The sequence below is a fragment of the Candoia aspera genome, chromosome 3 (assembly GCF_035149785.1).
Source record: "Candoia aspera isolate rCanAsp1 chromosome 3, rCanAsp1.hap2, whole genome shotgun sequence".
Taxonomy (NCBI): Eukaryota; Metazoa; Chordata; class Lepidosauria; order Squamata; family Boidae; genus Candoia; species Candoia aspera.
The window spans coordinates 250,958-301,680 of NC_086155.1; the positions used below are offsets into that span (position 1 = coordinate 250,958).

General features: G+C 54.7%; 2 protein-coding genes across 3 annotated transcripts; both read left to right on the forward strand.

Annotated features, from left to right (window-relative positions):
• The first annotated feature begins 9,832 nt into the window (after nt 1-9,832).
• On the forward strand, nt 9,833-22,151 carry LOC134493109 (protein-glutamine gamma-glutamyltransferase E-like). Its single transcript, XM_063297391.1, has 13 exons — nt 9,833-9,839; nt 11,814-11,987; nt 12,478-12,720; nt 13,135-13,253; nt 14,030-14,158; nt 14,259-14,439; nt 14,555-14,690; nt 16,209-16,312; nt 16,402-16,644; nt 19,372-19,689; nt 20,225-20,382; nt 21,543-21,667; nt 21,955-22,151. The coding sequence occupies exons 1-13, from the start codon at nt 9,833-9,835 to the stop codon at nt 22,112-22,114; spliced, it is 2,097 nt and encodes a 698-aa protein (XP_063153461.1). The 3' UTR covers nt 22,115-22,151.
• A 19,485-nt stretch (nt 22,152-41,636) lies between these two features.
• TGM5 (transglutaminase 5) lies at nt 41,637-50,476 on the forward strand. Of its 2 annotated transcripts, XM_063296767.1 has the most exons (13): nt 41,638-41,838; nt 41,969-42,148; nt 43,954-44,190; nt 44,491-44,609; nt 44,778-44,906; nt 45,002-45,179; nt 46,095-46,233; nt 47,424-47,527; nt 47,620-47,859; nt 48,689-49,030; nt 49,116-49,276; nt 49,408-49,541; nt 50,290-50,476. In XM_063296767.1, the coding sequence occupies exons 1-13, from the start codon at nt 41,829-41,831 to the stop codon at nt 50,462-50,464; spliced, it is 2,148 nt and encodes a 715-aa protein (XP_063152837.1). In that variant the 5' UTR covers nt 41,638-41,828; the 3' UTR covers nt 50,465-50,476. The 2 variants fall into 2 exon arrangements, with proteins under 2 accessions (XP_063152838.1, XP_063152837.1); XM_063296768.1 differs by lacking the exon at nt 48,689-49,030 and having other exon boundaries at nt 41,637-41,838.
• The last annotated feature ends 247 nt before the right edge of the window (nt 50,477-50,723 follow it).

Genomic DNA, 50,723 nt, shown 5'->3' on the forward strand with positions numbered 1-50,723 from the left:
CTCTTCAGCTCACTGACCCTTTCATGAAGTTTCAGATTGTTCATCGACCCCAAACATAAATTATATGAAAATAATTTAATAAAAGCTACTTTACCTAATAGTACTATGAACAATAACAGTAACCATAATAGTAGAGAAGCAAGGCCAGTTGATAAAGACAACTTAAGGTTGCTCTTGCTGGCTGCTGACCATCCAACCCTGGGTAACACTGCCTTGCTGCTAGCCCCCTCCCCTTCAGGACCAGGCACTGGCATGGAGCTCTACAGAGACCCCAAGAGATGATTTGACCCCAATCAACCTCCCATCATTTATCAACCATCTTCTGACCCTCAGACATCTACTGACCCCCTTTTGATCCCCATCCATTTATCGGCCCCTTGGATAGTCCCCCATATGGGGGGGAACCCTGATATAGGGGTTTGGGGAACCCTGATATAGGAGAATACTGTAGACGTACAACATTTGGACCTCAGCACAGCTGTCATGTTTCACATTTCAATGTTCTGTTAACATTGTAACGTTTCACATGTCAACTTCTTTCCCGTGTTCCTTCGCCCGTTCAGGTTTTTTCCATTCCTCCACCTTCCAATGTTTTGAAGCCTTGGAATGTGTGTTTGGGTTTGCGCTCCTGTTCAAGGTTACTTTCCCAGGCGTGTGTAACGGTTCCTAGCACCTGGGAGGGGGTGCGCACTGACGGGTGATTGGGGCGGGACTAGCTCACAGGCAAAGCTTTTAAGTTTGTATTTGGCGCGCTTTTGCTCATTCTCAGCTTTCTCTGTATTTGCATACTATTCCTTTAATAAATCAGTTATCTTTAAGCCCGAGCTTGTGAGACTGAGTATTTGGGATTAGGCAACCATTACATAAAGCTGAGAATCATTTCAATCATCTTCCGCTAGCCCCATCCAATCATTGGGTAAGAGGGAGCGCTAGCGATGACCGACCAACAGCTGCGCGTGAGTGAAGGGAGCGAGGAAGAGCAGGATTTGGCAAGAGCCCGGCCCGCTCTAACTTCGAGAGCGCAAAGAGCAGCACGTCGAGAAATGCGGGATGTTCAATTAGATGAGTCACTGCTATCCATGCAGGAGAGCCTCAGGAGTGAACACAAATCCGTAGTGGAAAGAGCAACGGGGAGGGGGTCCCCACAACTATCCTGGGAGCCCGAAATCCCCTTGTCACCGAGGGTGGTGGTAACTAACCAACCCATGGAATAACCGGTTACTCCGGCTCGCATAAAGGCAATCGAGGACAAAATGAACCTGATAGTGACAATACTTAAGGATCTCCCCAGGGGTGCAGAGCCAACTTAGGAAGATTGGGAGGAAGAGCCGTCACAGCTGGCTTACCCAAGACACAGCACCCTACCACCCAGGGGAAGGAGCAGGACTCGAGCGTCCCGCCAGGGGGGAGGACGAGAGCCAAGACTGCCCAGAGATCGGCCACCCCTGGGGGCTCGGCGTACGTTGACGTTTACGGAGCCGCCACAGCCAGCCGAGCCGGTAAGAAACTTCCCACCATTTGGGGTGAAGTTCGATGGGGATCCCACTACACTGTCCTTCTTTATCACTAATGCCAAGCATTACATGGAGGATTGGGGCCAAAGTTTTCGTTCGGAACATGGCAAAATCAATTTTATTTCCAACAAACTGAGAGGGAGGGCAGCTGATTGGTATGTGCAACTGTGCCAAACCGAGGCAACTGAGTTAGAGGACTTCGATGACTTTCTGTGGGCACTTAAACAACACTTCGAAGACCCTTTAGCCCAAGAGACAGCAAAAAATGCCCTAAGAAAACTCTATCAAGGGTCCCTCTCCGTTGCAAACTACGCGCTTGAATTTAAAGCCTTATCAGGGAAGGTGGAAGATTGGTCCGAGCCAACTTTCATTGAGATGTTCAAGCAAGGGCTAGAACCAGAAATCCTCCGTTGGGCACTGGGAAGAGACGACCCTAAAACGTTACACGGATGGATTCAGTTGGCAGGCAGCGCGGAAAACGCCCTGCAGACTTATGCCCATACTAAAGAATTTAGACAATCCCGACTGGCCAGAGGAGCGCAGATGACTGGACCTGCCAGCCGCCCCAAACCAAAAACCTGGGAAGAGGAAAAGGAGCGACGGTTTTCCAAAGGTCAGTGCCTGAGATGTGGAAAAGAAGGACATCGCGCCACTTCGTGCCCTAGACGTCGTCCAGAGGAACGACAGGCGAAACCTCCAGTAAAGCCGTCTGCCCCGCCACGGAAAATGAAAGCTGCCATCGCGGAGCTCGACCCTCAAGAACTACCATTCAGGGAAGAGGAAGAGGAATTACAATTTGAACAGCTGGCGGGAAAAGCCTACCACCTGCCCTAAAGGGCGCCGTTGGGCAGGTGGAAGAAACCGGGCGTGACCACGATTCAGTGAGTGGGAATTTCCCTACACTGACTGTAAAAGTTAAACTAGGATCAAAAACCAAAACTGTGGAAGTTTGGGCCATGCTCGACTCGGGCTGCTCCCGTTCCCTTATGCACCCTGATGTCGTTGCAGCTCTGGAACTGCCCACGTTTCCTTTGCCAAGACCTATGATTTTCACCCAATTGGATGGAACTATGGCGGGGGGGAAAGCAGTCACTCATTCCACAGGACTGGTTGCCTTACAAATGGGTTCCCATCGGGAAAAACTACCTTTTGTTGTAGCTCCAGTGGGGGGTCCTTTGGTTATTTTAGATATGCCCTGGTTTGTACAACAAAATCCTTTCATCAACTGGTTGCATAGAACTGTTACTTTTGTGGATGGGTTTTACAAAGTACCCAAAAAGGACCTTCTGGAGGACATGGAGGGTGGACGGGTGGCGCACACCACTGTACAAACGCTTCAACCTCTTGAGGGACTACCCAGTCAATATCAGGATCTAGCTGATGTGTTTGGGGAAAAGGAAGCAGATCGCTTGCCACCCCACCGAAAAACAGATTGTGCCATTGAATTCTTGCCTAATGTTAAGTTACCCCAACCAAAAATATACCCCATGTCTCCCAAAGAGCTCACCACACTAAGGGAGTTCATTGACAAAAACCTAGCTAGGGGTTTCATTGAACCTGCTAACTCCCCGGTAGGAGCTCCTGTCCTATTCCGGCCAAAAAAGGATGGGTCATTGAGGCTTTGTACCGATTTTCGCGGGCTCAATGCGGTCTCAATATTAAATAAATATCCTTTGCCCCTGATCAAAGATATGTTATCACATCTGGCCAGAGGCAGAATCTTCTCAAAACTGGATTTGAGGGAAGCCTATTTTCGTATACGCATAAGGGAAGGGGATGAGTGGAAAACAGCCTTTAACTGTCCTCTCGGGGCTTTTCAATACAAAGTCTTACCCTTTGGTTTGTCAGGGGCGCCTGGGGTTTTTATGCAACTAATCAATGAGGTCTTGCATGACCACCTATTTAAGGGAGTACTGGTGTATTTAGATGATGTATTGATTTATACTGAAACCATGTCTGAACATATTCAATTAGTGCGTCAGGTACTGGCTAAACTGAAGAAGGCAGACTTGTATGCTAAACTGTCTAAATGTGCCTTCCATCAATCACAAATTGATTATCTAGGATATAGAATTTCCGCTAAGGGCATTGAAATGGACCCTGCTAAAGTGGAAGCTATTGTGGCATGGGAGCCCCCACGTACCAGGAGACAATTACAAAGTTTCCTTGGGTTCGCCAATTTCTATCGGGCATTTGCCCAAAATTTTGCTGAAATCGCCCTCCCCCTCACTGAACTGTTGAAAACCAAAGCGCAGGGGGATACGCGACGTTCAAAAAACCCAGGAGCGCTCCTTAAATGGACTCCGACCTGTCAACAGGCATTCGAAGTGCTCAAACAAATCTTCACCACTGAGCCCATCTTACAGCATCCAGACCCCTCCAAACTATTCGTTGTGCAAGTGGATGCTTCCGATTTCTCAATCGGAGCACTCCTGCTGCAATCTGACCACTCTGGTGCCTTAAAACCCTGTGCTTACCTCTCGTGCAAATTCACTGAAACTGAGAGGCGATGGCATGTTTGGGAGAAAGAGGCTTTTGCTGTAAAAACCGCTTTGGAAACTTGGCGACACTTATTGGAAGGGACTTCCAACCCTTTCGAAGTCTGGACTGACCATAAGAACCTGGAGGCTCTAAGCACCAGTTGTAAACTCAGCCCCAAACAGCTTCGCTGGGCTGAGTTCTTCAGCCGCTTTGACTTCACTCTTAAATTCATCCCCGGCAAGAAAAACTTTTTAGCTGATGCGCTCTCCCGCCGACCTCAAGATGCTGGCCCGGGGCCAATGGTCCAAGGTACCGTCTGGACCGAAAAGCAATTAAGTTTGGCAGCGGTAACGCGCAGTCAGACGCGAGCGCATCAAACACAAACTCCAGCCGCCCCGGCTCCCAGCAGCTCACCGCGCTTGCCAATTCCATCGGATTTGCAACAACAGTTGCTCCTCCACCTTAAAACAGACACTTGGTTACAAACAAATCAAAACATTGTAACTTTCACTGACGGTTTTGCCTGGCGCAACAATCGTCTCTATGTGCCTGATGCTTTGCGAAAGACGATCCTCCAGCGCTGCCACAATGACAAGCTGGCTGGGCATTTTGGATATGTAAAAACGCTTCACCTCGTTCGGCGACAATTCTGGTGGCCAACATTGCTTAAAGACCTTAAAGCCTATATCACATCCTGCCCTGTTTGTGCAGCAACAAAGCGCAAAACGGGCAAACCTCAAGGCCTCCTTCAACCCGTCGCCACCCCATCTATTCCTTGGCAGGACATATCCATGGACTTTATCGTTGATCTACCCCCCAGTCAACGTAAAACTGTCATCTGGGTGGTCAAAGATTTTTTCTCGAAACAAGCTCATTTCATTCCATGCGCTTCTATCCCCACTGCGCAACAGCTGGCACGCCTCTTTCTCGTTCACGTGTACCGCCTTCACGGTATCCCCGCCCGTTTGGTGAGTGACAGAGGCACACAATTTACCTCACAATTTTGGCGGGCATTTTTAAAACTTCTGGGCACCAAGCAAGCCCTCTCCACCGCCTGGCATCCAGAGATGGACGGTTCTACAGAGGCAGTTAACTCTACTCTGGAACAATATCTCAGAGCTTTTGTCAATTACCAACAAGACGACTGGGTAGACTTACTCCCTTTTGCAGAGGTCGCTTATAACAATGCCGTTCATCAGAGTACTGGCCAAGTTCCCTTTAAAACTGTCTTTGGCCGAGTCTTCGTTCCTATTCCTGAACTTCCCCATCCACAACCCCTGCCAGCATCACTCTCTGACTGGGCTGACTCTCTCAAACACTCATGGCTCAACATTCAACAAGCTCTCCTCCATTCCCAGGCCACTTACAAACGCCATGCTGATGCAAAGCGCTCGCCTGAACCTGCTTTTACTGTGGGGGATAAAGTCTACTTATCAACCAAATTTATCAAGTCACCACAACCTTCAAAGAAACTTGGCCCTAAGTTTGTGGGTCCTTTTCCTATTGTGGCACAAATTAACCCTGTTACTTTTAAACTTGCTTTGCCTCACAACCTCAAACGTTTACATCCTGTTTTCCATTGTAGTTTACTCAAGCCCTACCTGCCGTCGGACCGTTGGCATCCCCAACCCGTTCCACCACCTCCTCTCATGATTGATAACCAGCAACATTTCGAGGTGACAGATGTCCTGGACTCTCGCCGCCAGCGCTCCACTTTACAGTACCTCGTTCGGTGGAAACATTTTACTCATCCTGAATGGGTCGCTGCCCCTGACGTACACTCGCCTCGTCTGCTCGCACGCTTTCATTCTGCCTACCCTGACAAACCGGCTCCATAGCATTGTTTTGGGGGGGGGGGCGATATGTCATGTTTCACATTTCAATGTTCTGTTAACATTGTAACGTTTCACATGTCAACTTCTTTCCCGTGTTCCTTCGCCCGTTCAGGTTTTTTCCATTCCTCCACCTTCCAATGTTTTGAAGCCTTGGAATGTGTGTTTGGGTTTGCGCTCCTGTTCAAGGTTACTTTCCCAGGCGCGTGTAACGGTTCCTAGCACCTGGGAGGGGGTGCACACTGACGGGTGATTGGGGCGGGACTAGCTCACAGGCAAAGCTTTTAAGTTTGTATTTGGCGCGCTTTGGCTCATTCTCAGCTTTCTCTGTATTTGCATACTATTCCTTTAATAAATCAGTTATCTTTAAGCCCGAGCTTGTGAGACTGAGTATTTGGGATTAGGCAACCATTACAACAGCCTTCACAGAGCAAACTGGTAAAATATAGGCTAGATGGTACACCTGATAGATGGGTTCTCTGTTGGTTGAATGATCTCTTTCTTAATGGAATGAAAATGGCTGCTTTTCCCTGTACCAGCCAGCATGTGAAATATGACATCATGGAGGACTTTGGAGCATCTTCTACATCAACATAGAAAACTAAGGGAAGAAGATCACCAAACTCACAAGGGGCTTTCAGCCTTGAATTGGTAGCTAAAGAATGCCAATGGACAGATAATAATTGATTTGAATGAAGATGGAAGGAACATACTGAAATTCTGTTCACTAGAGATATCAACATCAAGGATACTTTAGAAGACGTTCTCTCCTTACAAGAACTTCTAATATGAGATATTACATCAGCAGATCATTCTGAAGAAGTTCTATCTATGTGGTCACTACAAGTCAATACCAACTTGATGGGGCACAGTCAATCAATAGAATATTGGAATTGGGCAGGAATTTAGAGAATGTCTAGTCCAATCCTTGCCCAGTGTAGGAATCCACCACAACAGCCTCCCAATATGTGGTCATCCAGCTTCTGTTTAAAAACCTCCACTCTTTCCCAAGGCAATCAGTTCCAGTTTTCAGCTCTTACTAGTAGGAAAGTTTTTCTGATGCCCAACTGACATTTACTCCCTTGTAATGGAACCTCCTTGTTTCTTATCTCCTAGACCAACTCTGAAGAGTTCTGCTTTGTCTTCTTCATGGCAGCCCATCAGATACTTCAAGACAGCTATCATGTCTCCCCACGGCCTTGTTTATTTCTTCTTGCTAAATGCATCCAGAGCCTCTTTTCAGTTTTTTCTTCCAAGCCCCTTCTCATCTTGGGGGGATTCCTCTAGACATGCTCCAGGTTGTCAATGCCCAGTGCCCAGAACTTGTAACATTCTAGGTGCAGTCTAATTGTGCAGAATCAAGAGGAACAATGACTCTTAGTCAACAAAATGAGCAAGACAAGCACTCACTGCACTACTAATGAGAGGCCCTCTCCCCAGTCTTTAAAATAAGGCAGGGGTCTGCAAGAATATGGCTGTTGTCAGTCATACCACCTCTATACCCACAGAGCAACTTCTCCAATATGCTTCAGTGATGCATAGAATTAGTGGGTTAGAAAAGAGATTGTGAGGATTGCTCCAACTTGTCCTTTGAGAGATTTTGAAACCTATGTATGCTGGGAGAGCAATTTGGAAGAGTGGCCTGGATTTCCACCATCTGACATCTTTGGGGCTTGGTGGCATACTAGAGCGAGGCTCTGAACTTCGACATTCCTGACTCCTGGCAGAACAGGAGAGCAGCTGGGTCCAGGGAGCTCTGCCTCATGGCCCAAGGATGGGGTGGAGCCACAGGCTACTCTGACTTTTCTAACAAGGCTTGCAGAGTAGCATGCAAGGGTGACAGCTGTCGCTGGCCGTTGGCTGCCTGCCAGGATCCCAGCACAAGGAGGAAGGTAATTGCAGCCCTGCTGGTTGTCTGGAAGCTGAAGAAGGGAGGAAGCTGGAAGTGCTGTGTGGGCAGAGGAGGATGAAGCCTGGGGGGTGGGGGGTGTAGCAGGGGTGACACGTAGGGATGGCATTTACAGGCAAGGAATCTCCCAACCATTCTATGACTCAGAAGCAAATTCAGGGCAGGCAGCTGACTTCCTCCTGAGAAAGAGGGAGATCCATACGAGGTCCATTAAATGGGGTGTGGAATGAGAAGCCATGTTGCTCAACCATGGCATACTTCCAGGATCCACTGTGACGTTTAGGTGAAGCCAAAATGTTTTCCTGTGAAGACGGCAGGAAACAAACAAGGATGAAGCTGCGGCTCCATGGCCGAATTTCCCAAACTGGAAAGTCAAGCCAGGCAGATACCGTCTATGCAGAGAAACACCCTTGGGATGGGAGGGAACCATGAGCTGAGACGAGCATGGCTGCCAGCAACAAAGGGTGTGTGTGTGTGTGTGTTGGGGGGGGGGGAGGAACAGGTCCAAGGGCTTGTAGCACAGAGGCATAGCTCATGGCTTGGAGGAGCTCTAAAATGGGAAGGAATTAGTGGGGCTGAGCACCCCATACTGGTGCATGTAATGTGGGGTTGGAGTGATCTGGGACTGAAGCAACACCCAAGACTGCCTGAGCAGCAGGAGGAGGAGGGGGCAGGTGCTTCCTGAAGGATCTCATCTGCAAGAGCACCAGCAGCAGGCTGGATCCACTACAGAAAGCGGTGAGTGTTCCAAGAGGCAATTCTGGGGGGAGGGGCAGCCTTTCATGCAGGCATTTGGGGCCAGCTCCCCTGCTCTCTTTCCCACCTCAAATGATGAAAAGTGAGGTGGGGCGGCTTGGTGGTTTGGGAATGTGAGAAGCCAGTGGGAGAAAGTAGGTGACTCCAGAAACAGCTGCCAGGCTGGGTGGACCAAAGGGGACAGGATGGTGTGGTGTGGTAACCACAGGCAGAGAAATCTCATCTCTGTTTGGGTGAAGGTTTGAATGGAACTCAGAGAGTTGGGGTCAAACAGGGAAGGGCCCAAATCAAAACAATGACATGTAGGACTCGTCCTCCCTCCCAAAGGTAGGGAGAAGACAAGGATCCCTCAGGCTACCTAGAGGATGTAACGTGGTCTTATCTCTTGAGTCTGGGCCTGGCTTACAGAAGCCAAAGCCTGGAAGGGGCTCTTGCAACCCCCGTGTCCAACCCCTGCAAGCATCCCTGATGGTACCACCCCATCCAGTCCCTCCCCAGCCCCTCCCTGGATCATTTCTTCCACCGTCAAACTGCTCTTCTGACCCAAGGGAGTGGAAGACCACTGTCCATGAGCAGGCTGCTCTGAGCAGGCAGAGGGAAGCGACTGCTCCCTCCAACCACGACAAGGACAATTGCTGGGGGGAGGGGAGACAGTGACAGACACACTTTGGAAGCTGTCCAAGGGTGGCATGAGTAAGCCAGGGATCCCAGAATGTCCTGAGCTCACAGGGTGATTTTCAGCCTCTTGTGCTGTCTCCGCTTGAAGCAAGACTAGCGCAGGGGCTCCTCTGCCCTCAAAGCATCTCTCTCTCTACTGTTGTGAAGGAGAAATGGGGCCAGCTGATGTGTCGCCTCCTCAACTCCCTGGTGAGAGGACAGGAGGGTGTGTAAATGAGAGGTGCCTGCCCCAGAGCAGAAGATTAGTTTGTAAAGGTGGCATGTCCAAATGTTGCAGCCACATGAATGGGTGCAATGTGAGTAGGTGCCATTCTTTACTTCCTCTTGCAGCTTCTTCCTCCCCACCTATTTCCTTGCCTGGGGGGGGGGGTGACTCTTGGCCTTGGAATTCCACGGAGGAAATCTAGTTTGTCATTCCTGCAGCAGGGAATGCATTTCCTCTGAGTAAAAAGGATGGCCTCGCCTCCCCCAGCTGCACCTCCCACTGAAGAGGAAAATTGATGTTGCACCTATTAGAGGAACTTGTTAATTGCACTTGGATAGTTTTATAGACATCAGCAGGAGCTGCCTCACATTACACTCAGGACAGTGGATCGCTGGAGTGTGTTGCAAGGAAGGGATGCGATAGAGGCTTCTGGCAGAGCTGAAGAGAAGAGGCAACCATGGCAGGTGAGTGCGGAAGCTGGTGGCCTCCATTGGCTCTTCCCTTGGCCCCCTGGGGAGTAGGAGAGGAAGAAGGGAGCCCCTGGCCTTTTCTGGGGCATCTTCTTGGCACCTCCTGCTTGGATGGCTTGGGAAGAGGCACAGCTTTAGGCAGCTACCTTGTCCTGAGTCATGTCCTGATCCCTCTAGCTCAGTTTCAGAAGGAGTTTTTCCAGCCATACCTGGAGACTGGACCTGGGACCCCCTCTGTGCAATTCAGGAGACATGTGGAGGACTAAATTCCCCCCTCAAACCTACAAGGACATGTTGGACAAGGGATGAAGCCCGGCTGGCTCAAAAAAGGGGCTGTGGCTTTCCAGCCAAGCATCTGGGACGCTCTTGTCCCCCAGGGGCAGTTTGGCCCTGCCTCCCGTGGCCGCGGTGCTTCCCTCCCAAAAGCTGGCCAGACCTCAAGTCCCTTCCCAAGGTCCTATAGCGCTGCGATGGCCTCTCCTCCTGCGACTGTCCCTCCCCGGCATTCCAAGTTCTCACTTCAGGCAGAAAAGCCTCCCACCGACTCAATGGGGCACCTGCTGCAGTGGTTAATTCTGCTTCCTCTGGGGTAGAGCTGCCTCGAGGAGAGAGCTCAGACCAACTGAACCACCCAGGCCCTTTCATAATTAAGAGTTCCCCATTTAATCGTTACGTTTTATATTTCTTGTTTTCCTTGCTGGAATTTAGTCAGCCACCCAGAGTCGTTAAGGGAGAAGGTGGCATACCGTTCCTAAACAAGCAAGCAAGCAAGCAACCAGACAAATGCATTCCGTGGTGCTTCCTCTTCTTGCTCCAGTTCAGCTGGTCTCCACCCACCCCCTTCCTGAGCCTCCAGTGCCCGCTTTCCCCGTTACTTGGGCGAGCGGCCCTCCCACCAACCAGGGGGGCAAAGCTCGGGCAAGGAAAGTGGAGGCAGCAGCCTCAGGCACAGTCTTGCAAACACCCACTGCCACCACTCTGGCCCCAATTTTATGGTGGCTTCTGCTTGCCAGCCAGTTGCTGCCTTTCTCCTCCAGATGCCCACTCTGTCCTGCCACCCTCACCAGAAAGGACCCTGTACATACTTCTGGGTGAATTGAGTAGCCACCGTCTTTTCCCACACCAAATCTGCCTTTCTCCAGAAAACCCCAAGCTTGGAGGAGGGGGGAGGAGGGCATGAGCAGATGTGCCTTCGGCACACACTCTCAGAACACAATGCAGTGGTGAGTAAGTTTCACCCAGAACCTCAGCCTCCTGCAACCCACCAGGGATCTCCTGGGCAAGGAAGGTTCTCGTTGTCCAAAGCATCCTGTCCCTTCTGGGGCCTATGACTTGAAAATCAAGGGTTCCACTATAAAGGGTTTTTCTGGCAGAGATACTGTTCACACCAGGATGTACGGATAAGCCACAGACAGCAAGAGCAGCAGCAGCGGCAACAACAACAGAATTGGAACTGATTACGCCTCTCTGCTGATTTCTTTCTGTTACAGCTTTTCATATGTTCTGATAGTCATTTGCCATAACAATAACGATAATAATATATTAAAATTATATATGCTGCCCACCTTCCAGTGACTCTGGGTGGTTTACAATTGTTAAAAACATTTAAGAGCAAAGAGCAAAACAAAACAAACAAACAAAAAACCAGCACAAGACAAAAGAACAACGATGCAAAGAAAACAAACCTGGAGGTGAACAAAAAGGAAGAAAGGGGCATCAATCATCCTTGCCAAATGTTGTATGTCGCAGGTTCCCTATAAAAATAGTTGTCTGAGCAATGAACTAGCAATTTATTAATGAACAAAACAAGAATTTTGTTACACTCGATTTTATCACCCAGCCTATGGGAGGCTCAGCGGCCGAGGGGAGGCCTTGATGAGCACACTGTATGCCCGACTGAACCACAAGGTGGGGTATTAACACAATCCGTAGACAGGTCAACCGACTTCTCTTCTTGCTGCTCCACAGAGTTGATCCCGATGCAAATCAACTGGCATGTCCAAACCAATTCCCAGGCACATCGCACCAACTACTTTTCCTCAAGAAAGATGGCTATCCGCCGTGGGCAAAGCTTCCAAGTCACGCTGTACCTAAACAGGGCGCCACAGTCAGGGGAAAGCCTGGCGTTCATAGCAGAGACAGGTAACACCCCCAGCCCTCCCCAGCTTTCTCCACAGAGAGGCCAATGCCATCTTCCAGGGCCTCCTCTGGCCCAGTAGTTGTGGGGGCACACTTCTGCCCCACAAAGCTTATCAGCTGTGAGTTGCCCTGGGGCCCTTGGTCCTCCTTCCCAGGGCAATTCTTGTGACAGCACTCTCCACAGGACCCCTCTGAGGAAGGCTGGCTCACAGACCCATCCAGCGAGTGGCAAGGGGCCTCTGAAGCCATCAAATCCCACCCTTTGCTCTGCACAGGTATCCCTCTAGCCTCTGCAGGGGCACCTCCCACAAAGAAAAGCCCCCCCTCTGGATAACCCAGCTCCTGTCCAGGCCCAGCTAGCATCCCAGGGGGCATCACACTAGAGGTTCCTGTTGCCCAGCTACTGACCATGAGAATAGTTGGAGACTACCCGCTCGCCCGTCTCAGCTGCTGCTTCCCACCATTTTGTCTTTGCCTCTCTTCTCACCGGCAGGTCCAGCCCCTTCAGAGTCCCACCACACCAGGAACGTGTTTGCCTTGTCCAATGCGCTGGCTGGAGGGACTTGGTGTGCCGTGCAAACATCAAGTGATGCCAACTGCATCAACTTCTCCATGTCCAGCCCCAGCAGTGCTGCTATTGGCCACTATCAGCTGAGCCTGCAGGTGACCTGTGGCAACCACGTGGCAAACAGGCCCCTGGGAAACTTTGTTCTGCTCTTTAACCCTTGGTGCTCAGGTAAGAAGAGGAACGCTCGCCCAGCACACCTGCCAGGGCACGCCCTGCTGAGGAGGAGCCAGTAACTGCGCTGAATGAGCCCTGGCTCCTCTTCTGCCATGAGCGGCCCAGCAGCAGAATGTTCCTGGCAGACCCTTGGCCGCTGAACCCTCTCCATGGCGGAGCATCAGGCCAGGACAGGCTGGACCCTCTCCCGGGCTTGTCCCCCAGTGCATGGAGGAGCCGCCACAGACGCTTTGAACCCAGTGGGAGAAAGCCCAGCCCGCCTGTCTTCGGAAGCCTGGGGTGAAAAGAATGGGGGGGCCTTGGCCATGGGGGGGTCAGGGAGGAGGGCCTCAACTCCTCACTGGAAGCATGGAGCAGAGCAGAGGGCTAGCCAAGGGGGCCTTTTCACCACCACTTTCTTCCCGGCAGGGGATCTGGTTCATATAGCCAACGAGCCGGAAAGGCAAGAATATGTCTTGAACGAAAATGGCATTATCTTTGTGGGCAACGCCAATTACATTGAAGCTCGCGGATGGTACTTTGGCCAGGTCAGTGATTGGTGTAGCGCTTGGATGCACCAAGGACCAATCAGTGCTTATTGGCCTAATTTGGCCTGCTGTGGCGCACACCCTGTGCTCCTTCAACACAGTTCTTGGCTGGGTGGATTGCAACTCTCAAGGCCTTCACCCCCCCTCCACCTCATATCTTTGTGCTGTGACTGGACTGGTGGGGGGCAAGGCCTCTGAGAGTGGCAATCCCACCCAGGATATTAGACACCCCTCTGTGCCACCCCCAGGCTGGGTCTGGATGTCACAAAGCAAGTCCTGTGAATCGCCTGCTCAGGCCCTTGTTCTTCGGAGCAGCAGCACCCCAGCTGCGGGCTGGCAGGGGACTCCCCACAAGGCACCCCAGTGCACTGAGCAAGGATAAGGGTCTTCAGAACCACCTGTATGCTTGTGCAGGGCAGAATCTGGTCTTTCCTCAGCCGGGTGCACAGGCACTTTTTGCATGTGCAGAGCATTAGGATGTGCACTGCAGACCACGGGTTGCCTGATGGGTAGGGCAGGAGATGCCAGAGTCTCAAGGCTCCACTATGACCCTCCAAGGGAATTGCTCCTCAGCATCCAGGGCCAAAGATGCCAAGGGAATGCCGTTCTTGGCAGCCTCAGGCAAGGACCTGAGCAGGCAAACCACAGGACTCTCTCTGTGACAGCCAGACCCAGCCTGAGCGTGGCACAGAGGGATGTATAATGTCCTGTGAGCGTTTTCTTGGGGCCTTCCTACTTGCTGGGATGCTGAGGTGTGAGTTTTCTCTGGGTTGCAGTTTCAAGAGAACATCCTCAAACTCTGCCTTCGCCTCCTGGACATGAGCCTCTACCACCGCCAGGACCCGGCAGGTGATGCCTCGCGTCGGAGTGACCCTCGGTACGTGGGACGCGTCGTCAGCTCCATGGTACGATCCAGTGCAGTGGGGGAACAGGGGCTCTGCTTGCCTGCCTGCCCACCTCCCCGCCTGCCTTCCTGGCTCCCTCACAGCTTCTGTTGCCCTTTAGGTCAACGGCAATGACAACGACAACGGGGTGCTGGAGGGCAAGTGGAGCGAGGAGTTTGCCCACCACGAGAACCCCTCCCAGTGGAACGGAAGCGTGGCCATCCTGAGGAAGTGGGCTCAGGGCAATTGCAAGCCTGTCCAGTACGGGCAGTGCTGGGTCTTTGCTGGCGTGGCAGGCACAGGTACGCACGTCCTGGCCCGAGAGACCGGGCCCCGGCCCCATGCGGAGGGTGGCCTCTGCTGGGTGGGATGCCTAGGGTTCCCTGGCACACTGTGTCGTGTTCCTCTTGCTTCCAGTCTTGCGATGCCTGGGGATCCCAACTCGCCTGGTCACAAACTTCAATTCCGCCCACGATTCGGACTCAAACATGAGTATTGACAAATACTACGACCCCTCCGGAAAGAGCCTCAAGATGGGACAAGACTCTGTCTGGTATGGATGGGTAGCTGGCTGGGGCAGGGGAGACCTCACTGGCTTAGCCCCCCCATGGGGCGCTCCTCACGCCCGGGAAGCAGCGGGAGCCCCCATCCCGCAGTGCCCCCAGGTGCTGCATTTGGCCCTGGGACGGGGTGGCCACCCACCAGGGGAACGGTGCCTTGCAGGAGGCTGACTAGGCTGGCTTCACACCAGAGACTTGGGGAAGAAGCGTGCCGTGTGGCCTTGCATCACAATGCAGGCAGACCCTGCGTGGTGGCCCATCTCCCTATGGCAGGAGGACTCAGGGAGAATTAGGGGGGCGTCATCCTACAGCTGCTGCTTTCCTAGAGGACTCCCCAGCCCAACTCCCAGCCCCTTGTGAGGTGGCTGGAACCCCAGCTCCCCACTTCAGCCTAACCGAAGCCTCATCCCAACGGTGCCTGTGGGAATGAGGCTGAAGCAGCCTCTGCATCCCACAGCCACAGCAATTTCCAGGGGAGTCATAGCATCAAAGGGCCAGGGGTCTCCAAAGAGCTGCTAATCCAGCCCCTACCCGGTGCGGGAATCCAGGCAGATGCCCACCCAGCCTCTGTGAATCGCTTCCAGCTGAGGAGGGGCCACTCTTCCCAAGGCAGTTGGTGCCATTCCTGCACAGCCCTAACCATTAGGATTCTTTTCCTGGTGTTTTCTCGGCTCACTTGTTATCAGACCAAGAACATGAGTATGTCCATCATGAAACTTTATCACATGCGCCACTGGGCAAAGCCTTCAGGATGCTGGACCAGAAGGCACCCGCCTCTCCAAGGCATTGCAGAGGGCAGCAATTTGGCCAATAAACTACACTTGTGGGAGCTCCGGCTTTTAAGGAGAATCCCGTGTAACCTTCCTGAGCTTCTGCCCATCCTGGGGAAGGAAAGAAGGCAGGGAGGGAGGGTGGGCAGGCAGGCAGGCAGGAAACCCAGCCAATAAGATTAAAACAAACTGAATACGGAAACACCACCGTTAACAATTGTACAGTAGTCCTTTCGATCAAGAGCTGAGAGAGCAGAGTGGGGTTCAGCTGTGGCTGGGAGGTGTTTTCAGCCCTAGAACCACATCCATCCTGGACTTGGGGGGCAGCAGGGAGTGGGGGGGCTATACCGTCCCCCTCCCTAAATCCTGTCCACCCAAACATGACCTGTCATGTGCAAACCCCAACCCCCACTCTCACTCGCACTTTCATTGAGCAACCAGGGTGGCAGAGGGCTGATCCTTGGGGGCTGGGGGCTTCTTTCCTTAGCTAGCCTTGAAAGCAGAGCTGTGGGGCCCTCATCACCCCCTGAAGCCTCCCAGCAGCTTCCCAGTGAGCAGGCCTGGCTCCCCACCTTCAACTCCCCTTCGGAGGGGTTGGAGCACTCAAAGAGGCAGCTCCTTAATTAGGAGGGGGCTCCACAGTCCTGACTTTTCTGGAGGGGGGCTTCTGCACAGGGGGGCTCACAGGTGAAAGCCTTGAGTGACACCAACAGCCCCAGCCTTCTGCCTCTCTGCCTTCAGGGATTACCACGTCTGGAATGAAAGCTGGTTTGTCCGGAGGGACCTGGGTGGGGCTTATAATGGCTGGCAAGTGATTGACGCCACCCCCCAAGAGAGGAGCCAAGGTAAGTCCATGTGGGCTGTCCCAGAGGAAGACCCCCTCCAGCTGCCAGGCCACCGGAGCTGCAGTGCAACTCCACATCCCTCCTTCCAGGCATCTACCAGTGCGGGCCGGCCTCCGTTTTGGCAGTCAAGCAAGGGGACGTGAGGCTGAACCACGACACGGGCTTCGTGTGCACCGAGGTGAATGCCGACATCAACCGCTGGGTTGTGCAAAGCAATGGGAAGCGTGTGCGAGCCTACTGCGACACCTCGTCCATCGGCAGGTCCCTGAGCACAAAAGCTGTGGGCAGCAACCACCGCGTGGATGTGACCAATAACTACAAGTTTCCTGAAGGTGGGCTACTTGCAGCCTTGGAATGGCAGTGATCACAGAACTGGACTTAAAAGGACAGGAGAGGTCATCTGGTCCACCCCCTGCTTGTCCCTGGGTGGGGTGTCCACTAGCCTCTCTTTGAAGATCTTCAAAGAAAGAGAACCCACCACTCCATGTGGCAGCCTGTGCCGTGGGCTGACATTTATCCCAACAGCTGGAGGAGTCTCCAGTGGGATGTGGACACACCAGCGTTAAGGAGGCACAGGGAGGAACAGGCAGACTCAGAAAGGCAGCAGCTGCAGGGCTTCCTCAGAAGGGCATTGCGGCCCAGGCCAGGGCAGACAAAGGATCTGCCGGGGATGCAAGGCCACCCCCTCCACCTCCCTGCTTTGACAGGCAGGCCAGGCAGGGGCAGGCCCACAACTAGGGTCTGTGTCATCCAGGACAAACGTGGATTCCACGTCCACACCCCATGGGTTGGTGAGGGAGGTATTAGCAAGTTTTATTATTCTATTATAAATTAAATTAATAAAACATTCAGTATGCAAGTACTATTTTGTCATTTTGGTGCGCCCCCCCAATGGTGCCCAGGGCACATGCCCCGCTTGCCCCCCCCCCCCAGGTTGTGGCCCTGAGCAGGGGCAACACTTTGAGTTAGAGCAAAAGGCCATCAGGGCAATGCTGGGCCAGTCTGTCGGTGGGAAGAGCACCTGACCAGGGACAGCTGAACATCTACACAACCTACAAGCTGGGGGCGGGGGGAGGCAGGACGAAGAGGGTGCTTTGCCCAGTGCCTGGCACTTGCATGTCTAGCTCCAGAAGGGTCCCAGCAGGGCAGGGCAGGGCAGGGCAGGGGAGATGCCCCCTCCCATCTGGGCCCTGGCTGGGCCTTCCACATGCCCTTCTGCCACCCCTCTGAATGGTACTTTTGCTGGCTGGGCTGCACAGTTCCACTTGACAAACGTCCAGCCGCTGGCTAATTCCCTGATCCCGAGCACTGGGCATTGGCAGGTGCCACTCGTCTCTAACCCCCTGGTGAGCTCTAGGAGACTGGGCACAATCCGGGTCTTCTCCATCAACCCATGTCACCTTGCAGGACCGAGGAAGCGTGCCTTGCAAGTGGCAGCACCTGGTCTTTGGAACCGTGCCTCCACCAGAAGTTCAGGCTGCCCCGGCCCCACTCTGCTTTAAACAGGCTCTTTCCCCAGGGACTGGCTTGGGAGATGCGTGCCGCTGTGAGGATTTTATTAATGTGCTTGGCACGTCATCCTCTGGGTTACTGCCTTCTTTTATTTATATCTTATTGTTTTCATCTTGTATGCCAGCCAAAGTCACTAGGAGTTGGGTGGCCTGTAAATCTGACCTATAGGTAACTTAATAAGTAATATAATTACCACACCTATTTCCAACGAGTAAGTCCTGCTGTGAGCAGCAGTCTTCCAGGTGTGTCTGGCCACAGGGAGATTGACATCTGGGATTGCTTCCTGGCGGCACTGGATAGGCCCCCAGCCCTGCCGGTGTTGCCACCGCCTCTCTACGCTGCTTAGGTCAGGCCGAGGGGCTCTCTGATACAACTCTGCCCCCTGCACCCGGCAAGAGCCCCAGAGCAGCAGCAGCATGACCCTTCCACTCCCTTCCCCAGGCCCCTCTGAGACGAAGTGTGCCACAGACTGGGCACGCCTCACCTGGCTCCTGGCTGGGTCTGATCTTTCACGTTGGCCAGCCAGGGCTGGACAGTCCACAGTTGTCCAACCCTTTCTCTGACCTCCGTATAGATGCTCCCCAAGCAAGAAGCAGGAGGAGGATCCTGGGGGCACACGGGGGCAAACCTCCCAGGCCCCACTGGGAGGAAGAGAAGGCTTCTCCCATGCATTGCCTTACCCAACCCCCAGAAGGCAGCAGTGGTCCAGCTCTCCTACTGATTCCCCCGCTCCTTCTCTGCTTTTCCTCAACACAAAAACCCACCCAGCAGGGAAAGAAGAGCTGCACCGAGTCTCTGGGGCGGGTAGTGAGAAAAACGGTGCCCCAGGAGCCTCTCAGGGTTCAAGATGTGGATTGCCCTTGGCGCTCTCCTAAGAGCACAAGGTAAGACCCTAGGTTGGGACTGGCATTCTGTAGAATGCATAGGGCTCACAATATAATCATAAATGTATACACAATATTACTAGAGGCCTTAATTATATGTAATCATTTCAGATCTATTTTCATTTTCCACTCAGCTGAGATTTGGGGGATGACAATCTTTTCTGTAGGAACTCTGCTGGCCCTGTGCACTGTGCGCACTGCCTCTCTGCTTCAGCAGCCTCACCCCTGCTGGCTGGGAGAAGCGGAATCGGGGTTTTGCACAGTGCTCAGGAAAGAGCAAACCCACAAGCCATTCCATGGGGGTGAAGCCAGAAGGCCCAGAGGAGCCTGTTCCACAGGGACCATCACCACCCGAGCAGCCGCATCACAGGGGCTCAAGCAGAGCCCGCTTCGCTGTTTGGGACGTCTTGGTTCCACCGAACCAGCTTCTGAACGGCCCTATATAATGGCCCAGGCCAGCCAGATCTCCCTGGCTTTTCCTGCTGCCCAGGTGCAAGGAAGCTGGCAGGAAATAGCCTTGGATCCGCAGCTTTGAAAGGCTCCCGGTCAGAGAGCAAAAGCCCTTTTTATGGCACCACAGGAAAGAGCATTTCATGGGGAGCCTCTTGGGCTGGAGTCGGTGGGAGCCAGTGGGTGAGTTTCCCCTTCCCCCTTTGCCCACAGGCTCCGCGGAGGAAAGAAGCGTGTATCGGAAGGCCTGTGCTGAGCTCTCGGGCTCCAGCACCGCTGCGAGGGACCTTGGCACCGCTGAAGATGTGGCTTCTGAGTTGATCTCCCACCCGGAGCTCTTTGGAAAATTCAGGCTGACCCAGTCACCGGTGCTGGGCAAGGACGTCGACCTGGTCCTCACGCTCTCCAACCTGTCTGCCTCCCCCAAAAGGGTCACGGTCAACCTGAGTGTCTCGAGCATCCTCTACACCCGCAGGGCTGTCAGAGAGATCCTGAAGGAGGCCACCACGGTGAGCCTGGGCTCCAAAGAAGGTAAGGGGGGAGCAGCTGTTCCACACGCATCCCCAGCTCCCGGTCATCCTTGGGCGGGGGGAGGGATGCTCTTGCAAGTCCCATCACAAGACAGGAAGAGCCAAAGGCAACTCTGCAGGAGCCAAGAATAGGTTTGAGCCCAGCATGGGACCGCCTCGACTCCATTCGGTCTCATTCCACACCCCTACACCACCACCACCCCCGCCATCAGGATCAGGCAGGAAAAGGCTCTGTAGCTCCCAGCAGCCACACTTCAAGGCAGCCACCTGGGCCAGGGTGGGAAAGCCACGTCCAGGCTGAATCTGGGCAGTGGAGCAGGACCCCAGCCTGGGAGGGAAGGGGGCAGCAGGGGGAGGCAGCTTCAGCTGCTGGGAGGTGCTGCCAAGGAGCCCAGCAGGCTCTTCTTCTGCCCACTGAGGTGGCACAGCCTGCAGAGGTGTCCTGGGACAAAAAACGTGTTGTTGAGTTGTGTGAGGCAAAGAAGAAGGGGAGAGGTTCTGGGTCAGGCTTGTGACATTGCCCCCCTGACTTCCAGAAAAGCACCTTCCCCTGCGGATTACCTACGCCCACTATGGCAATGCCCTGACTGATGACAAGAAGCTCCTGGTGACAGCTTTGTGTGATGTGTTTGGGGGAGTGAAGCTGCTGGTGGAAAAGGCCATCACTTTTGAGAGTCCCAACCTCTCCATCATGGTAAGCACCTCTTGTACACCCACACCCAACCACACACATGTGTGCGCGCACACACACACCCCTGCCTGGAGGCTGCACACAGGCAGAAATTCAGGACATAAGCCTGGCCGTGGACACTGAGCGACCTCCAACAGTGCCCATCTCTGCTCCCAAAGCACCTGGTGGTGCCATCCTGCATGGCCATGTTTCCACCACAGAGTTGTTTTCCAGGGCACGTGTGAGTTCCTCGGACCATGGCCCAGCCCACTTCTTTCCTGGCTGGTAGGAGGAGGATTGCCTTGAGTGCAGCAGCACCAGTTACTCTGCAAGATGCTGGCTGACGGGCGCCCCCTAGTTTTCTTCCAGAAATCCAAGTTAATTTGGGCTCGCCCTTATTCATAAGGGAAAGCAGAACCCTCTTAATCTGGAGGCCCAGGAAAGCTGCCCAGGCTGCTGTCATTTTCGCAGCCCAAGGCCGTCCAGCACTCCATCACAGTCCTTGGTAAAAATTCAGCAACAAACTCGCCATGTTTTGGCAGCATCACAATTCTTTTGTTTTGTTTGGAACAGGAGGCTCTGGGAGGCAAACCGCTTCCTTAATTTGCCCCAAACTTGCAAAAATGGCCCAGAATCATGCCACTGAAAATTTGCCATTGTATTGCAGAATCTCAGGAGTGAGATTTTGGATTATTGGGGGGAATTTCAACGGATTTTAAGGATGGGAAAGGGAAGAGTTTGGCTGCCCTAAGTTTCTGACTTGGAGGGGGCAGTCCTCAAATGCAGGAGCCTGTCTGCTCCTGGACACCTCCCTGTGGGGAAAGGAGGAGACTCCCTGGACTTCCCAGGCCAGATCAAGGCCACTAGCTGGGAATGGAGACCTTCACTCTGTTCCCACTGTGGATCTGGGTGGGGGGCTGTCTGTTTTAGTAAGCCCTCGTTTGTGCTAACATTTAAAGGGCTCAAGATATAAAGTCACCTCTAGTGAAAGAATGAAGCATTTGATGAGGGCTGAAGAGAAGAGGGGGTTAGGACCCTCCTTCCCGCACCCCTCCTTCAGCCCTACTGCCCTGCTCACATTTGAGAAAGGGGAGGAGGGGGCATCCTAGATCAAGATCTCCCACCAGCCCAGGTCTAGGGCACTGAGGAGATATGTAGGGCCGACCAGTTGCTTTCCCCCGAAGGTTCCTCCAAAGGTGTTTGCCAATGCGCCAGCCACAGTGGAGATCTCCTACGCCAACCCCCTTCCTGAGCCTGTGAAGGACTGTGTGCTGCTGGTGACCCTGATGGGCCAGGCCGTCAAGATCAGGTACATGGCTCTGAGAGGGAGGGGGCACCAGAGCCACACACCAGCCTGGCAGTTGCCTGGCCAGGACAAAGTTTGGGCCAACCCAGCCCCCCGAATGCCAGGCTGGCCACTGTGGGACTGATCCCAGCACAGCATGCTCCTCCTGCGTGGCTGCCCACCTGCCCCACGGTCAGCTCCCAGGTGGCAGGGCAGCTGGCCACCCTTGCAAGACCCTGGCACTATCTGAAAGCAGCCCCTCCTCCCCCAAAGACTCCAGGAAGCTCATTCCCCCCCCCCTCTTGTTTCAGCGTGGCAGATCTTGCACCTGGGGAGCAGTCGAAAATCTACTTTGAGTTCACTCCACGCTGCACAGGAGCCATGCAGCTGCACGTTGACTTCTCCTGCAGCAAGTTCCACCACGTCAAAAGCTTTGTGCTCATGGATGTGGCTGCAGCCGGCCCCCTTTAACTGGGGGAGGGCCCCTGGGGGAGGACAGCGTCTCTCCCACCCCGTGCTACCATTAAAGCTTTGTCCCACGGAGAAGAGCCGCTGCTGTCATGGACTGTTTCTTCCCAGAGCTGAGAGGGGGCTGGAAGTCACCGTCGCTTTGGGGGTGGGGTGGGGGTGGGGGTGGGGGGCTGCTCTTTGGGAAAGGCACCCACCCGTCCCAGGCTTGGGCATTGGGCCGAGTTCCATCAGATATGTTTCTTGACCAGCCGGACAGGAGCCACAGCAGCTGCTCCTTCTGTTTCGGCTGGCTGGCAGGTTGCTCAGGGGCTCCTGCAGGATTTTTCAGTTCTGGGCTAGGCCAGGCAGCTTGGCCCTTTTTGTGTGGGACCCCAGGCCCATGGAGGCTCCTTGAACAAGCGACGTCTGCGGTATAGTCAAGGGTTGGACCCCTTCATTACTCTGCATAGGCACCCTTCACTGGCTGTCCTGGGGGGGGGGGGCTTGCTTGGAGGGCAGCTCATCAGCAGGGAGCCCCCCCAGTCCTCCCCTGCTGCCTTTGGCCTGAGCTGAATGGGGACTGAGCGTCTGCCTCTGTCTAGGCCAGGGCCCACGCGGTTGCATCCGAGGCTTCCAAATCCAGGCCGCTAACCCGAATGCTGCCATCGTTCTGCGGTTCCCTCCTGCGATTGACCCTTTGCAGAGCATCCCCGCTAATCAGCCACAGCACTGCTCCATGACCACCCAGGCGCTCCTCCTCGAGGGCTTGGGTGGGCACTACTGAGGTTCAGAGTGGCGGCCCCACCTCAAGGCCAGCCCAGAACCTGGCCAGGCTGTCCCCACCGCTACAGCAGAGGCTGCTTCTGGACTCTTCTGGGGCATCTCACAGCCGCTGCAGGAATGTTGGAGTGGCCCTGCGCATTCCTCCCTCCCCAGGCCCTGCAGGGACAGGGTGAGATTCAAGGCCTGGGCTCCCCATGGAGGAGCACACACACTTCCCGGCCTTGGACCTCTTGCTCTCTGCAGCTGCAGCAGACCTGCTTTGCCCAGCGGAAGGACTTGTCCTCAGGCCCCCCACTGAGATCATCCTCTCTGCTCCCCCACCCTTGCTGCTGGCCATCCTTTTCTTCCACCTTTCCCAGCACTGTAGACCTCTCTAGCGATCAGGGTCTTCGCACCTCACATCCAAAATAGGGTAGTTTCAGCCCAGTTTTGGTGCCTCGAGTGAGAATTCTGGGCAGGTTGTTCTATCATCCATTGGTTTGTTTTCCTGGCACCGTCCTCCTTGCTGTTGGGGAATCGCCGACTCCCAGACCTGGAAGCACTCGGAGGGGTGAGGGGAGTGGACAGAGACAGCCTCCTTCAGGGCAGCGGGGGCCTAGTGAGAGGAGGGAAACTGGGGGCTTCCGGAACAGCTGCCCATCGCAGATAAATGGAGGAGGGCAGACCCTGATCTGCTTCCCCCCTCCCCCCAGCACACGCTTCTTTGCTCCCAGGAAATAACACGTCCGGACAAGGAGGAAGACGTCTAGGAGATCCTTGCCGGAGGACCGCCAGCCTGCGTTCCAGCACCCTGAAGGCAAACTTGGAGGACAAACCTGCTTTCTGCTAGCCAGGCCAGAACAGGGGGGGGGGGGGAAGGAGTGGGTAGAAGACCCAGAGGGAGAGGGGCAAAACAGGGCGAGGGCGAAGAGCAGAGCAGCAAAGGATGTGGAAAGGCCTCCCTCCTGCCACTGGCTGCTCCATTCCACCCTCCAGTTGCTTGGCAGGCCTTTTCTTGAAAGTCACTCTGGGTGACGCCAGGGACTCTGTGCTGAACAGTTGGCAGAAACGCCTGGAGGAGGCTGACCGGCCAGCACCTGAGCCGCCTGGGGCTCTGTCCAGGCAAACATTATGAAAGCAAGCCAGGTTGGGGCAGGAAGCAGAAGAGGCGTTTGCCCTCTGGGAGCTGAGCCGCCTTCTCCGCAGATAGGAACACTTTCTTCCATCATACGCCTCCATGACTGAGCTCCTTCCAGCCTGCCTGGGTCAAATGCTGGGGCCTTCAGCTGCTCCCAACTCTCTCGAGCCAAAGAGTCCCGCCGGTCCAGTCCCTCTCTCTTCCTGCATGGGAAGGGCGGATATATGGCCAGCCACACTGGGCAGTACAATGCACAAACATGAGCCTATTGAGCGTGGCCTTGCTGGGACCCAGATGAAGGACCCATCCCCCACCCAGCATGACCTGTAGTGCTCAGCCTGAACATCACAACTGAGATTTCTCTGATCCAGTCCATGGGCCCTCAACGCTCAGTGACAGAAATGGATTAAAATGTGGGCAGGAAGGGCTGGGCCATGTCTGCTCCTTATCCCAGTGGGTTCTGGGACAGAGGGTGGCAGCTTTGCATCAGACTCCCACCCCCTCCTGCCCGCATACCGCGATGGCTTCCATGTACCAGGCTGAGCTTCCTCCTTTCCAGCTAACCGGGTTTATGGCAGTAGGCTTAGTCTTGGCCAGTTCAGGCTCTGCCCAAGTCTTCCTGTGGTGCACATCACAGTCTTTTTGCTTGAGATACCATCAGGGATCACAGAGTGTGATAACTTCCTTCCTTCCTTCTGTTGGAAGAAATTAAGATCTTTCCCTGCTCCTTGGGTTGTCTTCCCCCAGAAACACTGTCTCCATGCAATATTGTTTTCTCCCTGAGCAAGGTAAAAGGTTAAAGGCTGCACATAAGAATGAGTTTGATGCAAAAAGGAGATGCCAGAGATTAATACGTAAAAGGAAGCCCAACTGTTTAAACAAAGGACTTCCTTCTGATTCAGTCAGAAACCCTGGAAACACAAAGGGCTGCTCATTCACAGATATTAGCAGAACCCATCCAGGTAACTTCAGCAAAGGATCGTTACCTTGTCGTGGTGCTGTAGCTTGAGCACCTCAATGATGCCATGAGCTAAACCGTGAAGGGCCACCCAAGACGGGAAGGTCATGACAGAGAGGTCAGACTAAATGCGATCCCTGGGGAAGGTAATGGCAACCCACCCCAGTATTCTTGCCGTGAAAACTAAATGGATCAGTACAACCAGAGATATGTCGGTATACCATCGGAAGATGAGACCCCCAGGTCGGAAGATGGTCAAAATGCTACTGGGGAGGAACAGAGGATGAGTTCAACTAGCCCCAGACGTGATGACGCGGCTAGCTCAAAGCCAAAAGGACGGCTAGCGGCCGACGGTGCTGGTGGTGAACGGCGAATCCGATGTTCTAAGGATCAACACGCCATTGGAACCTGGAATGTAAGATCTATGAGCCAGGGCAAATTGGATGTGGTTATTGGTGAGATGTCAAGATTAAAGATAGACATTTTGGGTGTCAGTGAACTGAAATGGACTGGAATGGGCCACTTCACATCAAATGACCACCAGATCTACTACTGTGGACAAGAGGACCACAGAAGAAATGGAGTAGCCTTCATAATTAATAGTAAAGTGGCTAAAGCAGTGCTTGGATACAATCCAAAAAACGATAGAATGATCTCAATTCGAATTCAGGGCAAGCCGTCTAACATCACAGTGATCCAAATATACGCCCCAACCACAAATGCTGAAGAAGCTGAAGTAGAGCAGTTCTATGAGGATGTGCAGCACCTACTGGACAACACGCCTAAAAGAGATGTTATTTTCATCACGGGAGACTGGAATGCTAAGGTGGGCAGTCAAATGACACCTGGAATTACAGGTAAGCATGGCCTGGGAGAACAAAATGAAGCAGGACATAGGCTGATAGAATTTTGCCAAGACAACTCACTCTGCGTAACGAACACTCTCTTCCAACAACCTAAGAGACGGCTTTATACATGGACTTCACCAGATGGACAACACCGAAATCAGATTGACTACATCCTTTGCAGCCAAAGGTGGCGGACATCTATACAGTCAGTAAAAACAAGACCTGGAGCTGACTGTAGTTCAGATCATGAACTCCTTCTTGCACAATTTAGGATCAGACTAAAGAGATTAGGGAAGACCCACAGATCAGCTAGATATGAGCTCACTAATATTCCTAAGGAATATGCAGTGGAGGTGAAGAATCGATTTAAGGGACTGGACTTAGTAGATAGGGTCCCGGAAGAACTATAGACAGAAGTTCGCAACATTGTCCAGGAGGCGGCAACAAAATACATCCCAAAGAAAGAGAAAACCAAGAAGGCAAAATGGCTGTCTGCTGAGACACTAGAAGTAGCCCAAGAAAGAAGGAAAGCAAAAGGCAACAGTGATAGGGGGTTGTTGTTGTTGTTTATTCGTTTAGTCGCTTCCGACTCTTCGTGACTTCATGGACCAGCCCACGCCAGAGCTTCCTGTCGGTCGTCAACACCCCCAGCTCCCCCAGGGACGAGTCCGTCACCTCTAGAATATCAGTGATAGGGGGAGATATGCCCAATTAAATGCAAAATTCCAGAGGTTAGCCAGAAGAGATAAGGAATTATTTTTAAACAAGCAATGCGTGGAAGTGGAAGAAGACAATAGAATAGGAAGGACAAGAGACCTCTTCCAGAAAATTAGAAACATCGGAGGTAAATTCCAGGCAAAAATGGGCATGATCGAAAACAAAGATGGCAAGGACCTAACAGAAGAAGAGGAGATCAAGAAAAGGTGGCAAGAATATACGGAAGACCTGTATAGGAAGGATAACAATATCGGGGATAGCTTTGACGGTGTGGTCAGTGAGCTAGAGCCAGACATCCTGAAGAGTGAGGTTGAGTGGGCCTTAAGAAGCATCGCTAATAACAAGGCAGCAGGAGATGATGGCATCCCAGCTGAACTGTTCAAAATCTTGCAAGATGATGCTGTCAAGGTAATGCATGCTATATGCCAGCAAATTTGGAAAACACAAGAATGGCCATCAGACTGGAAAAAATCAACTTACATCCCCATACCAAAAAAAGGAAACACTAAAGAATGTTCAAACTATTGAACAGTGGCACTCATTTCACATGCCAGTAAGGTAATGCTCAAGATCTGTAATTAGAAACTCTGTAAAGTTTCCAGCTGTGGGTTATCATCCTACCCTAAGGCACTATAAACAATAAACCCGCACCCCCTTCCCTGAGACAGGAGGTAGACCAGGTGACCCCCAAGGACGTTTCCAGCTCTGTGAGGACACCGCTGAGAGGCACGAGGCTGCCTGTGGGGAGGCCCTGTGACAGGAGGCCCTGACTGAGGGCCTCAGAGGCCACCGACTGCTCCTCCTCCTCCCCCCCATAGGAAAGGGGGAGAGGTAGAGTGGGGCTCCCAATTGCCTCAGAAGCATTAACTGGCTTTGCTCAGCTCCCAGGCAAAAATAGTATCAGGCAGGATTGGGTATACCGGAGGAACTATGGACTTTGCTAGAGTTTTTGCTTTCTTCTGCCTCACTCCCCCCCTCCACACACCCCAATTCCAGGCCAAACCCACCCAGCAGTTCCTGGAGCAGCTCCTGGAGCTGGTTGCCCTTGCCAGGCAGTGGCTGGGGGGGGGGGGGGTGTGGCACACTCAAAGGTTGGAAGACAGGGCAGCTGCTCACATTATCTGAGCTGAAGAAGGGTTTCCCACCCGCCTTGCAGTGTGGGTGGCAGCCATCAGCCACCCTCCACCACAGCCGCCGCCTGCTTGTGCTGCCAGAAGGACACCTCTCGCTTAAGCAGGAGCTCCCCTTTGCCTGTGAGTGGCAGCGGCAAGGCCCAGAAGCGGGTTAGGCTCTGCCCTCCAAGCCACGTCGGTCTCTCCACCATGCCTTCCTAGAAAGCATCTCAGGGCACACACTGGGCCGTTGAGCTTGGCTGGCAGGGGAGGCAGGCAGACTGGAAGTGCAGCCTCGCCTTGGCCCCTTAATCAGCAGCCTGGAAAATTACTGCCTAGTTGCCGGCTTCACGGTGGGGCCGAACAAGGTGCTGCAAGGCAGCTTCCCTTCCTCTGCCAACCCCCGCCTTTGCCAAGGGAAACCTCCCTGCCCAGCTCTCCTGCCAGGGCCGTTCACCAGCCGGTAATGGCGGGGCACAAGACTCTTCCCGGGCTGGCCCAGTTGTAGCCAAAGGGTTCGGCTTTTGTTTTGTCTGCCCAAAGCAGGCTGTTCCCAAATGTTTCGAGCTCACCCAGGTTTCCTTTTAGGTCTGCTAGGTGGCCACTTTCATGACGTGGTTGGGAAAAAGACGTGCTTCCGACGACTCTCTCCCCAGCAGGCCGTGGCATCAGAGGCCCTCTTGGAGCAGCCTCGGGAGGCTGTAAACGGGCAGAACAACAATTGCAAGCTGAGCCTTAGACGAGTCCCAGCACTGCGGAGCTGCGACTCCCAGCCTAACAAGTCAATCATGTTTTGGGGCCTTATTAACAAGTTTCAAGCAAAACAATTCAGGCACACTGAATCAACCGGAAGGGTGTTCAAGTAGTTGCCACATTCACTGTTTTCTTATTTTGAATCTTTAAACAGCTGCACATGAATAGCAAGTGTTTATTTAAACTTGCAGGAAGATGTTGGTTTAAATCTGTACTAAGTAGAAGTGGCATCACTGTTCACTTGGGGACTCTCTGAAACATGGACTTTGCGCACACCGCTGCCAGCAGCCCATGGAGTCACATCCTGCCGTAAATCTAGGGGAGGCCTCATTTGGCATCCTGGTGCAGTCCTGGTCACTAGGCAAGGATGCTAACGGCAGATCTGGAAAACTGCAAGAATGGGCAACCGGCTTCCTTGGGTGGCTGGAGCACCCTGCTACGGGGTCTTCCCCGCCATCCCAGCGCTAGAAAGAAAGTGTGTCTGCGCAATTGGCCTTCTTTGCCATTGTTTACTGTGCCGTTCTTCCGACCGCACTCCCAGGAGTCTCTTGGGAGAATGACTGTCCATAAGAGGAAAAGAAGACCCGTATGGCAAACACCCCTTCTTCCCTCCCCAAACCGGAGGACGCGCAGGGGAGGCTGAGCCGGAGGGGGCTTGGGGCTGCTGGGCCACGGGGTCTTTCTTTGCTCTCTCTCTCCTGAAGCCAGTTTGCCTCTCTTCCTCCCCCAGCCACATCAGTGCATGTGTGTCTCCCACACTTTCCCTCCTTTATGATACGCAGCCAACGGCGGTCCTCATTCTGGCCGATGGGCCAACTGAAGAGGAACTCCGGTGCAGGGAGCACCGGCCAGGAGTCCTGCAGTAAAGCAGTGCCCCATGCCTGGATGGGGAGGGGGCATTTTAGCAGCAGAGGGCCCCCAGCCATGTCATCACCGGGCCTATCCCTGAGGCTCCCTACATTGTCTAAGTGTGAAGTTTTTTGCCAAGAAGGAACACCCCACTTCCAGAACAGAACACTTAAAGATGGCTTTGGCTGCACAGCCACGGCCTGAGCATGAGACAGAGGTGACATCATGAGGACGAGAGTAGTGAAGTGTCCTCACATCATGGCAAGCTGGGGGTGAGAACGAGCACTAAGAGGAAAGACTTCAACCCGGGGGCATTCTAGATTGGAGCAAAGATGGTTGACCATGTTGCTGGACTCCTGCAGTGCCCCCTACATGGGCTGTCCCTGAAGGCCACCAGGTAACTTCAGTTAAGCCAGAACGCAGCAGTCCATTTATTGGCCATAAGCAGGCTGCCTCTGTGCCCCAAGTCCTGCACTGGCTTTTTGATCCACATCCAAGTGCAAGCCGAGGTGCTGATCATTACACATAAAGCCCTGTACAGCTTGGCATTGAAGTATCTTCAGAACTGCCTTCTCCAGCTGGAACCTACTTGCCTGGCTCATTTGCACAGGAGGAACCACTGGTGGCCCCCATTTCCACAAGGTACCCCCCACCAAGACTTGTAGGAGTTGCTTTTCTGGGGCACTGTGGTGGTCCATGGGAATATCCTTGAGAGACAGGAGGAGGAAGAGCCGCAGCCGGGCCACCGGTCAGGTGAGAGGAATCTCGGCCCACAGGAGGAATGGCAGCATAGGAGGCACCTCAGAGGGACCCCCCCTGGTCCCCCAGAAAGGCGGACATCAGTCTTGCAAGCCTGAAAGCACGTCTCTTCCCCTCCCCGATCTGGCTGCTGCTGCCCTGGCTGTGGCTCTTCCTCCCCCTGCCCCTCAAGAATTTCCCTAGACTGTTGCAGACAGCACCGATTCTTGGAAGAGCTGCTGGTCTGAGCCTGGTTTGGCCCCTCCTGCACAAGCATTCTAGGAACTGCAGAAGACCGTCGTCCCAGAGAGCCAGAGGTGGGGTGCGACGTCTGGGAAGGGTGGCTGTGCTGCCGCCTTTGGGTCTGGCGATTCTGTAATTAGGTACAGTAGTCTAATTATTTTTTACTGTGGATATTTTATTTATATTTCCTTTATTTGTATTTCAAATGTAGTCACCACCCATCTCACTCAAAGAGCAGCTCTGGGCAGTTTACAATAAAACAAGATTTTTGTTTTTTATGTTTCCTTGCTGTGAACGCAGAGTCATGCGATTGTGGTGGATAATAATCTAATGAACACGTAAATAATGAGACCTGGGAGGAGGTATGCCAGATCCAGGGAAACCCTTCTGGGTCTACGCTAAAATTCAGGACCAAGGAAAGGAAGGTCCATGGCCCTCAGATATGTGGTGATGCCCAGCAGTTTAGCTGCTTTTAAAAGAGGGCTGGAGAAAAACATGGAGGCTCAAGCTATCAAAGGCTCTTGACCTGACAAAACTTTACCACTTCAGAGCCATCAGCAATATCCACAGAATGCCAACTGGTGGGCTCTCCTTGCCCGGGTGAGCAAACTTCCTGGACAGACCCTCTGGGAGTCCCTCTGCCAACCCTCTTCTTTGGTCTTTGTTTGTTGACTTTCCTCCAGCTGGGCTGGCCTCAGACCATGCCTGAGTGGCTTTTCTCCCTGCACGGCCCCCTCTTCAGCCCCCACCTCCACAGAGCTGCCAAACACACCTGCACCCACAGGGGGAGCAGCTCCATGCCTCACCTTCGTGCAGAGGGGTAACTGAATTTCAGAAGGTGCCTGGCCTGCTCCCCTCCTCTCCTGCTCCTTGCGAGGGCTGCTGGGGATGGCCCCTTCCCTCTCAGCCCAGTCCACCGAGGGGCTTCAGTCCACAGCCTGGCCCAGCCTTCCAGAAGTGTCTTCAAATATGGTCCCTGCTGCTGTGTGTGGCCTTCACCCTCCTCTTCTTCCCCTGTTGGCAAATCTCCAGGATGGATGATGCAGGGGGCTGGGCAGTTTCGGGCCCAATCCAGCGAGGGCCTCTTGGGACTCCCCTCTGCAACCCCAAGTCACAGCCAACACACCTGGCCCTTGGCCTCCAGCTTTGCGAAGGCACCGGACTGGCCTACAGTTGGGTCCCGTGGGAGAGGGGTTCCAGGGCCAGGCCCTGGGGCAGGGCTGGGGCAGGACGACTGTCTGAAATTGTCACCTGGTGCGGGCAGCCTGGGGTCCACAAGAGGCCCCCACCCCGTGTGTTGTGCCCAGAGCCTGCCAGGGACCCCCTCTGTAAGTTGAAGCAGTCTTTAAGAAAGGGCAAGGCGGAGGGTGATGGGGGGACCAGAAGCCACACCCTGCAAAACGAGGCCGAAGGGCTGAGCCTGTTTGCCTTGAGGAAAGACCTCTCAGAGGGAGGGGCAGACCAGCATACCCTCCCGATGCCAACCAACTGTTGTCGGGCAGAGGAGGCCTCTCTCTCTCTGCAGGGAGGCAATTCCGGAGGAAACAAGAGGAGAGGGCAGGGCAGGGCAAGGAGCAGGGGGCCTTCACTCTGGGACCCAGGGTCAAATTGCCAGATGACAGTGCAGTTTTTGGGCTATCTGAAGAGGAAAGAAACATTTCCTTTTTTTCTCTCTTAACTTCTTTTCGTTGCTCTGCTTACTCTTTTCTGCACATCCCATAATGTTGTTTACTCAAGAGGGATTTACAGGATGGGTCTGTACTTTATACAAAGAGAGGTGGGGCCTTAAGCCTTCACTGGGATAACAAAACCTTTTTAAGCACTCCCCCCAAAGGAAAAGCGCAGTTTAACCCCCTCTTCCTCCTCTGGCGGGATTACTGTACATTGCTCTGCCAAAGCAACCTTTCAGTGCCCCACTTTAAGAGATATTTCAGGAAAAAGCGTGGCCCTCTGTCTCAGAAAGGATGGCTGTGCTTGCCCAGAAAGCCGCAGCCGCCACGAGGCAGGCTGATGGCCCAGCTCTTGGCATCCTTCACGGGGCCGGTGGTTCCATAGCGATGCATCAGGAGCAGCACCCCACCGGCTCCCGCCCTGCCCGCAGCTGCCCCTCCCTCCCAGCCATGGGCTTTTGCGCAGACAGAGGCAGATGGTGTTCACGCTCCCCCACCGCGCACTTTCCTCCAGGTTCGGCCAGTATTTCTTGCCAGCTGCATTAATGATGCTTTGTGAGCAAACCTTTGCACTCCCAAAATAAAGCGGCCTGGTGCCCAGACCTCCTTTTGCCCAGCTGGGCAAGGAACAAACTGAACAAGTGCTCTGCGTCCCCTGGCCATATGCCCTCAGCTTTCAGGATCCCCGAGCTTGGTGAGCCTTCGTGCAACCAATGCAGTGCAAGAGAGCGTCCTCTTGACCCTTCCTGGCATTGGATGCTGTCCATCGTTCCAGCACAACCGCCCCAGGACCTGCAGAGGCCCCTGGGCCTTTCTCTGGCTCTCTCAGTGCCCTGGCTGGCTGTGGGCCTGGGAGGTGCTCAGAACCTCTGTGGAGATGCTGGCAGCTTTCTCTTGGGGCTGGGGAGGAGTTACGTCAAGAAATCAGGCCAAGAACCACACTGAGCTGTTATTCCAACTCTAGTTCTTTATTGCTCTCACCCTATAGACAAAATCTTGCCAGACTCAGGCCACTCAACTAACCTAAGAGAAAATACCCCAGAAAGGCTCTAGGGCAGAGCTACCCTGAACCTCTTAACCATCCCAGCAACAGAGTCTGGGCTGTGAAGCCTCTTATCAGTCTGGAATGCGTTCCCCACCCCACCCCAGAACCAGCGGCAGCGCCAGAATCCACCACACCTTATGCTCTCAGATAAATTCACTCGCCTTTGCTCGGAGTTGGACTTAGGCTGGGCAAGTCCCTTGGAAGTGACTGAGACATGCCTGAGCCCTATTATCTGGGAAGACTTTGAGCTGGTGGATCCTGAGGAAGCAGACAGGGTCCTCGCGGCTGTGAGCTCGGCCACCTGTGTTCTGGACCCATGCCCCTCCTGTTGGTCAAGGCCTCCAAGGAGGTGACATGTGGTTGGGTCCAAGCAGTGGTTAATGCCTCTTTGTGGGAGGGGGTGGTACCACCTGTCTTGAAGGAGGCAGTGGTGCATCCCCTTCTCAAGAGGCCACCTTTGGACCCAGCAGTGTTAGACAACTTTCGACCAGTCTCCAACCCTCCTTTTTTAAGGACGGTTGTTGGTGCTCCACTACAAAGGGCCTGGATGAAGATGATTATCTGGACCCTTTTCAGTCTGGGTTCAGGCCAGGGCACAGCACTGAAACAGCATTGGTCCCCCTGGTAGGTGACCTTTGGAGGGCCTGGAATAGGGGTGGTGCAACCATTCTGGCCCTCCTGGCCTTCTTGGTGGCCTTCAGCACCATCAGCCACGGTATCCTTCTGGACTGGCTTCAGGGTTGGGGGCGGGAGGCACCTTTTGCAGGGCTTCCCCTCCTTCCTCCAAGGCTGGTTCCAGCCAGTGTTGGTGGGGGAGGAGAGGTCGAGCCCCAGGCCCCCCAGTGTGTTTTTCGCCTCTCCTCTAACATCTGCATGAAACCGCTGGGGGGGTCATCCAACGGCATGGGGTGTGGTATTGTCAGTATGCTGATGATGCCCGGATATATACTATCTCCAGCCCTTGCTGGGCAGGTGATGCTGTTGCGGTGCTGACCGAGTGCCTGGAGGTGGTAAGGGTCTGGGTGGGGAGAAACCAGCTTCTTGCGCAACCCTGGCAAGACAGTGGCTCTGGGTCTTCTGCCCCCCAGGCCCTCGTGATATGTCATCATTGACTCTGGATGGAGTGGCGCTCCCCTGGACTGAGCTGGTGCATAATTTGGGGATCTTCCTAGACTCACAGCTCCTGCTTGAGGAGTGGGTGGCAGCCATGGCTGGGGTGCCTTTGCACAGATTCATCTTGTGTGCCAGTTGCACCCTTTCCTGAACCAGGAGGCCTTGTTCATGGTCACTCATGTCTTGGTCATTTCCCGCTTGGATTGCTGCAGCGCACTCTACATGGGGCTGCCCTTGAAGACCACTCGGAAGTTACAACTGGTCCAGATTGTAGCAGCACATACCATGTTGGGTGCCCGTAGTTTCACCCACAGTATACCCTGTTGTGTGAGCTGCACTGGTTCCCAGTTTCCTACCAGGTGCAATTCAAGGTGCTGGTTATCTCCTTTAAAGCCCTATTGGCACCGGACCAGGTTAACTTCAAGACCGCCTCTCCCTAAGGACATTGGCCCATCCTATCTGATCAGATAGGGTGGGCACACTTCTAGTCCTTTCCCTTAAATGTTGCCACCTTATGGGACTTCGGAAGCGTGCCTTTTCCATAGCAGCCCCTGCCCTTCCCCCTGAAGTTCGGCAGGCCCCACCAGTTCAACCTTCCAAAAAGCACACAGGACCTGGCTCTTCCCCAAGCACTAAGATAGGGTGAGCTAAGTTTAGTTATGGTGCCAGGGTCTTTTTGGTTTTAACATTTTTGGTTTTAATATGTTCATTGTACATAGAGGTGGTTTTATCTCTTGGTTGTGAGCACCTGGGGTCTGGTACAAGATGGGCAGCTATATAAATGTTTTAAATAAATAAATAAATACATACATACATACATACATACATACATACGTACATACTACCTGAATGGCAGGGAATGCTTTAGTGCAGGGCTCCTCCACCAGGGTTCCGTGGCACCCCAAGGTTCCGTGAGAGGTCCCTAGGGGTTCCCTGGGAGAGCAGGATTTATTTAAAAAATAATTTCAAATTCTGGCAACTTCACGTGAAAGAGGCAAGTTTCATTCTTTATTTTTAGTTTAAGGATACTGTTAATGCATAAATACAGGCCTACCCATGAAACAAATAGAATAATTTTGTAACTTCTGGCCTACATTTGAGCCTCAATGGGCAGGGGTTCCCTGAGGCCTGGAAAATATTTCAAGGGCTCCTCCAGGGTCAGAAGGCTGAGAAAGGCTGCAGTGTCCCCTCAGTGTTTGTGTTAGGCACCCTCAGCTGAAGTTGCCCAGGCAGGAGTGGCCTGCTGAAGAAACCGTGAAACCCCCCAGAGCAAGTGAGGTGTCACCCTCATCGCCTCAGTTTGCTTCCCCTGTGACTCAGCCGCACTCCAGCCTGTCTGGGTCCTTCCTTGGCATCCAAGGGATTTCCTGAAGACCCATTTCTCTGAGTGTGTGTGTGCTCCTGTGTGTGTGCACAGGAGGATTAGGGCGTGCGGAGTCTCCCAAAGTGAATGCCAGGAGTCATTAGCAAAAGCGCTGGAGCCGGAGAGGAAGAAATCCATTTTCTTGTTATGCAGGAAAAGAGCTCGGAGTCTGGCTAATTAAAGGCCACGGATACGGAAGGAGCGGAGCAAATGCTTGCAGAAGGAGAATCTCATTAACACAGGTGTGAAAGGGTGCCAAGGCAGATCTGGGGGGAAGCCCTAAAACTCGAAAGGCCTCCAAAGGGCTATTTCAGGAACCGAGGAAGAAAGACCACATCATGTCACAAAACTGACGTTATCTGAACCAGGTTCTGGGTTTAATTTATAAGAGAAGCCTGTTAGGATGGCTAATAGGCCTTAATTATGCATGCATGGGAAGCCTGTGTTGCCAACCACTCTGCCTTGCAAAGAGGGCTGGCGTTGGCACTGGTGCTTATTTTACTGCCACTTAAGCATTTCTTTAATTATCACCCTCCATATGATTGGCTCTTTGGTTTCCTCTAACCCCAACTTCCGATTCCGTGGGTTTGGTCTGCAGGCAGCTCGGGCTTCTCCCCTGGGGGAGCCTGTAACTAAGCCTGCCCCACCCAGGGCTTGCCCGGTGTTTTCTCACCATTCTGAGCCAAGGAACCAACCGCTCGGCGGTGGCAAGAACAGTGGCCTAACCCTAACCCCAACCCTTGCCCAACCTCCTGCCCTCGTGCCTGACCTCTGCTCCCTCACCATCGGACAGGCTCCCCTTCGGGACTTGGATGCAGAGGGGGATCATGCATGCAGGCGACACACAGCTGCCTTCCTGGTTCTTCCAGGCACATGGGCAGGCCCTCAGCTAGGGTCTGTGTCACCTGGGGCAAACATGGATTCCGCGCCCATTTTGGCACCCCCCCAGCACAGCACCTGGGGCACATGCCCTGCTGCCCCCCCCCCCCGCCACAGTTGCGGCCCTGCACATGGGCACGGGGCATGGGGGATGCCTGGCCTTGGCTGGTCTACAGTCCTTAACCATCCAAGATCCAAGACGAGATCTGTTTCAGGCACCACTCAGCCTGGCTTGCCTGCAGTGCCCCTTCCCTTTTGTGAGGCCCATGCCTGGCCGGAACCTGCGGGAACTTCCTCCTCTTCCTCTTCCTCCCACAGAGGCTAAATCAGCCACGCTCCAGAGCAAGCAGACCGATCATGATTCTGTGGCTTTTCCACATTACTGTACTGCAAAATAAAATTGTCCTCAAAAATATGGTTGTCCAGATCATCATCTCCTGCCTGGCTCTGCAACTTCTGCAGCATCTGGGTGCCATATTGGGCAATGCACCCCACTCCTTGCCCTTGCCTCCCCCCGCCCCTTTTGCTAGGAGCGCAAACCCAGAGCTGTGAGAAGGAAAACAGGGCTGCTGCTTCGTGCCTGATATTATGTTTGATGGGCACAGGCCGTTTTGCTTATGCACCACTCCAGCTTTGTGCAAAAGCACGCCTGCCATGTCACTCTGTGACCATGCGCAGGGCCAACCAGTCGGGTTCCTTTCCCTTCTCCAAAAAGAGAGGCCTGAAACGCCAGTCAAGGGCTTCTGCCTTTTCACCACCCCCCACTACTGCTGCGCCTCTTTCTCCTCGCAAGCAGACTTACCGTCTCTTTGGCTTCCTTTTTAGCTTTTGGTTATTTTTGGAATCTCAGCTTGAGGTTCAGGCTTTCTGGCAAAAGTACCAGAGTTTCTGGAGATTACTTTGCATCCTTCTCTGGCGATGGTCCCTTCCTTCCATTCCCTGAACGTGGCCGTTTATCTTTTTAGCGTCTTGGAGGGTCAGTGTCAGGATCACGGGGAGTGATGGTGCCACTCCCTGCTGCTCTGGTTAGGCCGCCCCTGCAGTACCATGTCCACTTTGGGTTGCCACAACACAGGACGGATGCCAGGAACTGGAAAGAGAGCAGAGAAGAGCGACAAGGATGGGGCGGGGCCTGGAGGCTAAAGCCTACGAAAAGCAGTTAAAGGAACCTGTTGTGTTTACGCTAAAGAAGAGAAAGCTGAGGGGAGACATGACAGCAGACTACCACTACCTGAAGGTCTGTCCCAGGGAGGAGGGGGTGGACTTATTCTCTATAATGCCCAAAGTCAGGAGCAGAACCAGGGGGAGCCTACGGAGGGAGACCTGACCTCAGACTGAGGAAAAATGCCCTGTCCACGAGAGCTGCAAAGTGGTGGCACAGCCTGCCTCCCGGAGGAGTCCTGGGGGCTCCATCACTGGAGGGTCTCAAAAAAAGACTGGGCAGCCATTGGTCTGGGATGGACTCCCTGCACTGCCAGGGGGTTGGACTAGAAGACCTCCAAGGTCCCTTGCACCCCTAGGATTCTATGTATTCAAACCAGCCTTTTTGTCCCACAATCGCTTTCTCCGCGGAATCCTGAAAAACAGGATAAAGTCTACGATTGTCATGTTCGCCGTTTCAATGTCTTTGATACATCATAACGTTTCGCATGTCATTAGCTGGATGCGTGTTTCATCTTTCACGGGAGGATGGGAGTAGTTATCTCTTGGCTTTGCTTTGGAATGTGTTTGCTTTATCTGCTATGTTCAAGGTTACTTTCCCAGGCTAGCAGGTCTGACGATTGCTAGCACCTGGGACGGGCGGGGCTGTTGCCAGGGAGGCGGGATACGTTCGCACCAAGGGTTTAAGTTTGTATTTGGCGCGCTTTTGCTCATTCTCAGCTTTCTCTGTATTTGTCCTAAGTTCCCTAATAAATCAGATTTCATTTAGCAGCCTCTTGTGAGTCTGAGTATTTGGGCTGGGCAATCATTACAACGATGTTGCTTTTGGGAAAGAGTTCCTCCCAACCCCACTTCTTCTTCCACACGGTGGGCTTCAGACACTGCCCTGGACCCCCCTCTCTCCTCCTCGCCAGCCAGGAGCCATTTTGTGACAAGCACAACTGGCCAAGAGGGTTTCGTGGCTTTTCATGGCCAGCAACAGCATGGTATTGCCTAACTCTGCGGCAAAGCCCACACGGCGCCACCATGGGGTGGGTGCCTTTCCACCCAGGTTGGGGGAACAACCAGGCCCTTTCCTCAGACAGCAGGACTCAGCTGCCTTTTCATTCCGATTTGGCTCTGCTTGGCTTTGGTTTGCAACCCACCTCAGTGAGCCTGGCTGGTGAGAAGTGCCTGCAGGGCTGGGTTCCTGGGATCTGCCCCTGAGAGGCACCTCCCAGCTCCCCCCCACCCCCAATGTGCTGAAGAGGAGAAGGTGAGGCCAAGGCTAGCCAAAGGGACCTGAGTGGAGGGTGACTCACCACCCAGCCAGTCAAGTTTCCGCTGCTGTTGCTTCTGCTGTTGTTGCTGCCCTCCTGTCCTGGCATGAGTCTGGGCTGGCAGAAGAGGAGCTGAGGGAGGCACTGGGCGACCAGCCTGCAGAAGTCCCAGGAGATGGCCAGGGGCCCTGGTTTGGTGCTCCCATGCCTACTCTCCCTCTCCCCAGTCCGTGCTTGCTGGTGAACAGTTGGTGCCAGTGGCTGAGGGGGGGTCACACAGGACCCAGGTGTGCCCAGGATGCAAAAGGGTGCACCCAGCCTCTTCAGGGCTACCTCATTCAGTCAAGAAGGGGCCCGTAAACCCAGGCTTTGTCCTCACCTGCAGTCAGCACCAGTTCTAGTCAGCCCTGGCAGTGCCAGGGGTTGCCCAATCAGACGACAGTGGCCTGATCTTGCCCCCATGCCCTTTTCAGGGTTTCCTGCATAATCCCCCACCCAGCCAAGGTACACCCACTCTGTTCCACCACCTCCCCTTCTTGGGACATGGGTGCAGGCAACCAGCCTGGACTTGATCAGTTACCAGGAGGAGATGCCCAAATCTGCCAGGGGAATTTGCCTGCCAACCAGGGGCCTTGGACCCTGCCTCCTGCGGGGCAGCCTAAATGTGACTCCCCTACCGCAGGGGCTAGTTAAGAGAGGCTCCCCTGCCCCTGAGAACAAGTGCACCTGCCCCACCTCTGAGTTGCCTCGTTCCTTCGGCACCAGGCCCGGGTGGGTGGTGGAGTGAGCTGCAGCCCCAGAGTGGGCAGGATTTGGGAAAGAAGGGGCAGACCCCCGCTGGTGCACAACCCAAGCTGGAATTGGAGGGAGGCTGCCCCCAGCCTAGAGGTGAGGGAGCCTCCCAGACAAATAGTCTTGGACAGACTCTCCCCTGTGAGTCTATCCAGGCCCCTTGAAGCAATCCGGGCGAGTGGCCAGCACCACCCCTTATTGCAAGAAATCTCCCAGGTTTGTGATGCTCTGGGTGGAAAAGCCCTTTTTCTGGCTTGTTCAACTCCAGCTGCAGAAGAGGCCTCTTGCTGCCTCCCCAGCGGGGGGGCAGGTGAAGGGACAGCCACAATGAGCTTCACCCAGCAGATCTTGGCTCTTGGCGCCAGGGCAGTGAAAGGAGACGGTGAGGTAGCACCCAACGGGGGGGGGGGGGGGGCAGACCAGGCTCCACCCTCTCTCCCCTGCCTACCGCCTGCTGCGAGAGGTGGACACTGCTGGCTTCAGGACACCGTAGATGGGGCAAGAGCCCAGTGGCTGGCGTTCACCCAAGGAACGCCAGCCACAAGTCACAGTGTGTGGGTCAGTGGCCCTTGCCAAGGGCCAGCCCAGCCAGGCAGACTTGTGTCCAACCTCATCTCAACCAAGGGAAGGCAAAAGGGGTGTCTGCAAGGATCAGGTGGGGAGGGAGTGGGCTGCTTGTCACCTTCCTCAGAAACAAGCTTGGCTTGGGGCCAGCAGCCACCCGCTGCAGGCTGGCGGGAGAAGCACAATGCCAGGTCAGGAGGGACCTTGCCTTGGGCTGATCCAGCAGGGCCACTTTTACGTGCTTAGGTTCTTGCACTGCCAGTGTGGGAGAACAGGGTCTGAGAGCCCTGCTTAAGAAGCAGAGTTCAGGGAGGGACACTGGGAGTGCAGCCAGGGGAGTCTTGAGGGTGCCTGCTGCAGCATGGGTGATAAATCACTGAGCAGGTAGGCCGTGTTGCCACCAGGATGGCCAGCTGATGCTGTAAACTGCTTGTGCAGAAATTCTCCCTCCTTCTCTCTCATGCACACACAACACACACGCACACACACAGAGTAAGCGGCTTTGGGGGGGATTGTTACTTTTGCAGCAATCACAGTGATTGAAAAATGCAGGGCTGGCAAGTCTGGCCCCCGCAAAGGCTTTCCTTCCAGGGGAGAAGGGCTGTTTGTTTGTTTATCAAATTTGTCACCACCCATCTCCTTCCACTAGAGGGACTCTGGGTGGTTTACAATAAAAGTAATCAATTAAAACAATAGGCATAAAATATAAATACAAGGGTCAGCAGACACCTGCCGAGAAAGAAAAGAAGGCCCTCTCCGCCCTCCCCCAGCCACCCTCAGGGGCTTCGCTGTGCTGAGGGGGGTCTTCTCCCCCCCTCCCCTGGGGCGTGAAAGGCCCCTGCACAGAAAATCTTGCCTAACTGCTCTGGGAATGTCAGGCCGCCCCCAGCAGGAGTGACCAAGGCAGAAGGGTCAGGCCAGAAGATGGGTTCAAGAGGGTGGGCGGTGATGGGGGGACAGGGCAGGTTCCCAGCAGGGGAGAGCCGAGAGCCGGAGCATGTAGGATGGAGGGGCTTCCAGCTAGTCTGAAGGGCTGTGGGTGGGAGGGGCAGGCTCCCCACCAGGCTGGGTGGCACAGGGAGCACTCCAATGGCCCCGGGGTCAGAGTGTGGCCAGGGAACGGGGGCTACAGTGGTTGGTTGCCTTTTCCTGGCCAAGGGTGACAATTCACATTTTGGAGAGATTGTGCCACATTACAGGGTGGGCAGTGCTTGTTTTCCCCAAGAACTTGGGACTTTTAAAAGTTTTTTTTTAATGCTGATGTGCCCCTTTCCTAACTTACACTCACTTTCATCTGTTCCTCACTCAAGGTGGCAGGACCATCGTGGCCAGATGGACCAGCTCCAAGGGCCAATCAGGGCAGTGTTCCTTGGCAGCAGATGATTTTCCAAAGCTAATGAAAGGGAGCTGCAGGCAAGAACTTGTGAGTAGAGGGCTTCTGTGGTGGGGCAGCTCCTAATCGGGCTGCTGTGCAGGATCTGCTCTCCCCGCAGGGAGGAAAGAAGGGCACACGCGGCTATTAATCCACAGCACCCCCCCCCCATCCCCTGACTTCCTCTCTCATGCAAAGCGTGTTGACATGCCTTTTCAGCAGTGTGAACTGCACCCACACCCAGGCGGCCTCTGGGTGGGTGCTGCTGTGCCAGCAAGTTGGTGACGGAGCAGGAAGGTGAATCTGCTGGGCCAGGAGCTGCCCCGCCTGGAGCCTCTTTGGCTGCTGCCAGGTGCAGCCTGCAGGCATTCACAAGGGGAGCCTTGCCGCAGAAGCAGCATGGCAGAGGGTAGGGCTCGTGGTGGATGGCCAGAGAGGGGCAGTGGGGCAGGGAGCACTGGCGGCAGAGGGGTGGGGGAGAGGGACTGGGCTCTGCCCTAGGGCACTCAGAGAGAGACTCCCCACCTGTGCCCCCGCAGGACTGCAGCTGGCCTTCGTGGACTGGCACAGCCCAGAGAATGCCCAGGAGCACCACACAGCTGAGACGGGCAGCGGGCAGCTGGCTGTGAGGCGGGGGCAGCCCTTCACGCTCACCCTGCACTTCCACTCTGGGAACTACCAGCCTGGGTTCGATTCCATGCACCTGATCGCAGAGACAGGTAAGGTGGGGGGGATCAGGACCCCAAGCCAGCCCAGGGCTGGTCTTCTGACCAAAGACAGTTGCTCCTTTCCTGCCAGGCCCAGGGAGTACCAGTTGCTCCTCACTGCTGGGCATCCTTCTGGTGAATTGGTTCTCTCCCCCTTCCGCTTTTACACACACACACACAAACACACAAAGGCCCCTCCTGCAGACCAAGCAGCACAAAGGCTGATCCCACTGATAGGTGCACAGAGGCTTACTGGATCCCTGACAGGGTGCCCACAGGAGGGACCAGAAACATGGGGGGGCTGTTTACAGGCTGAGTTCAGATTGGCAGCAGGTGGGCAGTGCCCCTGGGTGGCATCACTTCCAGGAGCAGGGAGCGATGGCTAAATTTTCTTTCTGAACGAACCCATTTCCTGGCTCATACTCCATGCACTGAATGGCTGGGATCTGTACAAGAGGCCCACAGGACAGTGATGGCCAAGCTGAGAACGTTGCAGAAGGCAGCCGTAAAGCTTTTACCTGACTGGGACGTGTGACCGTGTGGACAGTGGGGGAGCGAGGAAGTGTGCTCAGCACACACACGCTCAACGGGATGCTGCCTGGCATTTGCAACAAGCAGCAGCCTGAGCACAGGCAGGACTCTGCTTTGGCCCAGGCAGGCGAGGGCCGAAGGTTCACGTGAGCCAAAGCTCTGGGGAATGGCTGGCTGGATCAGGGAGGCCGGCCCTGCACACCTTGCAGGACAGGAGACCTCACGAGAGGAATCCCAACCTGTCTGATTCCCTCAGGGAAGACAGATTACGAAGGCCTAGAAGGCATTCAGGCTTTCGGTGTGGTGCCCTAAACAGAACTAGATTGGACAACATGGTGGTCGCTTGTAACTCATATGCATTTCTCAGAGATAGAATCATAGAATACACCCTATCCTACAAACAGTGTTTCTCTGTCACACTCCCCCCACTCCCAGCCTTACTGAGTTCCAGTTTGGTAAGCCCTGGTGTTGCCTTATATTACATATATACTGATTGCGGAGAGCCATTTGGCAAGCCTGTCAAAATGCGGGTTGGAGAATTACATCAGCCTGCGGGTTCCGGATGGAGGGAAGCTCTGCACGCTGGTCCCCACAGCGATCAGGTCAAGATCTCCCACCCCGCCCTGCTTCTGCAGCTGTTGTTGTGCGCTAAACTGAAATGGGTCTTCCTTTCGCTGGGGCCTGTAACGTTGGCCCCCTGCTTACCCGAGGCTGAGTGGGTCACCTTAGATCTCCAAGATCACATGTCCCAGGGCCAAGGTTTCAGACTGAAGTCTGAAATCAAGGCTATCTCTGGTTTCCAATTGCAGCCCAGTAGTGGCAGCGCTGCCACCTTGGAAGAGGGGGAAATGCCTCAGTTTGAGAGCCAAGGAGGACAGGAGGCCAGCTGGGTGGCCCACTGACTACTTCTTGGGTATAGGTAGAGGGGCTGTTCCCTTGATCTGCCTGTCAAGGGAACGCTGCCCATCCAGTAAGGCAGATCTAACCGATCGCCGGCTGTGGAGCTAAAAGGTCCCCTGGCACGAAAGGGTCTCCCTTCAGAGGACCCTCCAAGCCCTCGTCTGCTCAGCCATGGAGTGAGTTCCTAGGCTCACCCCTTCTACTGGCTCCTAAGCCACAAGGGCTGCCTTTAGACAAGCTGGTAAACCAAACTCACACGAGCAGCAAAAGGGTTCCAGGCACCATGTGAACCCAGCCAGAGAAAGAGCGTTTCCCATCCTCCTCCAGAAAGCTGGTACAGAAGGAAGCTGGACTCACCCCGCTGATGCCCCCTTGCACCTCCCCAGGGCCGGGGCCAGAGCAGGCCATCTTCCCAGTGGGCCTGAGCCAGCCACACACGTGTGAAGCTTGGACAGCCAGCGCAACCTCCGGTGGCCCACAGTCCACGGATATCAGAGTCTCTGCTCCCGCAGTGGCTGCCATCGGGCGGTACCAGCTGAATGTCCACTTCGACTCTGGCCAGGACTTGTCATCCTCCTATCAGCTGGGCGAGTTCATTCTGCTCTTCAACGCTTGGTGTCCAGGTACCAGAGCTGCTGTGCCCCCCCCAAGGGGCCCTCCCTCCCTCCCTCTTTTTCAAGGCCATAGCCTGCCTCAAATGTTGGACTGAACTAAGCAGCAGGGGAGGGGAGACCACCAGGAGATTCCAAGGCATGAGCATCCCAGAACTCTCTTCCAGTCAGGCCCTGCATGCTGCGTGGTTGTCCACATGGCCACCAGGAGCTGAGAGACTCTAAAAGGCTGGGAAGGGTCCCTCCAAAAGTAGGGAGAAGCTTATCAGGAGAGGAGCAGAGGACCACCACTCTTCTTCCTCCACCACACAGATGACGACGTCTACCTGGAGAGCGAGGCCGGGAGGCAGGAGTACGTGCTGAGCGAGCACGGCATCATCTTCCATGGAAACAAGAACTGGATCCACCCAGTTCCCTGGAACTATGATCAGGTAGCAGTCAGTACCCCTGCCCCATGGTGTCTTACCTTCCCTCCCTCCCAGCAGGGCAGTGGGGAGACCCCTCATGCATCACCCAGGAAGAGTCGGCCGGCGGGGGGCAGCCAAACTGCCGGACGCTTCCCCATCTGGCCCAGCTGAGCTGCTTTTGCTCCCCTGCAGTTCGAGGAGGAGACAATTGACATCTGCCTGAAGCTGCTGGACAGCAACCTGCAGTGCCGCCACCATCCAGTGCAGGACTGTGCCCTGCGCAGCAGCCCAGTCTATGTCAGTCGGGTGCTGAGCGCCATGGTAAGAGCTGTGCCAAGGGCATCCTGGCCCCTGACTGGAACAGACGGTTTGGGGCAGTCAGGGGCTCCTGCCTCCCTCCCTCCCTCCCTCCCCAGGTCAACAGCAACGATGATGCTGGGGTCCTCCTGGGGAACTGGAGTGAAGATTATTCTGGGGGCACCCGCCCCAGCGAGTGGAATAGCAGCATCGCCATTCTGAAGGAGTGGGAACGCTCTGGAGGGCAGCCGGTCAAGTACGGGCAGTGCTGGGTCTTTGCAGCTGTGATGTGCACAGGTAGGGCTGGGCACAGCAGCCGCTGCCGGGGAGCCCCACCTGCTCGAATGCCTCACCCGCCCATCCAGGCGGTCAGAGGCGGCTGGCTGGGGTCACCAACCTCCCTCAGTGCCCCCAATCCAATTTCTTGAGGCCTTTGGACAAACCGCAGGAGGAGAGTCTCATTCTCCACAGAAAGCGAATCTCCTCCTCTTCGCCACTTCCAGTGCTGTGACACAGGCCAGTTGTGCTCACCCAGGACCCTTTAAGACTCTTACGGGTTGTGAGTGACCACAGTTAATCTGCCAAGGCTCCTCTGAAGGCAGCAGTAAATCTGGGCCCGCTTTCCAAAGGCTTTCCGTCTTCTCTTGGGCTGAGGCAGCTCCTTTGTGCAAGGTGGGCAGAGGCCCACACACACGCAAGCTGGGCTCGCACAACATGCTGCCCCACGACTGCCGCACGTGCTCTGCCCCCAGATAGAAGCAACCTGACGGTTCCACGTGCGGGTGCTCGTACGACATCAAGGCAATCCCATCTCACCCTGATCTAGGCCTAATTGGGTCAGTGGAAGTCCTAGCAGTCAGTCACGCAGCACCCTGAACTTAGTTTGAATCTTAATTATTTTCGCTTAGGGTGTTGTGTGACCCAAGCCCATTGGATTAGTTTAAGACTGTGTGAACCCAGAAAACTCATGATTCAGATTTTGTGAACCCGTTCACTTAGGAACCACTGACCCCAACCCCAGCTCTACAGCCTTGGAATCCCCATTGCCACTGATGAGGGTTGGAAAGCGTTCCAGGGTTAACTTGCTGGGGGGAGGAATTGGAGGGGCAGAACCCCTTGCAGACAGCACCACCAGCACACAAAGTGGGCTGGGAGGACAGAAGGAGCTTCGACGTTCAAGCCAGACAGTGCATGTAGTTACTCTCTCCCTAGCGATGCGCAGCCTTGGGATCCCAACCCGCGTGGTGACAAACTTTGACTCAGGACATGAGAAGGATGGGAACCTGGTTATCGACATCTTCTATGACAACACCGGGCAGCTGCTGCCCCGGGAGAGCAAGGACAGCATCTGGTGAGATGAAGCCACTCCTTCTCCGTGTACCTCTTGGAGAGCTTCTGGGCCAAAATAGTCTGGAGAAACTCCTCTGTGCAGATGGGCTACAAGTAGTCCTCAACTTACGACAATTGGGACCAGAACTTCTGTCACTAAGTGAGGTGGTTAAGTCACGCCTGATTTTATGACCTTTTTGCTGTCATTAAGCAAATCATGTGGTTGTTAAGTGAATCCAGCTTCCCACATTGACTTTGTCGGAAGCCGGCTGGGAAGTTCATCAATGGTGATCAAGTGACCCTGGGACACTGCAACCACCGTAAATACATGCCAGTTGCCACAACTGCTACAATGGTTGTAAGTGTGAGGACTGGTTGTTAAGTCACTTTTTTCAGCACTGTCATAACTTCGAACAGTTGCTAAACAAATGGTTGTAAGTCAAGGACTACCTGTATATGGCAAACCCATGATACTGTGACAGAGGCAGTGAAGATGACCTTGGAGAGAAGTTCTCCTTCCTCTCTTTTAACCCTACTAGGAGCCAGCAAGGTCTTCCAGAGGAGCAGAACAGCGGGAGGCTCAGAAAGGAAAAGATGTCTTTGCAGAGTGGAAATTGGAAGCCTTAAAGAGAGTAGATGCATTCATAGAAAAGGGGAGAGGCAACTACGGGATCCATGTGGGTGGCTTTACCTTCCCTGCAGTATCAGAAGGACTCCTGCCTGCCATGCCCACATCCAGAAGATTGCTGGAACTCACGGGCTTCGTGGAAACCAATGGTTGGCTGCAATGGCAAAACAGATGGACTAGAGGGGCCATGGCCAGGCCCACCACCCGAGCCCCCTCCTGGTAGCCCCCACAAGAGCTGGGAGTTCCAGAGAGCCATTCCGTGCGAGGGCTGAGAAGCAGCCGCTTCCCCACGTGCCCCAGGCCCAGTTCACAGAGGCCCCTTCTGGCTGGCCGTGGCTTTCCCTCGCCCGAGGCCCGGCCTTCCTCAGTTCCCAGCCCTGCCACTCCAAGCTCCTGGTCTTGGCTGGGACTGCCAGCTTTCTAGGCAATCTCCACCAGGGCCGGCCAAGCACATTCCACCTCTCGCTGCTTCTGTGGCGTAAGGGTTTGCAGGAGGGCCACGAGGGGCCGGCTGCATGTTCTGCACCCGTTGAGAAAGCTTTTGTGACGCATCCCAATTCCCCCCATCTCTGTTTCTGCGGCAGGAATTTCCATGTCTGGAACGAGTGCTGGATGGTGCGTAGAGATCTGCCCCCTGGGTACGACGGCTGGCAGGTCTTGGATGCCACACCCCAGGAGTCCAGCAATGGTAACCGAGACGGCTCAGCGCTGCCCTCCTTTGGGCCTGGCTCGGGCAGGGCTGACAAGCATCCCACCTTCCCTTCCTCTCCCTTTTGGCAGGGCTGTACCGCTGTGGCCCAGCACCTGTCAGAGCAATCCGGGAAGGTGACATCCACCTGCGCTACGACACCCCCTTTGTGTTCTCCATGGTGAATGCAGACCGAGTGGTTTGGCTGCTCTCTGGGGCAAGCAGAGAAAAACTCCAGTGGAATCCAAGCGCCGTGGGGAACTACATCAGCACCAAACGCATTGGAAGCGACGAGCGAGAAGACATCACCCACACCTACAAGCACCAGGAAGGTACCGGCTGGCTCCCCAGGATTTGTGCAGCCCTCCCTGACCCGATTTAAAGAAGGCCTTAACACCTGGCCCTTTCCCCAAGCCTTGGGCTGGAGTGGGTGGCAGTTGGGCTAATTTTTTGAGAGTTTTGCATTTTGTACAGTTTGCACTGACTTCTTTTAAATGGTTTTATACTGTAAGCTGCCCAGGATCGTGACAGAGTTGGGCAGGCTATAAATAAAATTAATATATAGCTACCAGCCACCCTGAAACATAACCAGGTGATTCAGCAGGGCTTCCTGGAGCCATCCAGCTGGCCCGTGGCCAAGGGGCCAGCCTAGTCAAAATTTCTCCTGGCCTGATGGCTGGGAATCCTCCAGCCTAAATGCAGCTCCTCTAAAGCATAAGATAGCTTTTCCTCTTTTACCATGACAGCAAAGCCAGCATTGGACCAGGTTCTGGCAGTCCCACCAGTGCCCATGGCCCGCCTTGACTCTCCCTGCCTCCATAAACTGAGGCAGTGGGGCAGAACCCAGGCCAAGATGCTAACGGGCCACTGCAGCTTGCCAGCACTCATGTTATAAACCACATGATTAATTTCTGGCATTAGAAGCTGACCAGGGTCATACTGGAATGCAGCAGGAAATAAACCCTATCCATCAAGGGCTTCAGGGTGATCTTGGGCACAGAGGCAGCTGCCCAGGAAGGCCCTCGCAATCTGTCTGCATTTTCAAGGCATCTGCCAAAGCTGCCCTGCTCAGCACCGCCTCCTCTCCCCAGGGGGCTCCAGAGACTAAGTGGCCCCTGCTGCTGCGCTGGCCCACCCCCCTCGCCTCTTCTCCCCCCACAGGCTCCCTGGGTGAGCGCCAGGTGTTCCTGAAGGCCCTCGCTCTCAGCCAACCCTTCAGCCCCGTGAGACCACCCATCCCTGAGGCCCAGCCCCGGCTGCCTGCTCCCCGTGATGGCCGTGCCCAGGAACCACCAGCGGGGGCGCAAACCTTTCTCCACCTTCAGCTGGTGGAGAGTCCCGAGATCGGTCAGGACATCCACCTCACCATCCTGGCCCACAACTTAGAGGCTGCCTCCAAGGACCTCAAGCTGAGCCTGAGTGCCCAGTCCGTGCTGCATAACGGGCACCCCTTGCCCCCCTTCTGGCAGGACACCATGTACCTCTCCTTCAGCCCCAAGGAAGGTAAGGCCAAGTGAGGAAGCGGGGGGCGGGGGGACAGTGGCCTGAGCCATCTTGCTGCTGCACCTGCTGGGTTTTCCTTCTGCAGAAAAACGCATCCCTTGGCAGATCTCCTACAGGCAGTACGGCAGGCACCTGCAGGAGGACAAGCAGATCCGAGTGGTCGCCATGGGAGAGGAGAACACCTCCTGGCAGAAGGCTTTGGCAGAAAAGACCATCACGGTGGCCAGCCCCCCCCTCGTGATTCACGTAAGCAACTTCCCTGCAGGCTGATTCCCTTCCCCCCACTCCCATTAGAGCATGCAGCCGGTGTGGGAGCTGGGCTGGAGGTGGGCAAGGCCCTGCTGCGCCTGACTTTCTCATCCCCCACCACGGTGCAGATGCTGGCCCCAGTGGTGCTGAACCAGGCCTTCCAGTTCCGGGTGGAGTTCGCTAACCCTCTGGCCGAGCCTGTCAGTGACAGCCTCCTGACCGTGGAAGGGGGTGGCCTGGTGAGAGGCCAAGCTCAGATAGAGTGAGTGGGGTAGGGTAGGGCTGAACTGGGTGGGAGCTGGCTGGGCTGCTGCAGCTCTGCGTGGTGTAGGGGGACCAACCCCCTCCAGGCAAGAGCCACCAGAGTGCCCAGGACAGCTTGCCTGGCACCCAAGTGAGGCTTTGTGGAGGGGCCCCTCTCCCCTTCCTGCAGCCTGTCAGCGCTGCTAATCCCAGGGTGGGAGTGCGCGGAAGGGGTGTGTCCATCTTTCAAGCCTGGGACCAGCAGTGCCTCCTGGACTTCCCTGGCCATCTCCCCGGAGGATGAGAACACCACACCGCCCAGGGCGCACGTGAAGCTTCGCCAGGAAAGGAGTGGCAGAGCTGGGAAGGAAACGGAGAGTCCTCTCCCCGTGAAGCCTCTCCCTGGAGGCTGGCAGGGGAAGAGCAGACAGCATGGCTCCCTGCCAGGACCACCCACTAACCCGGCGGACACACCAGACAGCAGGCGGGGCCCTTTCCCTCTTGTAGGGGCAGGGCACCAGAGGCCCCCCAGGCTCCTGCTCCTCCTCTGCTCCCTTGGCCCATCTGTTTTGTGCTTTGGAAGGTCCTGGGGGGGAAGTACCCCAGAGGGAGGCGATGCTCTGGCGTTTGAGAGTGGCCCTCCCAATCTCCTGGTAGGAGCAAATACCTGGGATGGGGATGGGGGGGTGGGGTTGCAGGCTCAGGAGGTGGCTCCCTCCACAGGAAGGTGGAGACCCATACCAAGCCCCTACCTTTGCCTCCCCCAGGTTGGGCTTCCTGGCTGCCCGGCAGAAGGCCAGCATCACACTCCAGCTGATGCCCTACAAAAGCGGGCCAAGACAGCTGCACGTCAGCCTCAGCAGCAGCCTCTTTCCCCCACTGAAAGGACACAAGCAGCTGCAGGTGGCCGAAGGGGGGGGGAGGACCAGGTGGCTGCTGTAGCAGCAGCAGCGGCGGAAGGGCCACATATCCCATGGGCTGCCTCGTCTTGCCCCCTCCCTCCCTCAACGCCCTTAATAAATCAACTGTTGCACCCGGCAGGGTCCTTTCTTGGTATCAGCAGCAGCTTCTCCAGGACCTCAGCACAGAATCCGTGTGAAAAGGGGGGGGAGGGGGGACACCCCCCCCCCCCCCGCTTCTGGGGCTTTAGCATCTTCAGGAGAAATTCCAGCTTGGGGGCAATGCGATGTGTGGGAGATGG

Bases quoted from the DNA above. Each gene is read 5' to 3' on its own strand.
- LOC134493109 (XM_063297391.1), top strand. The intron at 14,159-14,258 runs GTACGATCCAGT...GTTGCCCTTTAG, and splicing joins GACGCGTCGTCAGCTCCATG to GTCAACGGCAATGACAACGA. The intron at 20,383-21,542 runs GTAAGCACCTCT...TTTCCCCCGAAG, and splicing joins GTCCCAACCTCTCCATCATG to GTTCCTCCAAAGGTGTTTGC.
- TGM5 (XM_063296767.1), top strand. The intron at 44,191-44,490 runs GTACCAGAGCTG...TCCACCACACAG, and splicing joins CTTCAACGCTTGGTGTCCAG to ATGACGACGTCTACCTGGAG. The intron at 44,610-44,777 runs GTAGCAGTCAGT...GCTCCCCTGCAG, and splicing joins TTCCCTGGAACTATGATCAG to TTCGAGGAGGAGACAATTGA.